Source organism: Bos indicus x Bos taurus, chromosome 5 (genome assembly GCF_003369695.1).
Source record: "Bos indicus x Bos taurus breed Angus x Brahman F1 hybrid chromosome 5, Bos_hybrid_MaternalHap_v2.0, whole genome shotgun sequence".
Classification (NCBI taxonomy): Eukaryota; Metazoa; Chordata; class Mammalia; order Artiodactyla; family Bovidae; genus Bos; species Bos indicus x Bos taurus.
In genome coordinates, this window is record NC_040080.1 from 90,179,887 (window position 1) to 90,250,436 (window position 70,550).

At 48.0% G+C, this 70,550-nt stretch overlaps 2 protein-coding genes across 7 annotated transcripts; both read right to left on the bottom strand.

The window, feature by feature from the left end:
* Positions 1–12,265: 12,265 nt before the first annotated feature.
* Positions 12,266–43,363, bottom strand: NCKAP5L (NCK associated protein 5 like). Of its 6 annotated transcripts, none has more exons than XM_027542800.1 (13): positions 43,255–43,363; positions 25,668–25,729; positions 24,211–24,339; positions 23,449–23,517; positions 23,301–23,339; positions 22,458–22,577; positions 19,537–19,650; positions 15,799–18,425; positions 14,697–14,856; positions 14,358–14,439; positions 13,736–14,044; positions 13,515–13,657; positions 12,266–13,205 (listed from the first exon to the last, which is right to left on the bottom strand). In XM_027542800.1, the coding sequence occupies exons 3-13, from the start codon at positions 24,331–24,333 to the stop codon at positions 12,993–12,995; spliced, it is 3,999 nt and encodes a 1,332-aa protein (XP_027398601.1). In that variant the 5' UTR covers positions 24,334–24,339; positions 25,668–25,729; positions 43,255–43,363; the 3' UTR covers positions 12,266–12,992. The 6 variants fall into 6 exon arrangements, with proteins under 6 accessions (XP_027398601.1, XP_027398599.1, XP_027398598.1 ...); XM_027542798.1 differs by having other exon boundaries at positions 24,211–24,369; XM_027542797.1 differs by lacking the exon at positions 43,255–43,363 and adding an exon at positions 28,244–28,417.
* A 12,698-nt stretch (positions 43,364–56,061) lies between these two features.
* BCDIN3D (BCDIN3 domain containing RNA methyltransferase) lies at positions 56,062–64,643 on the bottom strand. The gene is made up of 2 exons (XM_027542801.1): positions 63,691–64,643; positions 56,062–59,749 (listed from the first exon to the last, which is right to left on the bottom strand). The coding sequence occupies exons 1-2, from the start codon at positions 64,093–64,095 to the stop codon at positions 59,105–59,107; spliced, it is 1,050 nt and encodes a 349-aa protein (XP_027398602.1). The 5' UTR covers positions 64,096–64,643; the 3' UTR covers positions 56,062–59,104.
* Positions 64,644–70,550: the final 5,907 nt, after the last annotated feature.

Here is a 70,550-nt window from a genome sequence, read left to right on the forward strand (position 1 = left end):
ATATTCCTGTTCTCCGTACTTTTTGCAACTCATGTAGTAGGTGCGAGGAGATAGCAACCTAGGTTCCTTGCGTAAGGGTCATCGATGCTGAAGGGAGGCACCCTGCATCTCCTCTTCTCGCCACACGGTGGCCCTTCAGACCCGCAAACCTCTCAGATGGGCGCTGCCGCCTGGGCGCCACCTGGTGGCCATGTGTCTTCCAATTGTTGGATAGGAAAGGATTTTTTTGAAGTTGAAGAATCTCACACAGAACATATGTGGCAAACTTAAACATGAGGCTCTTAAAGAACTCCTTGGAGTGCTTCTGCCTTAGAAAATGCCCCCAGTGCTATCCTGTTAGCTTTCCCACGAGTCAATGACAGAAACCCGATTTCCTGGTGGCTTTTGCCCTCTTAGGCTCCAGCTGCTCTCGGTCCAGACTCTGCTCTGCAGGCTCACTCTCCTGCAGGAATCATCCACCGCACTTATTAGAGATCTGTCTTCAATTGTGCTCCTGTGGGTGGTCCACCCACTCCGTGGCTCGTGGATCTTCACCCCTCACAGGGCTTTCACCTCTGGCTCATAGCAGCCAGCCTCAGAGTACAAAAGTCCGTACAGAAATCTAGTCTTCCAGTCTCAGACCATCGCTCACATCATCCCAGCTCCTGCATGCTCTTTCCTCTGCGCTCTGGATGCGCTGAAACTCCAGTCCTGCCCCTTAACTCCTCTCTTAACTCTTATTCCACTTTCTCTGCTCTTTCAGCGCTTGCCTAGCATCAGCCTCTTTGCGTTTGTGTGGACTCTGGAGCTGGACTGCCTGGGTTTGAATCATAGGTCTTCCATAGACAAGCTTTGACTTTGGGCAACTCACTTAAGCTCTCTGAGCCTCACTCTCATTAAAATGGGGGAGGTGGTGAATACCTACCTTAAAAGGTTGCGGTGAAGATGTGTGACCACTTAGAACAGTGCCTGGCACACTGTAAATGCTGTAGAGGTGTTTGCTGCTATATGTTATTATTGCTCAAGCGGGAGCCTATGGCGGATGACCTTACCAGCCACCTCAACAAAGCCCATCCTTGCACTAAGCCCACAATCTTCCTTTTTCATCCTAGAACCAGGCGTCTGCACTCTGCTAAGAGAAGAAACAGAAAACACAAAAATCCCAATTTTGCCACTGGATATTTCTGATTCTCAGCCTCCACTGGGCTCCAGTCTCCTTTGAAAAATCCTTGACTTGTCTTTAGCCTCATTCCTCTCTTCTGTGTGCAGTGACCATTCCACATTGTCACCACTTTCTCCATTCACAGGATATGAAATTCAAAATATATAAAAGGTTACAGTGATAAAAGGGTCCCTCTGTGGTAATTTGATAAACAGAGCCACCGTATTCTATAGTCACTCCCCTTGACATGAGATGACCCTTTGGCTCTCACATTCTGATCCTCACATCCCCGCACATGCCCTGCTTTGTTCCTGTCTCCTGAAACCCTTCCACTGGATCCTCTTGAGCTCATGGCTCTTCATCAGCAAACTCCCTTGGACATAAGCTTTTCTTTTTTCTTTTTAAAATTTTGGCCACACCCTGAAGCATGTGGGATCTTAGTTTCCTGACCAGGGATAGAACCCACATCCCCTGCAGTAGAAAGGCAGAGTCATGACCACTGGACCACCAGGGATGTCCCTGGATCCAGACTCTTTAAACATTCCTGGAGCAGCAGTCCAAGGGCAGGTTGGAAAAGAATTTCCAGACACAGAGCACTTGAGAAGGGAGCGAGCATATAAACAGCAAGGAGCAGAGATAATGAAGGTGCTGCAAAAGCAGTGGGCCGGGGAAAGCCGATGGTTCTATTTGTGGGTTAGTAGCCAATTTGTAGACTCGAGACAAGGAAAATTCCTGCTGGAGGGTGGCATTAGGTGGTTGGTTAGGGCGCTATAGGGTGAGTAGCAGGGTGGGCGTTTTCACCTAGTTTGGGGACAGGAAGCTGGTCAGTAAGGATCAAGGGGCTTTTGGCTGGTTAGTAAAGGTCAAGGGTCTTTTGGCAAGGTTACAGTGGGGCACAGTCAGTTCTGGAGATGACCTTGGCTCTGGACTCCACTTCTCTGGCCTCAGTTCAAGGCCTCTCCTTGTGACCTAGGGATCAGTTCATTTCAGTTGCTTAGTCGTGTCCCACTCTTTGCGAACCCATGGACTGCAGCACACCAGCCTTCCCTGTCCATCACCAACTCCCGGAGCATAATCAAACTCGTGTCCATCATGTCGGTGATGCCATCCAACCATCTCATCCTCTGTCATCCCCTTCTCCTCCTGCCTTTAATCTTTCCCAGCATCAGGGTCTTTCCAGTGAGTCAGTTCTTTGCATCAGATTGCCAAAGTATTCGCGTTTCAGCTTCAGCATCAATCCTTCCAATGAATATTCAGGACTGATTTCCTTTAGGATTGACTGGTTGGATCTCCTTGCAGTCCAAGGGACTCTCAAGAGTCTTCTCCAACACCACAGTTCAAAAGCATCAATTCTTCAGAGAGATGTCCAACTCTCACATCCATCCATATATGACTACTGGAAAAACCATAGCCTTGATTAGATGGACCTTTGTTGGTAAAGTAATGTCTCTGCTTTTTAATATGCTGTCTAGGTTGATCATAGCTTTTCTTCCAAGGAGCAAGCATCTTTTAATTTCATGGCTGCAGTCACCATCTGCAGTGATTTTGGAGCCCCCCCAAAATAAAGTCTCTCACTGTTTCCATTGTTTCCCCATCTTTTTGCCATGAAGAGATGGGACCAGATGCCATGATCTTAGTTTTCTGAATATTGAGTTTTAAGCCAACATTTTCACTCTCCTCTTTCACTTTCATCAAGAGGCTCTTTAGTTCTTCACTTTCTGACTTAAGGGTGGTGTCATCTGCATATGTGAGGTTACTGATATTTCTCCCAGCAATCTTGATTTCAGCTCTTGCTTCATCCAGTCCAGCATTTCGCATGATGTACTCTGCATATAAGTTAAATAATCAGGGTGATAATATACAGCCTTGATATACTCCTTTCCCAATTTGGAACCAGTCTGTTGTTCCATGTCCAGTTCTAACTGTTGCTTTCTGACCTGCATGCAGATTTCTCAGGAGACAGGTCAAGTGGTCTGGTATTTCCATCTCTTGAAGAATTTTCCATGGTTTGCTGTGATCCACACTAGTCAAGGCTATGGTTTTTCCAGTGGTCATGTACGGATGTGAGAGTTTGACAGTGAAGAAAGCTGAGTGCCGAAGAATTGATGCTTTTGAACTGTGGTGTTGGAGAAGATTCTTGAGAATCCCTTGGATTGCAAGAGGATCCAACCAGTCCATCCTAAAGGAGATCAGTCCTGGGTGTTCATTGGAAGGACTGATATTGAAGCTGAAACTCCAATACTTTGGCCACTTCATGCGAAGAGTTGACTCATTGGAAAAGACCCTAATGGTGGGAAGGATTGGGGGCAGGAGGAGAAGGGGACGACAGAGGATGAGATGGCTGGATGGCATCACCGACTCGATGGACATGGGTTTGGGTAAACTCTGAGAGTTGGTGATGGACAGGGAGGCCTGGCGTGCTGCAATTCATGGGGTCGCAAGGAGTCGGACATGACTGAGTGACTGAACTGAACTGAACACAGTCAAAGGCTTTGGCATAGTCAGTAAATCAAAGATAGATGTTTTTCTGGAACTCTCTTGCTTTTTTGATGATCCAGTGGATGTTGGCGATTTGATCTCTGGTTCCTCTGCCTTTTCTAAATTCAGCTTGAACATCTGGAAGTTCACGGTTCACATACTGTTGAAGCCTGGCTTGGAGAATTTTGAGCATTACTTTACTAGCGTGTGAGATGAGTCAAGTGTGTGGTAGTTTGAGCATTCTTTGGCATTGCCTTTCTTTGGGATTGGCATGAAAACTGACCTTTTCCAGTCCTGTGGCCACTGCTGAGTTTTCCAAAGTTGCTGGCATATTGAGTGCAGCACTTTCACAGCATCATCTTTCAGGATTTGAAATAGCTCAACCGGAATTCCATCACTTTCACTACCTTTGTTCGTAGTGGTGCTTCCTGAGGCCCACTTGACCTCGAATTCCAGGATGTGTGGCTCTAGGTGAGTGATCACATCATTGTGGTTATCTAGGGATAGGGCTCCACAGTTCCCCTTTGACCTCTTGGCTCTCCCTGAGCACGCCTTCCCTGTGGGCCTCTCAAGGGGGCACTGTTCTCTCCCTCAGCCCTGTGCCTGGAGGCCAGAGGGTTTGTAGGTGCCCTCCTTATTCCTCAGGGTTGCTTTCAGATGGTTCTTCTTCCTGAAATTCCCTCAGCTTTGAATCTCATGCTGACGAACTATTCCACCTACCATGCCCCCCACTCTTATCTATCAATCTCTGGGTTACTTCCCCTTCTTTCCTGAGGTTTTGGCTCCTGCCTCACTGTCACCCCCTCTGATGCTTAGACCTCTCAATACACACAGAGATAATCGTCACAGTCCCTGGCCTCTGCATTTCATGACCTCTTCTCCAACGCCCTGGCCCTCTGAGCCCCTCACTCTCATGGTCATTCCCTGGTCCTTAACTTACCCATAACTGCAACCTTTCTGCTTTAGTGTGGGGCTGCCATCACACAGTGTCACAGACTGGGTGGCTCAAAGAACAGAATTTAGTGTTCCACAGTTTTGGAGGCTAGAAGTCTGAGATCAGGCTGTCAGGAGTGTTAGTTCCTTCTGAGGGCTGTTGAAGGAGAATCTGTTCCCCCAGACCTGTCCTCTAGCTTCTGGTAATATGCAGGCACACTTCAGCATTCCTTGGCTTGCAGAGGCATCACTCTGATCTCTGCCATCATCATGTTCCATGGCACTCTCCTTATGTCCAATTTTCCACTTTTTATAAGGACATCAATCATTTTGGATTAGGGTCCACCCAAATGACCCCATTTTAACTTGTAACCTCAGAAGTTACTGGGGTCTAGGACTTCAGCATTTTTTAAGGAAGGAAGGGACACAATTCAACCCATAAAGTTTCCTGTTCTCCCATAATCTCAATTTCATGCAACTCACCCTCTGACCATCACCTCTTTTCTTCTCAACATCTTTCCAGCTCATTCCCGCTAGAACTTTATCTCCAAAACTTATTTGATCCCACCAGGCCCTTCAGCCTACTGATTCTACCTCCCTTCATGCCTCTCTCCTTTATTGTACTCTCTTCCCTCTTTAACCAGTGCAAAGCCAACAGCCAGTTAATAGAACCACTTCCTTGTATATATATACCTTCAGTACTCTTGCCTCTCTCTCTTTGTTGCTTATTTGACAAATTGGCAGCTCTGGCTAATCCAACTTGCTGCCTATTCTGTACCTAATATGGCAGAAGAAAACCTCCAACACATTCACATTAATAAGACTTGTTTTTAATTCCTAATCACCTCAAGTGGACCCTTTATGCCTACTACATTTCTCTAACTTATTCACAAACTTTTGAAATCCTAGGGACTTTCCTGGTGGTTCAGTGGTTAAGACTCCACGCTCCCCATGCAGGGGGCCTGGGTTCAATTCTTGGTTAGGGAACCAGATCCTGCATGCCACAACTAAAGATCTTGCATGCTGCAACTAAGACCTGGTGCAGTCAAATAAAAAAACACATCTTTTTTTAAAATTAGTAAGTAAAAAAGTCCAAAACCCCTCAGATTAAAAAAAAAAACAAAAAACTTTTGAGCTCCTAAATGACTATTATATTATCTTCTCTCTTCTCAAACCTCCAACAACTTTCTCGCAGCCTTCCTCTTGGCTGATGATCTTGATTATTTGCTTGAGAAAACAGAAGCAATCAGGAGAGTTCTTCTCTAAGTTGACACCACCACATACGCTCACCTACCTGCCTGTGCTCCCTCCTCCTTCCTGTACCTGTAGATGATGCTTGAGGCTACCTGAGCACTGAATACCCAACCACTTCCTGGTTTCTCTCCTGCATCATCAAATGTTCTCTATCTGATCAGTCCCATAAGTACAGGAAAATGCTTTAACTTCTTCAGTCTCTAAGAAACCTCTCTTAGAACCTGGGGGAAGCAACTCCCCCATAACAATAAGCACACACAGCCCCCAGGTCTTGGTTTCTAGAGATGCCCTCACTCAAAGAAACCAGGGTTCATTGGAAAAATGGTTGATTTCAGAGCTGGGTTTGTGAAAATGAATCTTGAACATGTTATGCCAGAAAGTATGTACTCAAAAAGAATGATGGAGATTAGTAAAAAGCAAATCAAAAGCCAGTTTTAAGGGGGGTCCTACTGGCCAAATCATGGACAATTTGAGCACCAAAGTAGATAATGGTAATAATGGATTATAAACCATTAAACAGGAAACCATGAACCTATACTGATATAAATACACAAATGGAAAGTTTCCTAAAAGTGAAATATTTACACAGTTTCAAAGTAGCCCCCACTATGTTCTGTGCTGTTTTTCTTAATTTCCTCTGCCCTCTAAAGAGATGGAGTACCCCCAGGGCTTAGGACTCAGACCTTTCCTCTTACTCTCTTGGTGATTTCATCCAGTCCCTCTGCTTTAAATAGCATCCATATGCTGATGACTTGCCGATTTATATCCCCAACCCAGGCTTCTTTTCTGAATTCTAGACTTCTATAACTCACTGCTTACTCCACATTTTCCACTGGATGTTGTCCAACAGACATCTCAAATTTAACACGTCCAGTATTTAACTCCTGATCTTCCCTCCCTCAAGTCTGCTCCATCTACTGTCCTTTCCATATCAGTTAATAGCAAATTCTACCAGTTGTTCCAAAAAACTTGGAGTTATCCTTTTTTTTAATTTAAATATAGTTGATTTACAATGTTGTGTTAATTTCTACTGAACACCAAAATGATTCAGCTATACATACATTTACATTCTTTTCATATTCTCCTCCATTATGGTTAATCCCAGGACATTGAATGTAATTCTCTGTGCTATACAGGAGGACCTTGTTTCCTATCTATTCTATATGTAATAGTTTGCATCTACTAACCCCAGATTCCCAGTCCATCCCCTTTCTTTCCCCCTCCCCCTTGGAACCACAAGTCTATCTTCTATGTCTGTGAGTCTGTTTCTGCTTCGTAGTTAAGTCATTTGTGTCATATTTTAGATTTTTCATATAAGTGATATCATATGGTATTTATATTTCTCTTTTGACTCATTTCACTAAGTATAGTTCTCTCTAGTTCCATCTATGTTGCTGCAAATGGTATTATTTCGTTCTTTCTTATGGCTGAGAAGTATTCCGTTATATGTATATTCCACATCTTCTTTATGCGTTCATCTTTCGATGGACATTTAGATCATTGGCTATTGTGAATAGTGCTGCTATGAGCACAGGGGTGCATGTATCTAATCGAATTATAGTTTTGTCCAGATATATGTCCCAGACTGGGATTGCTGGATTGCATAGCAACTCTATTTTTAGCTTTCTGAGGAACCTCCATACTGTTCATAGTGGCTGCACCAACTTACATTCCCACCATCAGTGTAGGAGGTGATCTCTTTTCTCTACAGCCTCTCCAGTATTTGTTATTTATAGACTTTTTAATGATGGCCATTCTGACTGGTGTGAGGTGGTACCTCAATGTTTTGATTTGCATTTCCCTGATAATTAGTGATGTTGGGCATCTTTTCATGTGCCTATCTGCCATCTGTGTGTCGAAGCTGTCCTTGACTCTTCTCTTTCCCCCCATCGAAATTACATTAGCAAACCCTGTTGTTCATGGTGTCTCTGCCCTTGGCACAGGTTCCCATCTCTCACTGGAGTTACCCAAGAGGCTTCCTTACTGGTTCATTTCCATACTTGCCCTCTACAGTTTAATTGCTCTTCTAATTGCTCCTCATTTCATTCTGAGTAAAAGCCAAAGTCCCTACTTTGGGCTCCAAGACTACAAGACATGATCACTTACTCCTACCAAATTGGCTAAGAATAAAGTTTGATAATCGGAGAAGGCAATGGCACCACCCCACTCCAGTACTCTTGCCTGGAGGATCCCATGGACAGAGGAGCCTGGGAGGCTGCAGTCCATAGGGTCGCTGAGGGTTGGACACAACTGAGTGACTTCACTTTCACTTTTCACTTTCATGCATTGGAGAAGGAAATGGCAACCCACTCCAGTGTTCTTGCTTGGAGAATCCCAGGGACAGGAAAGCCTGGTGGGCTGCCATCTATGGGGTCACACAGAGTCGGACATGACTGAAGTGACTTAGCAATAGCAAAGTTTGATAATATGCAGTGTGGAAGATAGCCCACTTACACATGGTTGGTGAAGTGTGATTTGTTAATATCTATAAAAAGTTTTTCATTAAGCATATTTTATAATGCAGCAATTCCATTTATAGGAATTTATCTTACGGAAAAATGCAAGTGGCCAAGGACACATATACAATGTTCACTGCAGCATTGCTTGTCATGGCAAAACATGTAAATATCACACATCCATCCAATGGGAGAGCGTGTATAATAATGGAGAATCATGATCTTTGGAAAGATCTCTAAGATATAATAGTAAGTACTAAAAGAAGCAGATCAGCAATTATGGAATAATCTCATTGTCTAGTAAAAGGTCAACATAAATATATTGTCTCTGTGTAGTGTGCATTTAAAGAGTGATTTGAGGGAGCTGTCCCTTAGAGTGATCTGAGAGGCTGTGGTTGGCTTGAAGCCCTCAGAATGTCTACTGAAAGAGCACAATTAAAAAAAAAAAAAGTGATTTGAGAGGAATTCTAATCAACTTGGGTTATATCTGGGCAGTGAGACTGGAACTTGGAATATGAGATTATTCTTCTTCCTTACATGATATTCTATTCAATTTTGACTTTTTAAATTTATTTTTATTTTTTTGGCTGTACCCTATGGCATGCAGGATCTTAGTTCCCTGACCAGGGGTCGAACCCACACCCCCTGCAGTGGAAACACAGAGTCTTAACCACTGGACTGCCAGGGAAGTCCTTAATTATTTTTAAAAACCATGAACATGCACTTAAAAAAATATGTTATTAGGCTGTGGCGGATCTTAGTTGTGGCGTGCGGGATCTTGCGTTGAGGCACTGCAGGCTCGGTAGTTGAGATGCGTGGTCTTAGTTGCTCCGCAGCATGTGGGGTCCTAGTTCCTTGACCAGGGATCAAACCCATGTCCCCTGCATTGGAAGGTGGATTCTTAGCCACTGGACCTCCAGAGAAGTCCTGAACATGCACTTTTCTAATTTGTATGTCTTTAATGATTACAAAAAGGTTCTTAAAAAGGTTTCCCTTACCTCAAGATCATAGAAATACTCACCTATATTTAAATTCATGTCTTTAAAAAATACTTATATGCTTGAATTAACTCACTCAGGACTATAGAATGGGGTTACATACCTAGAATTTGTTGCAGAGAATGGTTGTTTCTTTTAAAAATTTTTTTGGGGGTAAGGAAAACAAAACATATTATTTGAGACTCAAATATGTCTAGAAAATCTAGACAAGGGTACAGAAGAAAATAAAACCAATCGGCAACTCACAGAAAATCTCAGTTAACATTTTGGGACACTTTTTACAAGAAGCAGGGTGCCCAGAAAGGTGGAATCTGGAGTCTTTTCATAGCTTTTTGTTGATGCCATTTATGGGGGACAAGAGGAGTTTGGTGGTTTGGGCTTCTTTTCTTTGGGAAATCCAGCAGAAAGGGTCATATACAATGGTAAGGCAAGTGTTTACCCATTGTTCGTGGAGAAAACAGTGAGGTCGCCTTAATCCTGCAAGCAGATGTTACAAACTCAGATATGAAGTATTCTGCCATGGTGAGGATCAAGTGGTCTTTTAGATAAATCTTTTCTTCAAGGGCAAAGAGAAACTGGTTACCTGGAAGGGTCTCGAACTCAACTGTGTGTCCCTTGCCACAGAATTACTTCAGATGGAATATTCTGTCTGTGTGGAGGGCATACACAGTCATGTGGGCCACAGATGGCTTGTCTGGGCCCAGCACCCCTTAGCAGCACACTGAGGGACTTAGGAATGAGGAGCTGCCTGGTAGGGAAGGGCTGGCTCCAGGTACTAGCTGTGGCTGATGCTGCTCTGTCCTGGCGAGACAGTGGGCTTTTTCTCAAGTGGCCCACAGTGTCCCCTGGCCCAAGAGGTCACCTAGCACGTGGAAACACTGCAGGACAGAGCCTGGAGGCGGAATGAGCAGAGTCTGGTGACAGAAACCTGCATGGACCCTTGATCTCGGCTTGTTGGAGGTAGAGTCCAGAATTAAACCCACCATGCCAAATTCCTTCTCAGAAAGGAAATAGGATAAATATCCTGTAGGTGAACAATTCTAACAAGGAAATGAGGTAATCCATCAGGTTCACACAGAGAAAAGGGCTTAAGAAACCAAGAAATAAAAAGTTAGAGAAGGATGTAGACTTCTCCAAGCCTGCCTGGCAAGAGGTAGAGATCAACAGCTTGGTAATAACATCCTTAAGCCCATAAAAGCAGAAGGGAGAGTGGGATGGATACCTGGAAGTAGGAGACAGAAATAAGAAAATGCGATCCTGACATTTGAAGAAAATAAAGACATCTGACTTGATGCTTCTCTAAGTCGTTTTAACCTCCTCAGCGATGACATCCACTAAGGGAAACAGGAGGCAGAACAGCCAGATTGGGAGATGGTGGGAAAAGCAGAAAGCTAAGGGGAAAGCTAGTCTGGACCAACTTCCCAATCTTCCATAGATAAGGAAAACCAAGGCCCGGAGACAAGATGTAACATTCCCCACAGACCCGGACTCAAGGGCTAAGACCCTTGACTCCCAGCTTAGTGCTCTCCAGCCCTGTCCATCAGGAGTGATCCAGGGCTAAAAATGGAGGAGGGGATTAGAGTCCTGACAGAAGAAAGCAAAGTTACACACCCAAAAGGGATCACTCCTGCCAAGACCCATCACTTCTCAGCTTTGGAAAACTACTGAATGGTCTGTTTTTGGACAGGCCATGTAGCATTCAGGGTTTTACTTCCCTGACCAAGGACTGAAACTGTGCCCCCGCAGGGTCTTAACCACTGGACCACCAGGGAATTCATCTACTCAAATATTTTTGAGCCTCAATAACTTTACCTGTGAAATGAATCAGGAGGCTGGCAATATGGTAGGTATTTAACAGGGAGTTCTTTCACTGCTCTCTGGACCATTTACAGCTGAAGAGACACTGCTGGGAGGAGTTAGTATAAAGAGGCAGGGACATCCTTCGTCCCTCCCAGCCTTCCTCGGGCTGGTCAGAGCGCATGGCAGCATCCAGTGGTATAACTGAGTTGTGAATTGGCCCAGCACTGCTCCCTGTTCAGGCACTCCTGACCTTGGCTTGGCAAGCCTGAAGTGCCAACACAGACCGTGTATTCACTGCACAGCCCCCTACCCCCGTGATGAACTGTCCAGAGTCCCAGCCACAAGGCCAGGGCTGTGGAGCATGCACAATGTCCAGGCGGCCTACAGATGGCATGGGGAGGCAGTGAGTGTTGACTATGGCAGGTGGGTGCTCTGAGCAAGTCAGCCCACACCTTGCAACCTGGGCTAGAAGAAGGCCTTCCTGAGGCCCAACTTGGCTGGTCAGTGTGAGATGGGCTGGGGCCACCTTCAGGTCCAACTCTATGCTCAATAGGAAATCCGAGGGCTGGAGGGCCACAACCACCCCCTGGCCTTCTCACATCCCATGGAGAGTCTGAAATAACTCCTAGAAGCCTAGACCCTTCCACACAGCCTCATTCCTGGCCTTCCCATCTTAAAGTAAGAATTTGAGAGCCAGGAGAACTTCTGGTTGAAATCTGAGGGCGAAATAGGGGCAAGAAGATGGGCAAGCCCAAAGGCTGAGGTGTGACTAGAAGGTGGCAAGTCAGAAACCCAGTCGTGCCTCCCTTTATGACAACAGGCAGCTGTGGACACTTAACTCTGTTTACCCCTGGACTCCTGAAGCTTACAGTTTATATACCCTCCCAACCTGGTATGTCCAGGGTTTGAGTGCATGTCCACAGCCACCATCTCCACCTCCCTTTCTGAGGGGCAGCACAGCCTTCCTCCTGACCAAGCCCTGGGCCAGGGGAATTTCCCCACTGCCAGGTACCATTCCAGGTCTAAACAGATCCCCCAGCCTTAGTTACATTCTAGGGTGACTCAAGTCAGCAGCCCTGGTAAACTGAACTGCCTCACAAGAGCTCCTGGAGCAGAGCCCTGGAGTCCTGCACTCTGGTGCCCACGAGGTCTCTACTGGCCTGTCCATCCCTGAGTCCTCCCATAGAACAAGCTGAGTCTGGGGCGGGAGTGGGGGGGGTCCTCCACGTTTTATTAGGGATAGGGCAGAAGCAGAGGCTGGAAGCAGAGCAACCGCGTTTTTAACAACAGATAAATTAACCGCAGTGTGGGAATGGGGGTGGGTGGGGGCTGGGTCAGACGCTTTCATATATATATATATATATATATATATATATATATATATATAAAAACAACCAACAAAAAAAGACAGACAAGTGGGCCCCAAAGATATGGGGCAGGAGAGGGCAGCACCATCCAGACAGCGGGGAGGACCAGGGCAGACAGAGAAGGCAACGTGACCCCTCGCCCCTAAACTCCACCAGCACGGGGCTGCTGAGGCAGGGGAGCCGCCAGGGTGGGCGGAGATGGCACGACCGGTGGGCAGGAAGCCCAGCACCACAAGATGGCTCAGCCTGAAGCGGGAGTGGGGGCCGGGACACAGCGGCCTTGAACCCCCCAGTCCCTCAGAGGAAGAGCCGTACTCTGGGTGAGAGAAAGGACCAAGGGTGGGGTCTCTCCCTGAGCTGAGAGTAGTCATCTCCTCCACAGCAGCGGCGGCGGCGGCGGGCAGTGGGCTGTGCCAGGAACCCCCTTCACCTTCTGGTTCATCTGCCTCCTTGGTCCCTTCAGGGCGGGGCCCCCGGGGGCGGGGCTTGAGGAGAGCAGTCCAATCCGAGGTCTCCGCCTCCAGCGCTGGGCGTAGCTGCCGCTGCCACTCAGCCTTGACTCCACTCAGCCCTGACTCCCGCAAGAGGACAGCGAGTCGTAGAGCGAGTCGCTGAGAGACTCAGAGGTCTCCAGCCCCGGGGGTCCCCCGCTGGCCACTCTCCCTTCCTCGCCCACGTCCGATGTGCTGGGGGTGCGGCTGCCCCCAAACGCCGGGCCCTGGGGCGCAGGGGCAGGGCGGGTGGGCTCCAGGCTCCGCTTTCCATCCACGGGGAGGGCCTGGGGAAGGAGGGCAGGCTCGGGAGCAGGTACCTCTCACTTCTCACCTCCTAAGAGGCTCTGCCCACCTGAGCCGGGCGCTGCAGAGGACGGAAACTGGAGGCGCGACTGAGCCAGTCCTACCAAGGTTCCAGAAGGGAGAGAAACCCTTTCCCCAAGACGGGTGTGAAAAGGCAGGGGTTGGGCTGTCCAGACGAGCATCCAAAGGGCTGACGGCTCAGTCCTCCTCCCGGACAGGGCGGTACCTCACCCCTCGTCATTCCCCGCTGCCCTCCAGTGCTGTTCCCTTTCCCCTTCCGCCATGCTCACCATGGGGGTCCTGGGCAGCCCCTCCAGTTGTCGGGGTGGGCATAAGAAAGGGTCAGAGGAACCGCCGGCTGCCCTGGCATTGGGGAAGGTCCAGTTCTTGGCCAGCTGGACTGGAGGGGGTGGGCCTGGGTCTTCGCAGGGATCTGTCCGGGGACAAGGGGAAGGTGGGTGGTGGGCGGAGCTCCCAGAAAGACCCACCCTACCCCTGCCCAGGCACTCACCGTCTGGACAGGTCTGATGGCCCCGGTGGCCTGGGGCAGCGGTGAGCAGGGCAGGGAAGGCCGGCATGCTGGGGTGCCTCCCGCTCACCAGCAGCTCCTCTATGCCAGGCACCTCACGCTCCAGTGTGTGGGCACGGCGGGGGACTTTGGTAAGGGGTGGGGGCCGAGCTGGGGGCACCCCTGGTGGGGGCTCCAGCCGTGGTGGCTTGGTCTTCGGAAGATTCTTGCTGGGGGTCCCACTGCTGCCATGGTCTGGGGGTGGGAAGGTCCCGATGCCACTGTCCAGGGTTCGAGTCAAAGAGCCACAGGCTGGGGAGGGGATGGGAGGTGATGTGAGGCTCAGGTGGCTCAGCCCCTCTGCCTTCTTCTGGCTTCCTGCCCCAGCCCAGGCTCCACCCTTGGACACCCTTCTAGCTCTACAGGCTCAGTTGTCCCTGCCTGCCCTGCCCCATCTCCCCTAGTCTTGGGGAAGAGGACAGGGCAGGTACCCTAAGTGACAGGGAGATATTCCTGTGTAGTCCCAGTGCCCTTTGGGGCTTGGCACCTGCTGTGGTGACAGGAAGGAATAAAGTGAGCAAGAGGTGAGGGGCAGGTCCCAGCCTTGGCCCTTGACCCTGCTGACCTGTGAAGTGTGAGGTGGTCACTGGCTCCGCCAGACTGTCCTCGGAGGGCATCTCTTCTCGCCTCCCTGGCTCGATGCTTGGCTGTATGGGGTACAGAAGACTTCAGAGCCCCTTCTTCCTCCATGCCAATGCCCTCCATCAGGACCCCTGGAGTATGGATCTAAGAGTCCTGGCAACCTGCTAGCCCTCAGAAAGCCCTCTCCCCTCCCCATTCTCCTTGGAAACCAGAAATACATCCAGCAGCCTTCTGGCCCCAGGGAAGGGTAGCCCTCCAGGTCAGAGACCTGGCAGGGCCACAAAGCCAGGGCCTCCACCCAGCCCCCACCCCAGGAACTTACCTTCCCAGGTTTTCCACAGCCCTGGAGAGGGCCCACCAGGCCATTTCGGGGCCCACAGGCGGGCCAGGGGTTCTTGGGGTCAGAGGACACTGGCTGGAAATCGCCATACTCAGGTTTGGGTTCCCGCCAGCTCTTGGGGGGCAGTTCCTTGCCATCCACCCTAGGGGCAGGCAGTGCACATGGAAGTGAGGGAGCCCCAGGCCCACCCACACATTCTGGCCTCACTTCCTCCAGTGGGGCTGGGTCTAGAGAGGTACCTACTGCCCCCTGCTCCTGGGGAAGAGGACATATGCCTGTTGGCTTTCTGCATCAACTCTCCTGACACCAGGAATAGGCCAAGACCCCAGGGGAGACCCCAGGGGAAACCCCAGAGGACCAGCAGGGGCAGGAGTGATGGGAGAACATTTCCATAGCTACCTAGGGTCAAGCCTACAGACCTTTCTGATAATGTCCCCCAGTAGGAACAAACATGGTCACACCCTGGTCCACATGTAACACACCCTGCCTACTCTAGCTGGCCCTGCGTGTACTTGCTGTCCAAAGCACACTCTGCTTGCAGCCAGATTCCTGCAGACATTCTGCCTTACCTGGCCCAGACAGAGCAACCCCCTCTCTAAACCACATCTCCCTTTGCTGAGTCTGTGGCAAGTGCCAAAAGGCAAAGGGATGGAGCCCTCCTTGTTCTACAGGATATAAAACCCTGGAGGGAGAAGACGTGCATTAGCCCATGGCTAGGTACTAGCAGTCTTAACTACCCTGGACCCCAGACAGGCTGCCTCACCTGACTCGAGGCGATTCAGGGAAATGTTGACTGGTAACTCTTCTCAAAGGAGAAACCGAGTCTCAGCAAGCCAAATGTCAGACAGCCAGGGAAGAAGGGAGCTGGGGCACAAATCCCTAGCTCCTTGTTTGAGGTCCTGACCCCTCCTCTGGGCAGGGCTATTAACCCCCAGAAGTTTTGGTGCCATGTCATCTGACCTCCTACACTCTTTGACCTCTGGGAAGCCTATTCCCAGGAAAGGCAGCCCCCAATCCCAGAGTGCCTGTGGAGAGCAAAGTGCCCCCAACTACTGAGCCTCTGCCAGCCAGTCCCAGCTCTCACCTGTTGAGAAGCTGCTGCATGAAGGTGTCTGCACCCTGGTACATGCCAACCAGCTGGCCCTGCCCCTGCCCCAGGCCTGCACTGGTCCCTGGTGCTGGGCCCCCGGGCCGAGGCCGGGCCCTGCTGCTCAGGTAGGCCTTTTCCTCCTCCAGGGCCCGGCGCAGGTCTTCCGCCTTAGCCATCAGCTTGGAGATGTTGAGACTCTCAGCCTCCAGCTTCCGGGCTTCCACCTTGACCTCCTTCCGGAGCGGGGAGCCCCCGGCCCCTTCCTTGCCCTTGGTGGTCTCTGTGCGGCGGTTTAACGCTGGCAACTTGCTCTTCTTAAGGCCAAACCAGCTGGCGATGCTGCTGGTGTTCCGATGCTTGGCCTCAGTGCCGGGGGCCCGCTCCTGGCCCTGGAGCCGCAGCATGTTCTCCTCGATGCCCTTCATCACCTTCTCCTCAATGGCCGAGTGTGGAGCCCGCCCCTCAGGGCCTGGGCCTGGGTCCGCAGGGCCAGGTGCTGGGGACATGGGCTGGGCCACGGTGCCACCACAGTCTGCCCAGGGTGGGCCCTTCCCCTTGTCAGGTTTGGGGGGCTCCTTGGTGGCTGGTGGGACCACTGGTCGGGGCACCACCTTGGTGGGTGACTTTGAAGGCAGCTTGGTTGGGCTGCTGTGGGGGCTCTTATTGGGTTTGCCAAGGCTGGGGGCTGAGGTTGGCACTTTGGCAGGGGTGCGGGGTACCTGGGGGCACAGGGCCCCTGCCAGCCGGCTCTTGGCCAGCTCCACTTTGGTGAGGCAGCTCCTTGGTGAGACAGGCTCCAGGTCCACCCGGGCCCCCATGGAGTGGGAAGAGTAGACTCGGGCCCCGGGGTCCCCCAGGAGCCCAGATTCCTGTTGCTTCAGGCTGCTTGTGCCTAAGGCCACTGCCCCTCGCAGGGCCCCCTTGGCTTCTGGCTGCTCAGGGGGCCTGGAAGCAGGGGGTGCTGTGTCTCCAGTGCTCTCCCCTGACTTCCCTGCTCCCCGGGCCTTCTCAGTGCCAGGTTTGACAGGCACCCCATTCTTTTCTGGGCCCTGAGGCCCCTCAGGGCCAGTCTTCAGTTTTCCCAGGGCTGCCAGTCTGTCCCGCAGAGGCGTGTAGCCAGGATCCCCAGGTCGCCGTCCTGCCCCCTGGCTGGGCTTCTTGGACGAGCTGCCTGGGCCCCTGCGGCCAGGATGGGGAGACTCGGAGCCTGCCTTGTCCGAACTCTTCTCCTGGGTGCCCTCATAGGGGCAGGATTCTGGGTGGCAAGGGCTGGAGGGGATGCCAGGGCTTCTGAGGACCTCAGGGACCCGTGGCACCTCCAGAGTTAGTTGTGGGTAGGTGGGCACCTGCAGAGGAGATGGAGGTGGCTCTGGGGAAGGCCCTCTAAAGGTGTTCCGGGAAAGGTCCAGAATGTTCTCGTAGCAAGGAGACACTGTGGGTCCTGGGGAAAGTGTAGCGGACAAGGCTGGCTGGGGAGGTCTGAGCTGTGCAGAGTCAGGGGTCATGGAGCAGGGTGAAGGGCTGGTGGGCAGGCCCTGTGCCCCCTCTGGGGACAGCTCTCCTCCGCCCAGACCCCTGCGGGCCAGCAGTGGGGAGGGGCTACCGTCTGAGCCACTGTTCCGACAGGGTATTCGGGAATTCCGGGGGAGCTGGGGGCTAAGCTGGGGACCTCCTGGGCTGGGGACCTTCTCTGAGGCTGGAGGCAGCTTTAGAAATTTGAGACCTCTGGCTGGAGAGGGCAGAAGGGGTCCTTGGGCTTCCCCAGGAGAAGGGGGGCCAATTTGGAGCTTGCTTTTCACCTGAGATGAAGAGTGGGGGTGGCCAGGCCGTGAGCCCAGGGGGGTGTCCCCTGCACCCATGAACATGCTGAGGAAGGGGAGGGACCCCTGGCCCTCTGAGGTAGCACCAAAGCCTGGCCTGTTGGCCTCTGGGGTACCCCCAACCCAAGCTGACTTGGGGAGGCCTTTGGACTTGGACAGTTGTGGGGGCCCCTGGTCTGGGGAGGATGGCTGCCTGGGACCCGGGTGGTCCCCGCTGAGTGGGCAAGCAGCCCCGGCCAAAAAGGCCTGTAGGTAAGACTCTGTGTCTTCAAGGAGCTGGCCCAGGTTCAACTGCTTGCGGGCCAGGGCCCCTAGCAGGGGGTCCGGGCTGGGGGCCTCATTGGGGTCACCGGCCTCATCAGAAGAGGAGGAGGAGCTACTGCCTGGTGCACAGGGCGGCCCAGAACCAGTGCCCTGGGCCTGTGGGGAGCCCCTGCCAGGGCCCCAGGGCCGCCCAGCACCCTCCTCCTCCCCTGGACCCCCTAAGAAGCGCTCCCAGTGCAGCAGGCCTCCCAGGCTGCCAGGACCTAGTAGTAGGTAGGGGGCCCAGGGAGAGGGTTCAGGCTGAGGCGGGCCACACAGCTCGCCATTGATGGGCTCCGGGGAGCCAGGACCCTCGCCTGGAGGCTGCCAGGGGGTAGCAGGTGAGCACAGAAGCAAGGGGTCCGTCTCTTCCAGGGCTCTCAGCACCTCCAGGATCTGCGCTTTCTTTTGAAGGAATGGGGAGAGGGCATCCAGCGCTGGGGGTGGGGTGGCTGGGGGTCCTGGGCCTCCTGACCGCAGCTGCTGCTCCCAACACACCTTGGGGGAGAAATGGCATGAGGAGGAAACCATGAGCAGGCCTGGGACCCGAGCTGGCATAACTGAGCATGTCAGCTGGCGTAACTGAGCTGGCATAACCTGAGCTGGCCGGGTTTGTCTGTGTCCCCAAAAGGAACTGATGGCTTCTGGAATGTGCTGGAAAGTTTCCTCAAGAGTTTGAGTTCTGGTTACCCCAGCTGTCCTTCCCGGCACACTTAGGGGGCACCTACCTTCCTTCCTGGTTATCCCAGCACTACTTCCTACAACTATGAGTCAGGAAGGCTGACCATCTATACCCCTGATATCTCTATTTGCCCCAGGGGAGGGAGACCCATCCATTTTTTCAGGTTTTGGAAAGAACACAGACTCAAGAAGGGGATATGATGTGGCCAAGTCCTCAGTCAGTCGCTACAGGCAAGCCCAGGCCTTCTCAGGTCAGACAGCTGTCCTACTGAGCTGATCCCCGTGGAGAAGCAGATGCAATGACTCCCCTGTGAGCCTTTTCCTGCTTCTCCCTGGCCCCTTCTCAGGCCTGGTCCAGTCTGGTACAGTGGTTAACTACCTGGGCTCCTGGGCCAGACTGTGCGGGTTCAAGACCCAGGTCTATTGCTTTACTAGTTATAAGACTTTTAGCAAGTCATTTAATCTCTAAGCTTCACTGTATCATCTGTAAAATAAGATGGTGATTGTGTTTAAATCTCATAAAATAAGATAAATGGAACCAGATCAACAAAAGAATGAATGAATTGGACTTGGATAAATAAATACGTGTAGGATTATAAATGTATGCCAAAAATTACCAAAAAAGAAAAAGATAAATGAGATCCAGGTGTCCGGCACAGTGCCTGGCTCAGAGGAAGAGCTCAGAAGTGTAAACTGTTGAGTCTGACTGCAGTATTAACATGTTTACTCACAAGGCCAGCGGTTAGGGGCAGGGATCTGTTTTTCTTGGTACGAGGCTGACAGCTGAGGGCTCACACCCAGCCTGGATGAGAATCTGTGTGCCCGGAAGCAGTCCTTCCCCTGAGACTTGTTAGGGAACAGTCGTGGAGCACCAGCTGACGAGCCCAGTGCCAGCGGAGCCACAGACCACGAAGCCCAGCCCTCCTACCTCTCTCTGCCCAGCACAGCGCCCCAGAGGCAGCGGGGTGGCCGGTCCCTCGGCGGAGCTCAGGGAGGGCGAGGCCGGTGGCTCTGAAGGTGGCTGGAGTGGGGCAAGTGGGATCTACAGGGGAGAGGCGAGGTTAGCACAGGTGCTGTCAGCCCAGGGCCCTGTGCCCTCAGGGAGCTACGGCTTCCCATCCAGGGGCAGCGGAACATCCTTCCCTGCTCCTTCAGTGACGTCTCCTGGCCCAAGGTAAGGCTTTCACCACTTGGTCAGAGGTACCTTGGGAGACCCCAGCACAGGTAGCCTGAAGAAATGCAAGCTCAGGTGGCGGGGGGGGGAGGTGGGACTGGGCAGGGGCCTCTGGAGAAAGGAGAGTGCCCGGGGGCCACAGGGCAGTGGCAGGCCTAGCCTGGCTGTCCGCCGAGCCTCCAAGATCCTCTGCTTTTCTGTGGAGCCTCCTCCCTGAGTACAGAGAAGGTGAGCCTCAGGGCCCATTTCTTTTCTGACCACCTGTGGCCCAGCCTCCACAGGAATGGCTCAGACTAACGGAAGCGGCGTTGTTTACTGGGTCCTGGAATAGAGATGGTGGCAGTTACTACTTCCATCTCCCCTGAATGGCCTCTGCTCGGAGGATTACCAAAGTTGGATTTAATCACAGATCACTTGTCTCTTGGGCACCTTGATGAGACACAAGTCAGCTTCAACTCTCCCCTGTCTCTTGCACTCCACAGCTGGTAAGTCCTGTCTTTGTGGTATCTCTGCCTCCCCTCCGGCCGAGCCATCTGCAGCGGCTCCTTTGGCACACCATCCTCACATCTCTGGCCTGAAAGCTGCTCAGCATTTCAGTCTCGCTCACCTGACCGCGTGGCTTTCCAGTCTTTTTTGTCTAAAGCATCTCTGTGCTCACAGCTTCCTCTGCCAGCCTCCACTGACATGTCTGAACTCTTCGGTCGGCATTATAGCCAGATCTACCGGTTCTTCCCTGACACCATCCCCAGCTTTGTCTCACTTGCTCTGTATACAACCTTTGCTCAAGTCCGGCTGAACAGCTCTCTGCTCCCTAGGATCCCCCGCTCTGTTCCTCCCACAGGGCACCCCTTCTCCCAGACCCCTTCTGTACTCTTTAAAATCTCCTGTCCATCAGGAATTCCCTGGTGGTCCATGGTTAGGACTCTGCTTTCACTGCTGAGGGTGTGGGTTCAACCCCTGGTCAGGGAACTAAAATCCCTGTGCAGTCAAAAAATAAAAATAAGAATAAAACAAAACTAGAATAAAAAAGTAAACATCTCCCATCATCAGGGTGCAGTCACCTCCTCAGGGCACTCTCTTTAGCCCATCTCTGATGGCCTCTCCCCCTCCCTGGGCTTTTGGTCAGCACTGTCACCCTCTGCAGCCCTGCCTTAGTGTCCAAAAGCCCCAGCTCCCTCAAATTCCATGTGTGTTGGCAAAGGCACTGCTTACAGTAAGAGCTTAATTAACATTCGTTCAATGGAGCTTCCATCCTAGCAAAGCACAACTTGGAAATAACATTAATAATGATAACTAGCTGCTAATCATTGACTACTACAGGTCAAGCACTAGATATTATCTCATTTCATCCTCATGACAGCCTGCAATATAGGTATTTTTATCCCCATTTATAAAGGAAAAAAACCTACGATTTGTATGGTTAAATAATCTACCCAAGGTCACACAGCTAAGAATTAGCTAAGTTAGGGACCCAACCCAAGTTTATCTGAGGCCAAGGTTCGTGCTCTTTCCATTATGTCATGTTACTTCTGGGGAAGATAAATCTATGGTCCCAAACCCCAAAATTCATTAAAAAATCTCCAACTCGAATCCCAGAATTCATTTACTAAAAAACAAACGATTTCAGGATGATCTACGCCTGTTATCATCAGTCACTGAGAAGAGTGTGGACAGGGCGAGCTTGGCTGGTGTGATCTGGCCTCCAGGTCAGCCCATGGCAGGGCCAGGACAGGACAAAGGAAGCTGCAGAGTCACTGCAGCTCAGTCACCCGTGTCTGCACCGGCCTGGGGAGACACAGGCTTCATCTGCCAGGGGTCAGGCTTCCCAGGGAGCTGAGGGCATCCTGCTCAGGGTTTGGGGGGGGGCAATGGCCACCTGGTTTGTATCCCAGACATATAAATTTAGACACAAACACATATAAGGTGTTTCTCTTCCTGGCAAGTCAGGGTGGGTTGGGGGTGTGCTGGCTGACCTCAGAACCCACCATGAACCTTGGGTACATGGAGCTGCTCCTGATTCCCCACAGGCACACCACATCCTTGGGGCTTCCAAACAGAGTGGACCCCATGTTACATGTTAACTGAGCCCAGGGTTCACTACCACTAGCCTCTTGCTTCTCCTGGGATAAGGCAGGTGTCAGGGCTGGAAGCAGGGATGAGTGTCTGTGGCCAAGACTGGGTTAGCGGGTGGGCAGATGCAGCAGGCGTGCGCAGAGTCACCCGGGTGAAGGGCCTTCCCTAACCTCTCCATGACACCAAGCACTGGGTGCCTTACACCCGGCCCCACCCCTGCCCCTGGCCAAGAAGAGGAAAGGCAGTGGCCAAAGGGGCCTCGTGGGAGCTAGCTTGAAATGACTGCATTTTCAGCATCCACCCATCTCTCTACTCAGGGCGAAGGAAGCAAGGACTTTCTCTGTCAACAAAAAGGGACACCAACTGGCTGGGTGGGCAGCACTGGGGAGGTAGGGGACAGCCAAGTGTAAGGGGTCTTAGGAAGCTTCCCTTCACCTAAGGCTCAGATCTATCAGGCGAGGTGGGCCTGCCCTGGAAGGCCACAGTGCCCAGAATGGAGGCCAGTGGCTGACAACCTGCTTCTGAGGTGATGACGACGACAGGGCTGGTTGGGAGGTCTGAGGCTGAGAGGTGAGGAAGGAGGGGGAATCACGTGTGCCCACCTGAGGGAGGGAGCCCGCTGTCAGCTGGAGCTTCTGCTGAAACAGGGCGCTCAGCATCTGGTTCTGCCTTTCCAGGTCAAACACCCTCTTCTTCAGCTTGATGCACTCCTCTCGCAGGTCCTGCCACCCCCAGGAGGCGGAAGAAGGGCAAGGTGGTGGGGAGAGGGAGAGTGGCATGAGCACAGTCGCTTCATCAGAGCAGTGGGCACTCCTGCTGGGCATGCGCTTCTCTTGCAACCTCCTATGAAGGAGCTGAGCCTGCCTATATTTATGGCTCTCGCATCTTCTGGGGATGGTAAATTTTCTAAAGTTTACCACTCCTGGTCGGAAGTAATTTCATTCCCTTTGGCAGCTTTCTCATCTCTGGAGCCAATCCTCTGCCTCTTAGAAACCACACATCAAAGAAGGGCTCAGGTAAGGCAGGGGAAGACTTAGGGGTCAGAGTAGCCCACATGTCAAGAAATTACCCCCAGTACTTGAGTCAATATTTAGATGTCACTTTATGGTCACAACATCAACATTGCTATCAGGGCTATAATGATCTGGAGAAACTAGCTGGGGCCTGGATAATGGAAGGATTCGAGCCCAAATCAAAGTTACTATCGCTTGGAGACCCGGCCTTACCTAGCGTGGCCCCGGCTCCAGGTCAAAGAGTATGGATTGTCCAAGATAGAGAAAGGGGACTCTGCTGGAGAGCCAAGAGGCCATTTCCACCTTCCTCGATCCCGTAGCTGAGCAGGCTCAGGGGTCCCCAGGAAGGACCTCCCCTGCTGTGCCCAGGGCCTCCTCCCAGGGCATCTGGGCTCAGGTCAGGGGGTATGAATGTCTCCTGTGGCCTTTTACCTTTTGGTTCAGCAGTGCCTGCACCACGTGGTTGGCAACCTGGGGAGAGAAAGGCAGAGCTGAGGAAAAGCTGTCAGATGACTGAGTCTCTGCCTGGAGCCTGGAGCCGACAAGCTATGCTTCCCACAGGCGGTATCAGTCCACCCACCTCGTCCAGACAGCGCTCGTAGGTCTCCCGCTGATTTTCGTTGGCTTGGGCGAGTGCTGAGTTCTCTGCCTGCAGGGAGGAGGAGGAAGGTAAATGGGAGGCTAAGCAATCATTCTTCCCAGGGCAGGTTCCTCTTGGAAAGGAGAGGCAAGGAGTCCAGTAGCTCTCTCCCTGCCCCAGCTCTTGGCTCCGGGGTGCTTCTGTCAGGGGCGAGCACATAGAGACCCAGGGCATCCAGAAGGCAGAGCTGAGATGCCTGGTCCTTTGTTACCCTGACTTCAGTCCATGAGGCTGGAGGGGCTGGGGAGATACAGTGGCCAGGAGGACCAAGGTGGGAGGTGCTAAACGTTACCCTTATTTCCCTGGGGAGAAGGCAGAGGAGGCTGGAGGGAGGAGGGCAGGGTCTAGGAACGTGGTAAGTAGCCTAGTTCATGGATCCGTGCCCTGGTCCCTCAATGCCTGAGACTTTTCCTTCTGTGGCCTCTGTGGCCACCCCTTTCCTACAGCCAGGGCACAAAAGTCAGGTAAAGAAGGGAGATATCTGGGGGTTAGTACAGCCCCAGCCTTGTGCACGCCTCTTGTCCTGAGCTGGCATGAAGGCTGGAGAGCTAAGAGTAAGGAAAGGGCGTCTCAGAGCGGCTCTGCTAAAGAAACGTTTCAGCTCTGCTTCAGCCTGGAAAAGCAGGCTGAGAGGAAGGTTGCCCTGCACCTCCAAAACCACCCAAGCTCGCAGGGCTCTGGCCAGCCTGCCCCGTGCCCCACCTCCAGCTCCCGCAGCCGGTGCAGGAGTTCCTGGCAGGTACCCGGCTCCGTGCTGCCATCACCACCTTCTCCTGGGTTCAGGTTTCCAGGGCTCCCGGCCGACTGGTCCATGGCCTCTGACATCAGGCCCTGGGGATAAGTGAGAGAAGCCCCAGCAGGCTACTCCAGGGCACAGGGAGGTGAGTGGAGGAGGAGGAGGACAGAGACAGAACTTGTCAGTATTCCCGGAGTTGGCATCCGTGTGACCCCTGTGCCTTGGACACTGTAACAACTCGGGGTGAGGCTCAGATTCCTGCTCATGGGACAGACACATAGACATGCCCTTCCATCTCAAGAACAGAGACCATTGTTTTTATAAACCCTTATGACTGCCCTTGCCCTCTTACAGATTACACAGACACTGGCCAGGAGCCAAGAAACCTGAATTCTCTGCTGAGGTTGGTCTCAAACTGACACTCTGTATCTTCCTGGCAGAGCGGGAGGTGGCCTGCAAGCCTCCAAGCCCCCGTGCTCTGGGCAAGGCCCCAGCAGACCAGCCTCTGTGAGCGCTGGGCCCTCTGCAGGGGTCTCTTGATACCCATCCCCCTTCCACTTTCCCAGCTCCTTCCTGGTGGCTTCCCTGGTAGTTCAGATGGTAAAGCGTCTGTCTGCCTGCAATACGGGGTTCGATCCCTGGGTTGGGAAGATCCCCTGGAGAAGGAAATGGCAATCCACTCTAGTATTCTTGCCTGGAAAATCCCATAGATGGAGGAGCCTGGTAGGCTACAGTCCATGTGGTTGCAAAGAGTCGGACACAACTGAGCGATTTCACTTTCACTTTCACTCATTTTCCAGGGCCCCCACTCCAAGGCTGAGTCAGGTACTCCTCCAGCTCGGCTCTGTAAGTGTCCCCCCAGACTGTCAACTCTGTGAGGGCAGGGACACTGTCTTCATTTCATTGACTAGATACCCTATGTGATACCTGGTGTGGAAGAGACCAACTGATGGCTGAACAGACTAGTCTGTTCATTGCCTGAACACAACAGAGCCAGGTTTCTGACCTGTATCACATTACGTGATCCCTGCTCCCACCCTACTCCAAACTGTTGCCATAGTGACTGGCTTTCCTCAACTAGTCTTCATCTTCCATTTGAGTTTTAATTTTTCAGGTAGAGCAAAGTACTCCTTTCCTTCCTCTGAACAAATACTGTTGAAATTTCCAGTAGATGGGAAACCCATCCTAATGCAAAAGGGTAGGGGTCCCCAGTCTACACCAACTACTTGCCTCCCTGACCCTCTGAAGCTCCCACAAAAGGGGCTTAGGTCTTTTGGACCAAGGAAGAGGAGCCCTCAGCAGCTCACCTACCAGGCATCTGAATGCTTTTTCCTCCCTCCCCTGTGGGGCAGAGGCTGCCTTGCCCAACCCAGCCCTCCTCCAGTCCCCACCACAAGCACACCCAAGTTCCAAAGCCCCTCACCTGTCTCTGCCTCCTCACCCAGGCTGGCACACTCACGCACGCAGCCAGAATGGTCACCTTGCCTGTGGAGACAGAGGGAGACAAGGTCAGCCGTGCATTTATTGGCTTCCTACTGCCTGGCATCCTGGACAAGAGGGATAAACAAGCCAGAGAAAATCCTGCCCGTATGAAGCTTCCATTCTACTGGAACCAGCAGGTAATACCAGAGATAAACCAATGAACCAACATCAGGTCCTGAGAAGGCGCTGAAGGTGACAGCGAGGCAGAGACCTACCTGCGTGAATGGGCAGATGAAATCCCGGAATGGGAAAAGCTTTCCAGGCAGAGGAAAGAGCCAGTGCAAATGGCCCCAGCTCTCAGCCAGAGGGGAACGAACAGCAACCCAGCATACGCCGTCTTCTTTCATTCTCACGACCACAGAGGGGGTCAAGTGCTATTATCGACACGTATTTGAGATGAGGAAACCGAGGCAAAGGAAGCTACACCTGCATCCTCGGAGTGTATCCTGCGCGCTGGCATGTTCCCGTGTCGCAGATCACATCTGATTCTCCTTTCGACCTCGTAAGGAGGGTGACGGGGGGAGGTGCCAGCCTGCTCTGAAGCAGGCTCCAGAGACAAAGGATGCTGCCCACACCATATGGCTGGTTCACAGAGCACAGTGGGCAGGCCTGGGCCCCCTTCCTGTGCAGCCTCTTTGTACATCCTTGTCCTCTGTGCTCCGTGCACTTAGTCTCAGCGTTCCCGGAGCTTTGCAGTCAGACAGACCTGGGTTAGAAGCTGACTCAGCAAAAGCAGTTTCCTCACCCCTAACATGGGGTAAGAATACCTAGTCCACAGGGCTGTTGGAGCAGGAAGTGAGATAATGTATGTAGAGAGTCTTGCACGGACTCTGATAAATGAAGGCTTTTCACTCTAGCACTTCACCTGTAAGCAGACCCTAAGTCCCAGGTCCCTCTCCCTGGGGGTCTTTAAAGGAGGAGCTCCTGAAGATCTGAAGTGTTGCCCCTCTGCCCTGCCCATAGGGGCTTCCTCCTCTCCGACCCCTTCCCTGGCAGCCCTCCAGCCCTCACTCTCTTCCACCTGATACTCTAGAAAGAAAGGGAGAGAAGAGGAAAAGGCTTCTTTCTGGGTGGGGGTGGAGTGGGGAGGGAGGAAAAACAAGCATGTGCACAACAATGGGAAGGGGGCTTCTGAAAGCTAGAGAAAAAGGAAAAACTGTGCAATGCTTATTTTTGACACTCCACCACAATCTAAAGTCCTTTGTTATTTTAACATCATAAAAATGTATTGAGTTATAACTTTTTTTGCTCATAACATTATCACACTTGCTATATTTAGAAATGGACAGACCTCAAAAGAAAAGAAAAAAATTCAGGAAAAAGCCTCCTTCCCACATACACAAACAGGGGTTAAAACCAAAACAGGCCTCGGAGGACCAGTTCCAGCCCACCCCGCGTCACTTATCCCCAGGCCACCATCCTCTTGCCAGGTGGGGGCTCCCCTTGCTCTAGGAGAGGCCTGTCCCCACAGGTCACCAGCGTCCCCCTGACCTCCTCATCACTTACATTCCCAGTGGACACCTCTAGAAATAGAGGGGCATGGGCAGGGAAGGGAGTGCTTGGGAGGGTGAGAAAAAAACAGAAGGATGAAGGAGGGGAGTGGGATGAACAGGGCTGTGTCCGGAGGCCACAAAAGGGAAAGATAAAGTGGTAGAAACCTCCAGTCTTTGTTTTCTTCACACAACCACAGAAACCAAACTAAGGGTGAAGGTGGTTTAGGAGGGTATCTTTTGCTAAAATAAATAAGCGAATGAATGAAAAGGCATCCAGGTCAGGCATGAGGCCTGTGTATGTGTTGAGGAGGGTGGGGACCCAACACACCAACCAAGCCAACCACTACCACCCTTGGATCTGAGCCCCCGGGAATCCCAAGGCAGGGCGGCCTGAGTCCCACTGTAACCTGGGGAGACCCTCCAAGGGACAAGCCACCGGAGTGCAACAGCTCGTCAAGGGCGTCAGCGTCCGGGTCCGAGCAGGGCCTGGGAGAGGCTCCAGACACGTCGGCTGAAGGCGGGCTGTGACTCAGCCCCACTTTGGGGAGAAGTTCTCTGCCCTCAGCCCAAGTGGTCTGGCCAGCTCCGGACGCTGGGCTTTCTGTGTGTCTGCATGGCCACAAGATGAAGGCAGGAAGCTGTCAGCCCAGATTGTTGAGTCACTCGGAAGAGGCCTGCATTTAAACTTGGCGCTGGGGAGGTGCATGCTGTAAGTCTGGGCTCAAGATCTCTAGACTGAAAACTTCTTGCATCTTTAGCCTCCTCTGGGGAAAATTACGATCCAGAGCGATAATACCACCTCTAGCTCCCAAACTGAGCCCAATTAGGAATTTGGCCCTTCAGAGTCTAAGGTTTTGACCCAAATCTCTTGAGGAAAAAAACAAAACCAAAAAGCAATCAATCCAGGTCGGTTCCCCAGTGGCTGTCCCTGCAGGGTCAAGGGGGTCCCCTCCCCAGGGCCAAGTACCCTCGTCCACCCTCAGGCCCCACAACTGCTACTCACAGCTTCTGTGCTCAGCCCCACCTGGAGCCCAGGAAAACCCCTGGCCTGGGTTTTTCGGGATGGCCCTGCTTTCAAGCATTCCTCTGGGGGGTCCCACAACATATCCCGGGTGTCCGATGTGGGTCTGGAACACAGGACACTGGCCCAGCTGGGTAGAGATGGAGCTGCAGTGGGTGGGAACTTGAACTTGAATGGGGAGGCTCTCCCGCCAGAACTGCCAACGGGCAACCCCGCCCTCCACAAAGGCCTGATTCAGAGGGAGGTGACCTCAGTGCTGAGGGGAGGGAGGGAGAGGAAGAGGAGGGCCTCTCTGGCCCTCCTTCAGAGGAGACAGCGAAGGGGGATCAGCTGCTTAGGGGTTTCTCTGGGTAACCTAGGGAAGGGGCAGGTGCAGCCCAATGACTGAGTGAACCTGGGTGGTCGCTCATCTCTTCAGCCTGGTCAGGCATGTTGGGCAATCCCGCAAAAAAGACTGTCCTGACCTTTCAGGCAGCCAGATCAAGGAGGGGGAGCCCGCAGCTCCCAACCCCTCTCCAGCCAGAGCACAGGCAAGAAGACCCCTCTGTAATATCAGAGTCCAGGCTTGGGAGGAAGGGGCCAGAGAGATGGCAGTGAGCCGGTCCTCTAGACTCCCTCACCCTGGCCCTTAGCCAAGGCCTCTGGGCCCTGATGAGCCCCTCAATGACCAGCTGTTTCCCCCTAGAGTCCTCTAGGGAAAAAGAGCCAGGGGCCGGGGCTGGGGGAGGGGTGGGCAGCTGTGGGAAGGCAGAGATGGAGTTGGCTTTACTAACAGAATTGTCCGTGTAATCCAAGCGTTTCCCTCTCTGTTCCCCCCCCATCCCCCAGCTGCTTTCTGGAATCCCCGTCACACCCAGGAGTCTACTTGTAAACAGCAACTTCTTCACCCACAGCAACACTCCTTTCCAGACAAGATCTGCCCTGGGCTGAGGGTAGGGGAAAAAAAAACAAAACGAGGACTGAGGCCCCGGGCATTCCTGGTCTGAGAGTGGCTCCTTTGGCCTAAAGCATCTCTCAGCCCCAAGTATTCCCACTGGTCTCCCCCACCCCCTCACTCAGGGCCAGAGGCAGACAAGAATTTCCTTCCCTCCTCCTGACAACTGGCCCCAGGAGGGGGCAGTTGACAACAATAGCCCTTCTGAGGGGCAAGTGTCCATGGGGAAGGGGCCCACTGCACCCCTCCTCCAACTTCCTCCTCACAGGCACTCCAAGAACCTCCAGACCATGGTGGAGGTTCTTTCAAACCGACTGTAGGTCAGTCAGGGCAGGAGGAAGGGTAGCGGTGTTGTGAGCCCAAAAGGCTTATAGATGTTGATACCCTTTGTCTCTCCTCCCCAGATCCTTTCTGTTCCCCGTTCACTGCATCACCCAACAATAAAAGCAGCCGCTGGGGGTAGGGAGAGAAGGGGCTCTGACAGACTCAATGGGTTTATTTATAGGGCCACACGCCAGGGGCTCTGCAGCCAAGACGCCTAGCCCCACTCCCAAAAGTCCAGCAGGCCCATCCTGGCCAGGCCAAGGGAACTGGAAAAAGCCTCAGGCCAGATGGTTTGGCTTATAGTTCCAACAGTGCAATGTATTTGCTGTGTGACTTTAGGCAGATCGCTCCATTTCTCAAGGATTAGTTCTTTCATGCCAAGTGGAGGTTCTTCTAGAGCAGCGGTTCTCAAAGTGAGGTCCAGGGATCCTGAGGCCCTTTCAAGGAATCCACCGGGTCAAAACTATTTTCACAATATCACTAAGACATGATTTGTCTTTTTAACTCTCTTTGTCTCATGAGCAGGCAGTGACATTTTCCAGAGACTACAGGATAAGTGGTAGCATGACAGACTGAATTCAGAAGCAGATATGAGAATCCAGCTGCCTCTGATTAAGTCAGACACGACAGATTTACAGAAATGAAGAACAATGTCATTCTTTTCACTATTTTTTGTTTTGGAAAATAGATAATTGTTTTTCATAAAATGTTAACATGGGTTATTGTTACCTTAAAATGAATTAAATATTCAAAACTCTCAGTTCTAATTTATACGACAGTGAATGTCAGTAGGTATAATCCATGTGAACCAAAGCTCTTTGGGGGGGGTCTTCAATTTTTAAGACTGTAGAGGGGTCCTTAGACTCAATAGTTTGAAAAGAATCACTTTTCTTAGAACAATGTTATCCAGAAGAACTTTAGTGATGATGAAAATGTTAATTCTGTGCTGTTTAATAAACATGGTAGCCACCAGCCACATATGGCTACTGAACATTTGAAATGTGGCTAGTCCAGTGGAGGAGCTGAATTTTAAATTTAAAAAGCCATATGCAGCTGGTGGCGACTATACTGGACAGCGAAGTTAGATCCCTGGGCCTCTTGACTTTAGCATTCAAGGTCAAAGCCTCTTTCCAGTCCAGAGGCTACCAGGAAGGAAACACAGGCCTGGATACTCTGTCCCCAGGCTTTGTCTCACATTATTTCTCACTGTCTCTTCACTAAAGGAAGGCCATCTAAGCCAGATGGGCAGTCCTGCTGGCCCTCTTACTGAGGCTTAGAGTTGCTCTCTCATTCTTGGCAACAACTATGTCACACCTTTGCCAATCACCTCATACTTCTGGTCTACCATCTTCCCTTGTTTCCGCAGAGGACTGGCCATCAGAGGGAAAACCCCTCAAACCTCCTGCCACCACCCTCCCCTCCTCTGTCCCTCCTCTCCTCCTGTTACAGCAGAGGGGCTGCTCTTTCCCCCAGCAAGGCCAGGACTTCCTGTCCCAGACCCTCCCCAACTTCAGGGTCTACTTCCAGAACGGATTTTTCTCATCTACCTTTACAACTTCTCAGGTACTTTCATCTTAAAAGTGATTTCCCCTTGACATTTCTCCAGACACTGTCCTCTTTTGCCTTTCACAGCCAAACTTCTTTAAAAAAAAAAAAAAAAAAAGCCATCCTTCCTTCTCATTCTTTCCTCAACCTGGTCCAACTTCAGTAACTGCCACAAGGCTAAATCCTACAGTACTTTTCAGTCCCCACTGCTTTCTCAGGTGCCTCTGGTGGTTACTTCCTGCTGGACTTTTTTTTTAAAGCTTAGAGACATAGTTCAACTCACACACAACTCACTCATTTAAAGCGTACAATTCAGGGGTTTGTAGCATATTCACAGATATATATATATATAGATCATGACCATAGTCAATTTGAGAACATTTTCATCACCCCTTAGTTACCATCCCCTCATGCCCAAACCTAGGAAACCACTCATCTATTTTCTGTCTCTATAGCTTCCCCATTCTGGACATTTCGTATGAAGGGAATCATATAACAGGTGGACTTCTGTGACTGGCTTCTTGCACTCTGCATGTTTTCAAGGTTCATCCCTGTTGAAGCATGTATCAGTACTACATTCCTCTTCATGGCCAAATAATATTCCATGGTATGACTACGCCACAATTTATCTATTCAGCCACTAATGGACATTTGAGCTATTTCCACTGTTTGGCTATTATGCACAAAGCTGCTCTAAGCACTGCTGTTAGTTTCACATGGATGAAAGCTTTAATGGGTATACACCTAGGAGTGGGACCGCTGGGTCATATGGTGACTTTAAGTTTAAATTTTTGAAGAATTGCCAGCCTGTTTCCCAAAGTAGATGCATCATTTCAGAGTCCCATCAACAGTGTGATGGGATGTGCAATTTTTCCATGTCCTCACCACTCGTTATTGTCTGATTTCCTAATTCTAAGTCACCTTAGTAAATGTGAAGTGATACCTCATTATGGTTTTGATTTCTGTTTCTTTGACTGATGATGTTGAGCATCTTTTCAAGGGCTTATTGGCCATTTGCATGTCTTCCATGGAGACAAGCCTATTCAGACCCTTTGCCTATTGTTTAATTGCAGTATGTGTCTTTTTTGCCATCGAGTTGTCAGAATTCTTTATATATTCTGAACACAGGCCCCTTATCAGATATATGATTTGCAAATATTTTCTCCTATTCTGTGGTTGTCTTTTCACTGCCTTGATGGTAACCACTTCCTCCTGGACAACTGTTCCCTCGTCTACCACATTTCTCTCTTTGCAGCCATCTTCCACCTCTTCTGTTATTTATTTGTGAGAATATGTTGTGTATACTTTGTTAACATTTTCCTGATGGCTGAGAGGTAAAGAATCTGCCTGCCAATGCAGGAGATGTGGGTTTGATCCCTGGGTCAGGAAGATCCCCTGGAAGAGGGAATGGCAACCCACTCTAGTCCTCTTGCCTGGAAAATCCCATGGACAGAGGAGTCTGGCAGGCTACAGTCCATGGGGTCACAAAGAGTCAGACACAACTTGATGACTGAGCACATGTGTGCACTTTAAAAAAAAGGAATGGGGGTTCCCCTGGTAGCTCAGTGGTAAGGAAGCTCTCTGCCAATGCAGAGGACACAGGTTCGATCCTAGGTCTGGGAAGGTCCCACATGCCTCAGAGGAACTAAGTCTGTGCACCACAACTACTGAGCTGGTGCTTTAGAGCCTGTGAAACACAACTACTGAAGACACGAGCCCTAGAACCTGTGCTTTGCAACAAGAGAAGCCACTGCAGTGAGAAGCCTGAGCCAGCAACGAAGAACAGACCTGCTCGCGGCAACTAGAGAAAACCAGAGTGAAGCAAGGAAGACCCACCATAGCCAAAAACGAATGTGTGTGCTAAGTCTCTTCAGTTGTGTCAGGCTCTTTGTGACCTTATAGACTGTAGCCCACCAGGCTCCTCAGTCCACAGGGACTCTCCAGGCAAGAAACTAGAGTGGGTTGCCATGCCCTCCTCCAAAGGATCTTCTTGACCCAGGGATTGAACTCTAGTCTCTTATGCCTCCTACACTGGCAGGCAGATTATTTACCATTAGCATCACCTAGGAAGCCCTAAAGAAATAAATAAGACTTAAAAACAAAACAAAACAGACTTTATTTGGATCTTATGAGTTTTTCCACTGATGTCTTTTCCACTGGTATTCTATCCCAAGACGCAATATAGGATCCCATGTTGTGGTTAATTACCATGATTCCTTAGTCTCCTATGATAGAAGACAGTTCCTCAGTCTTTGTCTTTTATTACCTTGACACTTCAGAAGGAAACTGTATTTTGGAAAATATTCCTTAATATGAGTTGGTTTCATGTTTTCTTCAATGAGATTGGGGTTATGGATTCTAGGAAAGAATATTACAGAGGTGATGTGCCCTTTTCAGCACATGCTATCGTGGGGTATGTATACATGACGCTGAGAGGTCTTATTACTAATGATGTTAAACTTTGATCACTTGGTTAGGTGGCGTCTATCAGTGGGCTTTGCATCATAACAAGACTATTTTTCTTTTGTAGTTAATAAACATTTAGGGGGGACAACCCTTTGTGACCATGCAAAATCCTATTTCTGCTTAAACTTTCACCCACTGATTTTAGGATTCATCAGTGGAACTCGCCTGCAGCAATTACTATTGTGCTCTAAAGATAACTTTTGATTTTTCTCATTCCTTGTAATTTATTAATTAGAAGTTTTCTGTAAGGAAAAGCTGTCTCTTCACTCCCATTTATTTACTTAATTACATATTTGTATCAGTATGGACTCACAGTATGCAATATTTTATTCTTTGGATTATAATCTTAATATTATCATCACCAGTTACTTTTACTGCTTAAATGTCAGCTTTGGCCATTCTTTCAGGTTGGTTCCTGTGTCCTTTCAATATGCTTTCATTAAAAAAAAAAAACAAAACTGGGCTGTTCCTGGAGGTCCACTGGTTAAGAATCCGCCTTCCAACGCACGGAATGCAGGTTTGATCCCTGGTCAGGGAACTAAGATGCTACAGGGAGCTAAGCCTGTGCACCATAACTACTGAGCCCATGCGCCACAGCTAGAGAAGCTTGCAGTCCACAACAAAGAGCCCTCGTAGCCCCCAAAGACATTATTTTTAACATTTGCTTACTTTCTGGTACAGAAGATGTCCCAGGCTTATCTTGCATTTTCCCTGCCACAATCTTTTTCTAGCAGAGCAATCTTCTTTCTAAAACTGTAAATCTGATTGTGTCCCTTTCACGTCAAATCTTCCCATGACCTCCTAGCTCTGGGGACAGATGAAAGCACTCAACGCGGCCCTGGGAGCCCTGACCTGGGCTGGCCCCAGAGCAACATTCTTCTGAAAAGCTGTCCTGGACTGACGAGGCCCCCACTGATCTCTCATCTTCAAGTGCGTCCTGCATTTCAAACAGCAATGCATCCTATTCTCCAGCACTCCTCTGAGAAGGGGTAACTTCCATGCTGTTAGAAGGGGAGCTCCTTGAGGAGGGACCCTGCTTATACTGATACTTCTGTTCTCCCCAATTCCTGCCGCCGAGGCCCTAAATTTGGTGATCTCCTTTCAAGACCAGAAAGAAGGGACAGGTGAGGATTCATCATGTTTCCTTAAAGATCTCCAGTGACCCTGCCCCCCGCCAAGTGCTTCTGAAAGGCCCATATGACAAAACACACGCAAAGTGAGAGAGGGCATTTTCAGATTTGCCCTGAACACTGATATGACCAAGCTCTCAACCTTTGCCCAGGTCTCAGCTATGCCCTCTGAAAAAGGGATTCATCTACTCATTCTGCAGATTAGGAGGTACAATGCTGGGTACTGGGGGGCAATTTAGAGATGGGTCCCCTCTTCTCAGACTTCCTGGAGCTTTCAGACTAGTAGGGGATGTAAGCCATGCAGGTAGATAGCTGTACTATGAAGGAGGTTCCACAAGAAAAGTCTTTGTAGAACTTTAAAAAAAATCAGGAGAGAAATATTAGGTTGGAGCTGGAACGGTTTTTCAGAATTGGAGGCATCTAGTGAACTTAGCCTTTATAGACAGACACGGTTTGGGTACAAGAAAAAGGGAAGGGGGTCATTCCAGGCAGCAGGAGGCAGAAATCTCTGGGTGTGCATGGAAACAGTGACTCAGTGCAGCTGGACTGAAGGGCGTTTGAAGGTGAGTGCTTCCTGCTCCCCTGGTCCATGCTAGTTACTAACTCCTCTCCTATTCCCAGACCGAATACGATAGTCAGCATCTTTTCAACAACCTGGATGTAACCAGAGGCATATGCTGGGTCCCCCAGGAGGAACCAAGGCAGAGAGGTTCCTGGAGATGACAGAAGAGCTGACAACTGGAACTTCGGTGATCTGCTCTCAGATCCGAGAAAAAGGGGCCTGGAAGGTCACACAGCCTGTTGGTGCTCAGGCTGCACTGCAGGCCCTGAAGAGGTAGGCATACACTCTGCTAGCCCCCATGCCCGGCCCCTAGTGCTCACACCCCCAAGCCCCATATCCTAGCTTCTTTCTTCAAAGGGAACAGCCTCTGGCCAATCAAGTGCCTTCCACAGCCAGGCAGCTTTAGTGTTGACTCAGTGGGTGCCATCTGGCCAGGGCCCATGGGTGACCGCCTAAGGTGCCAGCTCAGCTCAGGGAGACGCAGCTCTGTTCACCCACAGGCCCTGCTCATCCATGCCCATAAATACAAGCTAGGCTTCCTGGATTCTGATCCGGCTCAGGCATACTGCCTGCCCCTAGGTGAAGCCTGGAACAACCCCTACTCTTATCTGTAAAATGGGGTGAGCTCTCTCTGACTCCTCTCTTCCCATAGGGCATAGAAGAGAAGGATGAGGTCACGCCTGGGAATGGACTGCAGCTGAGAGGTCCCCTTGTGTGGGGTAGGGATATGTGTGGGTGAGGAGCTCGGCAGGACCGTTAGGGAGAAACCCTTGGCTTTAATGCTGCCCTCCTCCTATGGGCCCCGTGGGCTTCCCAGGAAAGCAAGGCGGGTAGAGAGGAAGGGACAGCAAAGCCAAGAACTTGAGCTTCCTTCTAGCCCCAGGGACAGGAAGTGAGGTGCCGTCTACAGAGGAAGTGAGAGGCAAACACCCCCCAACTTCCCCTCAGCCTGAAGTGGAAAGGAAGGCTCTAGCTTCAGGAGCTCATAGCCCCAGAGCTGGGGAAGGTGAAGGTGGAGGGGGCAGGGAGGAGGCATTTTTGGCACCATCTGCCAAGAAAAGATGGCCTCTTGTCTGAGACACAGTAAAACTTAAGGGGTCCCGGACAGTCCACAGATTGGGGTAGTGGGAAGAGGAGCACAACCGAAGTCAAATTGAAAAACCCAGCTTTCCAGGTCACACGGGACCATTTCTGCAGCGTTGGTCCTAGACCCCTGCCCCAGCTCTGTGCTATGCCACGTGCCTGCCCCCAGTATACACACATCCCACCCGCACACCAAGGTGGATAGGGCCTCTGACTATCTGGTCTGACAACACTTGTCCTTTCTTTGCAGCCTCCATCACAGCTTTAATTCTATAACTGCTTAATTTTTGATTGACATGGACTTCTGGGATCCCCACTGTACCCCCAGAGTCTGGCATCACACTGAACACTTAGTAAGAGCTGGCTGGAGGTTTAGCATCCCTGAGAGGCTGGTTTTGGCATCTGAATGAAGTCTGGTATACAAAAGTAAATGAACCCTGCTCCTGGCCTGGGGTTGACTGGGGGACCCTGAGGTGGGTGCTAAAGGACAGAAATCAGAGACCCAACATGGTGGCAGAAGAAAACACTCTACACACAAATATTGCCAACAGGTAACAGATGAAAATAGTACATGCCACATGCTATCTTTGGGTAAAGGGGGATAAAAGGATGTTCGTATTTGGTTTTGTATTAAAAGATGGGGGATATGTAAGAAATTAATGGGACTTCCCTGGCGGTCCAGTGGTTAAGAATCTGCCTGCCAAGGCAGGGGACACAGGTTCGATTTCTGGCCCAGGAAACTAATATCCCACATGCTGTGGGGCAACGAAGCCGTGCGCCACAACTACTGGATCCACGTGCTCCAACTACTGACGCCGGCACGCTCCAGGGCCTACCAGCCGCAAGTGAAACCACTGCAATGAGCCCATGCGCTGCAACTAGAGAAAAGCCCTCGCAGCAGCAAAAGCCCCAACCAACCAAAAAGAAAAGAGAGAAATTAAGAAGTGATCATCTATGGGGGGAGATGGCACAGTGGTAAAGAATCTGCCTGCCAATGCAGAGACTCAAGAGACCCAGGTTTGACCCCTGGGTCAGGAAGATCTCCTAGAGAAGGAAATGGCAACCCACTCCAGTATTCTTGCCTGGAGAATTACAAGGATAGAGCAGCCTGGTGAGCTACAGTCCACGGGGTTACAAGGAGTTGGACGCGACTGAGCACACATACCACCACATGGAGGAAGAAGAGGGTGGACGTCAGAGTGAGATTTCTCAATATATGCCTTTTTGTATCATTTTGATTTTTGGACTTTGTAAAAAAAAAAAAAAAATCTAGTGAAAAAAAGAATATAAACTTAAAAAAAAACTGTTAGAAGGAATAAACACTTGACCATGTGACTTGTAAGGACCAGGCCCCAGGGATGAGGGAGGGTGAAGAGGTCTCCACAGGGGAGTGTGGGGTCTGGCCAAAGCACACCAGTTTCTTCTCTCCCCTTTCTTCCCAGTAGTGTCTCCCCAAGTTTGGGGAGAGGCCCTCCCAGCCGTCGGCTGTGGTGTGCTTTGGTATCAACAAACTATTCAGAAGTTAAATTAGGGCCACTTCTTCCTAGCTAAGAGCTGGGTTCATTCTCACTCCTGGGAAAGGGGTAAGGTTGGCCAAGGGCAGAGGTAGGAGCTTGGGCAAGGGGAATGTTTGGGGCAGGTGGAGGTAAAGTGGGGTAAAGGGCTCCTGAAAGTGCCTAGGGCTTCCAAGAGCAAGTTCTGGGGGTGTCTCAACAGATCCTCACACAAAAGGGCCAATTACAGCCCCCACATCAAGCCAGCTGGGGATGAAATGAATCAGCCCCTGGGAACTTCGGCTGCCGAGGACTCCAGCGCCACACCCCAGGAGTTACAGGGCCCCTCACATTCCCCTCTAGGAAAGACCTCACCACTCTCTTACCCAGAGGGTCTACAGGGAGAGACGACTTCATGCCCTGCATTAAAGTGAGAACTGCAGACCAACACCCCAAGCGGTACTCAGCGTTTCAGGCAACAGCATGAGCAGCAGAATGGGGTGGTTCTCCTTTCAAAATACCTATACTTAAAAAAAAAAAAGCTTAGTGAGTCTTGGAGAACTCCCAGAGCTTATTGACCAGCATAAGGTTCAGGGAGCTGTGCTTACTGGGCTCTTCCCAGCAGCTGCTGGATTTTTAGAAATCAGGACTAACAGCAATGATAATTCACCTTAATAACAAGCTGGCCTCCCTGGGCCTCTTTCATCTGTGTAACTCCCAGAGAAGCGAAGATGCTAATTATCAAGCAGGTGCCACACCCCAAAGATGATGTCTTATTAATCCATCAGCAACAGACTGGGAAACTGAGGCCCAGGGAGAAAGATTTCTCTCACAGGGAGCTAAGGATATAGGATGCCGAGGGCCACTGCGCAGTGAAGAATCAGAGGTGCCCGCCCTGTACCTGCTGGGTTTGGGACGGTGCTGAAGACAAGGGTGCTTCTTTCAGAGGCGGCCAGACTTGAGTTTGGGGTGAAGGTGAGGAAGACCCCAAATATGTCCCAAGCCCCTTCCCCAGACTACAGCAGAGCCTGGTGGTAGCCTCGGCCAGGAGTCTGGGGTTTTGATCTTGAGTCAGAACACACTACTCTCCAAAGCGTCATCTCTGCAACGTACACAGCCACTGTGGGGTAAGTGAGGGCTCAGAGCTCCAAACAGCACCACACCACAGCCCCAGTCCATGAAGTGGGAGCAGGGGGCACCTGGCAGCCGACTGGCTAGATCAGATCAAAATCATCTCAAGTGTGGAGACTGCTTCTTTGGGATCCAAGCCCATCTCTGTAGCCCCCACACACTTTTGGCACTGATTTTTAAAATGAGATCTTTCCTACAGCAAAGCCTGCTTAGTTGGCCACTGCTTCAGAAATCCACAAGGAGGCTCAGCTGGTCTGTACTTCCAGGACAGTGGGCAGAGAACCATAGAAGACCAAAGGTCTTTTCCCACTGTACCCATGGAGGGAAGCAGCAGCCACTGGAATGTGCATGGAAATGGAAAGGGGAGGCTCTGAGGACTTCCCTGGGGGTCCAGTAGTTGAGACTTCGCCTTCCAGTGTAGAGGGGTGTGGGTTTGATCCCTGGTCAGGGAGTTAGGATTCCACATGGGCCAAAAAACCAGAACATAAATAGGAAAAGCAATGTCACAACAAATTCAATAAAGACTTTAAAACTGGTCCATATAAAAAAAAATCTTAACAACAACAACAAAAAGATGGAGGCACTGCAGCTTACTACATGTGCTTGGTACCGTGAGAGATGCTGGGAACAGACACAATCTCAGCTCTGGGGAACCATAAGTGTCAAACCAGGTAGCAACCAATGAAGGACCTTGTCTTCCAACCCTCCAGGGCAGAGCCTGGGGAAAAATATTAAGGGTGCTACTCTAAACAATTTGACGTTGTTTTTCTTCAGCATGTTAACAGAGCTGACCAGAGCCCATGGGGGACCCTGAGACAAAACTCTGACCCACTAAGGGCTTAGGTCTCCACAATCTCAGGTTCAAGAACTGCCCTCTCTGCTTTAAATCTGGCCCAGCCCCCTCATGCACAAGAAATTTAAGGCAAATGGTACAATGTAAAACAACAGACCAGAGTCAGGAGCCCTGCTTCTGACACTCGCCACTGTATGAATCACTTCCTCTCTAGATTTCACCGCACCTCCCTCTTTTTTTTTCAGTTTCCCCATTTTTAACACGAGGGCGTTGGACTAGACTGTCTCTAGGATTCCTTCCAGCCTGTGACTCTATGTTGTTTTGATGCTGTGGCAGATCCCAGATTGATTTACATAAATTTGCATGTTCAATCAGAAATCCTAAACTCCCAAGTATAGAAAATCCAATCAGTCCATTAGTGCAGCCAGACTGAGGGCTGAAGGAGCCTGCCAGGTTTGGGAGGGGACTGTCAAAGCAGACAGTGGTAGTAGTGGTGAATCAGGGGAGGAGCCGGGGAAGCAGGAGCAGGAGCAGCATTTGTCCTGAGAGATGTGCTTCTGATGACCCAAGGCTGAGGGGGCCAGGGACCCCTCTTTGGCTGCAAGGCAAGAGTACTTTCTCCTCCTGCTTCTAACGGGGCCTCTGGCTGGCCAGCCTCAGAGCCACACCCCAAGAGGAAACAGCAGCCTCTGCCTAGCAACAGCCGCATCCTTCACTCTGACAGGGACTCCACCATTAGCTACTTTCTGGGAAACTGACCTTCCTGGGAGCTTCCATTCTGCATCCCAGGGGCTCCTAGCAGTGAGGAAGGCTTCCTTCGGGGTCTAACCTCAATACCCTCTGCTGTAGCTTCACTCCCGTGGGCAGCAAGGCCCAGGGGAAGAGGGCTCCTGGGGAACAAGCAGAGGGAAAAGCAGTGCAAGAGAATGTGCTCCATGGGCAACTGGTCCCACAGCCTCTCTGCCCACCACACCTCCTTTGATATCCCCCTCAGCACCCGGAGACCAAAGGGTGAAAACAAACAAGGAGAATGTGAAGGCCTTTGGCTCTTGAGCTAGAGAGCAAGTCCCAACCTGGAGAGCCTGACTCCTGAGCAAGCTCTATCCCCAGGAGGGAAGGAGTCCAGGCAAGGTGGGGTTGGGGCAGCCTCTCTCTGCTGCTGCTGGGCTGGTGTGGCAGGGTCTGGGAGGGTGGCTGGGAGCTGGGGGTGGTGAGTACAGAGGTGAGCTGAGTGGGGCCAGGCTGGGCAACAGCGGTGGGGCTCTCCTTGCCCTCTTCCCATAAGAGAGTGGAAGAGTGTGCCGTAGTCCCTGGCCCAGATCCTAAAACAAGTCCCAACAGCTGAGATGCAAACTGTCTCCTGGGAATCTGCTTACCCTGCTGGCCCTTGGCTGCCTTCTCCTTTCTCAACCCCTCCCCAAAGGCCCAGCTCAAAGACTGGCCTGCCAGGGTGTCTCACCAGAGGCCTTGATGGGTGGGCCAAATCCTAGCCAGCAGTTCATACTCCAAGGCACCAGGGGTGAGCAGGGCAGTGGTTATTCTTAGGCAGGATAAGGGAGTCTGCACCCCTCCAACTCTAGGTTCTAATCCTAAGCAATTAACCTCTCCAAACTTAGCTACCCTGCTGGAGGACCTTTCTCCCCTCCAATTTCACTCATCAGTGAAACCACACAATGTCAAAACGTGGAAAGGAATGGTAGAGCTTTCTAGTCCAACTGCTGGATTTTACATATGGGAAAGGAACACCAGAGAGGCAAACTACTTTGGTTAAGGTCACACAGCAACCTACGAAGGGCAGGGACCAGAGCTTCTGACTCCCAGTTCACAGTGATAGCAGTTTGATCCTCACACACTTTGGTTTCCATTTGCCTGTTGTAGAAGGGCCTTCTTCCCTGCAGCCCAGGCCATCTCCCTCTTCAGGTTCTCACCATCCTCCAAAGGCCTGACCTGGAGAGCTAATACCACCTCATGCACAGACCACAGACTGAAAACAAAGTTGAACTACATGGGAATATCTCCCCAAACAGGGATGCAAGTGTTTCTCTGAGGTAAGAAACCCACTAACCCCAGGTTGTTCTCAGAAGGACAGGGACCCAATATGAGAAGTGAACTGTGTTATCTCCTTTCTTGAAAGACAAGGAGTCTCCCAGTCAGCTGGCATGTCTTGCAAGAGAGAGTCTGCAACAGGGCAACTGGGTTAGGTTCATTTTCCCCAAAGTACCGTCCATCGCGTGCAATCGGGGAGACCTGGGTTTGATCCCTGGGTTGGGAAGATCCCCTGGAGAAGAGCATGGCAACCCACTCCAGCATTCTTGCCTGGGGAGTCCCTAAGGACAGAGGAGCCTGGCGGACTGCAGTCCATGGGGTCGCAAAGAGTCGGACATCACTGACCAACGAAGCACACACACTGTCCACTGAACCGTCAGACTCTGACCCTTCGCTACCCCTCCTCCAGGACCACACGTGTTCCAGGCATCTGTTTCCACCGTTATCCCTGGCGGACAATTGTGCTTAAGCAGGAGGACCCGTGGGGGGTAGGGAGAGCAGTGGTAAGAAGGGAATAGAAGCTCTGCCTTTACAGCCAGGCAACGCGGCAGCCTAAGACCCCTGGCTTCTCAGGAAGGCCGGCGTTTAAGAAGTAGCAGCTGGACAGGCTAGTGGATAGCGCTGAGACACCTGGAAAACGAGGCCTGTGGGAGATAAGGGTCCTCCGTGCCCTTGGGGCGGCGCCAGGGCCGGAGAGACCGCGGGGCCTTGGGCCCAGGATCAGGAGACCGGGGCTGGGGTTCAGACAGTCGGTCTTCTAGTCGGTCTAGGCCAGGGGAGTGTCGGGCACAGATAAATTCTCTGCATTCTTCTGGCACCGCAGCCAGGACCCAGAGAGCCTTTCCTGCAGGCGCTGCCCTGGCTCCACTCCCTGCCCAGCCCTTCTCCCTTCCTCAGCCTCTTTAGTGTTCAGCCTGCCCAGCTCCCTTTCTCCTTTCCGCAGCCCCTCAAAGCCACCAAAGGGTCGTTCCGGGAGACCCCGAGCTCTCCGCCTCTCCCCACCTCCCCTACGCCCCACCGCCCCAGGCCACCGGGACTGCAAGGAGTGAGAAGAGGAGCCCGAGGCTCCTCTCCGCGCCTGCGCTTTGGGGAGAGTCTCCCCCCAGCAACAACCTGGCACCGCTAACGGCACCCGGGCGGTGGGATGCGGGTGGGGTGGGGTGCGCAGCTGGGGCAAGGTCAGAGCTTTTAAAGGGGGAGGGAGACCGGCCCCCCGGAACATCCCCCTCTCTGGAAAGTTTCCCTTCCGGGGCCACGGAGTGTGCGCGAGGATGGCGCGGGGGGCGGGAGGGTGTGGGGTGGGGGTGGACAGAGTCGCGGCTGGTCCCCCCGGGGTGAGGGCGGCGAGCTCTAGGGGACGGCAGCGAGGTCCGGCAGGAAGCTGCGCCGCCCTCTCCGGCCCAAGGCTGCCACGAGAGTCTTACCCTCCATACCTCCCACCCTCGGCCCGGGGCTTATAGACCCTTCACTCGCCGCCCTTTAAATTGCAAGTGGGCCCAGAACTCACCAAAATCAGGTGCTGAGCTGGGCCAGGGCAGGCCGGATCCGCCGGGTCCATGGCCGCGGCTCTGGGGCGGGGGGCAGAGAAAAGGGGGGGTGCTGGGGCCGCCTCTTGATGTCAAGGCTTTAAAGGGGCCAATGAACCCCGCCCCTCGCTCAGACCCCGCCTCCCCCTCCCGCGTAGCCAATCCACGTTCACTCTGGATGCGCGCCCCTCCCAGCCCCCTCCCAGCCCCCTCCAGATGTTCCCAGGACAAGAGCTAAGTCCGCCCGGCTGGAGCGCGCTGCTTCCGCCCTGGAGGAAAGGGCCTCCCCTACAAGCCATTCCCGCCCCCACCCCATCACCCCCCGGATAGAGACACAGTCTTCTCAGACCTGGCAGGGTCGGGGCTGGTAAACCTCCCCAGTGCCGGGATAGGAGAAGCCAGGCTGGGCCGAGCGGTGGTGGCATGGGAGGCATCTATAGCAGAGAAAACTAAGTAGGTGCACGCGGGTTAGTGGGCATGCGCGTCTGCTTCTGTAGGGCTGGGCGTGCACGTGTATATGTGGTTGTGAGCGTCGGTGTTTGTAACTCGCTTTCCTGCATACGTGTTGGGTGTAAATCTAAGGGAAGAGGTTTGAGTGCCTGCTTGGCCTTAAATGCTCCCGCCACCCTTTTCTTCCTTCTGGATCGGGTCCTTTTAGCACTATGGAAATCTGAGCCCTGGAAACTGGCTCTGCCCCGCTCAGAGCAGTGCTGGTCTTTTCCTCACTAGTTAAAGAAGAGGGAAGGGTGAGCAGAAAAAGAATACAACCTTGTTCTCAGCCACTTGCTGTTTCAGTGGGGACCAGATCCTTCCTTGTTGAACTGTTTGCTTGAAAGAGGAAAAGCCAACAGCCCACTTAGGTCCCTGAATGGCCTCAGAGCTCCCTTCTATATGATTCTCTTTGGTCCTTGGTTAAACAGCTATTTGCCCTTGTCTGGATACCATATAAGCTGGCCCGTTGATGCTGGTTCTGAAATGGGTTCTGCAGAGAAATACAAAGGGATCCCTAGCCACAGTCTCTGTGCATTTTATTAAAATTGGGGTATACACCATATTATCCAATAAATGAACATAAGAGCTGAGGGAATATAGCGTGCTCAAATTGACTAGAATTAACCAAGAATTCCACTCTGAAGGAGGCTCCTTAATTTAAAATGGAATTTGAAGGGCAGAGAGCACTTGAGTAGGATCTAGGCCAGGTAAGGACCCAAGGAGATTCAGGTAGGAAAAAGCAAATTATCTGCATGGGACAGTGAGCAGATACCAGTGGTAGGGTGGGAAGTGGGAGAAGTTAATGGAGGAAGTTTTGTATGGAGGAGATAATAAAGATATGGATTTGAAAGGACAAGTAATAAGTCATTTTGGATTCTTGAGTGTAGAGGTAGCTTGATGAAAAGAGTGCCTGAGGATAGTGATTATTGGAGCCTAGAAGATAAGATGGTGGTTACTCCCATCAGATCTCACCTTTGCTTTAAAACAATTAAAAAAATAGATTTATCCTTCAGTTCAGTTGCTCAGTCATGTCCAACTCTTTGCGACCCCATGAATCGCAGCACACCAGGCCTCCCTGTCCATCACCAGCTCCCGGAGTTCACCCAAACTCATGTGCATCAAGTTGGTGATGCCATCCAACCATCTCATCCTCTGTCATCCCCTTCTCCTCCTGCCCCCAATCCCTCCCAGCATCAGAGTCTTTTCCAATGAGTCAACTCTTCACATGAGGTGGCCAAAGTATTGGAGTTTCAGCCTCAACATCAGTTCTTCCAGTGAACACCCAGGACTGATCTCCTTCACAATGGACTGGTTGGATCTCCTTGCAGTCCAAGGGACTCTCAAGAGCCTTCTCCAACACCACACTTCAAAAGCATCAATTCTTCGGTGCTCAGCTTCCTTCACAGTCCAACTCTCACATCCATACATGACCATCAGAAAAACCATAGCCTTGACTAGACGGACCTTTGTTGACAAAGTAATGTCTCTGCTTTTTAATATGCTATCTAGGTTGGTCATAACTTTCCTTCCAAGGAGTAAGCGTCTTTTAATTTCATGGCTGCCATCACCAACTGCAGTGATTTTGGAGCCCCCAAAAATAAAGTCTGACACTGTTTCCACTGTTTCCCCATCTATTTCCCATGAAGTGATGGGACCAGATGCCATGATCTTTCTTAGTTTTCTGAATGTTGAGCTTTAAGCCAACTTTTTTACTCTCCTCTTTCACTTTCATCCTTAACATACAATAAAATTCATAGATCTCAGGTGTTTTGTTTGGTGAATTTCAACAATAATATATTCACCTATGTAACCCACCTGAACCGTCACCCACAAAGAATTTGTTCATCCCCCTGCACAGTCAATTACCCTTTACCTACCAACACCCACCCTTGCAACTTCCTGAATTTTATCACCATCGTTGTCTGTTCTTGAATATCACATAAGTGGAATCATATAGTATGTACTCTTTTTTGTCTGTGTTCTTTAGCTTAATTATGTTTTTGCCATTCAGCCATGTGTAATCTATTCTTTTATATTGCTGAGTAATAGTCCATTGCATGACTGTATCATAATTTGTTTATCCATTCTCCAGTTGATGGATATTTGAGTGTTTCCATTTTGGGGCTATTGTGAATAAAGGTGCTCTAAATATTCTTGAACACATCTTTTTGTCAATGTATTTTCATTTTGAGAGAACGCACCTTATTTCTTATGATAGATAGTGGCATCTTTAGAATCCTTAAGCATTCTTATTCATTCAGTCATTTAACATTTATTGAATAGGAATAATAATAATAATGTTCTAGTCTTGGGTTTTCAACAAATATGAGACATGATGGTTTCCTGAAAAGGTTTAAAAGTCCAGTAAAAGTCCACAAATCTGTTGCATTCCAAAGTCACGTGAAAAAACCTTGAGTCTGCCAGGCATTTCTAACTATTTTTGGATGTTTCCAAATAGCTAAATTTTGGAAGCAAACAAGCCATCTAGATGATTTTTTTTCTTTACATTCAGATGTTTACCCTTGTTTAATAAACACAGCCAGAACATCTGCACTTGTCAGAACAAGTACCTATTCTCCTTAACTTAAAGGCTTTTGCACACTTTAGACATACAGATTTTGGCAGATTCTCTATGGTTCACAGACCTTTATCTTCACTGACAGGAGGTGAAAGAAGTATAGCTACAGTTGCTCCATGCTTTCTGTCTTTGATGAGGCTTAATACACATTAATTTCTTAATGGTATTATTCACTTATTAAAAATTATACTGAAGTCCCAACATCAGTTTTCTGATCATAAATTGTTCTTTCTTTGTTTTTTTTCCGGCTGCAATGGGTCTTTGTTCCTGTGCATGGGCTGTCTCTAGTTATGGCGAATGCGGGCTACTCTTCCTTCTGACGTGCGGGCTTCTCACTGAGTTGGCTCCTCTTGTTGTGGAGCACAGGCTCCCAAGTGTAGGGGCTTCAGTACTTGGAGCTCACAGGTTCTAGAGTGCAGGCTCCGTAGTTGTGGCACATGAGCTCAGCTGCTCCAAAGCATGTGGAATCTTTACAGACCAGGGATCAAACCTGAGTTCCCTGCATTGGCAGGTGGATTCTTATCCACTGTACTGCCAGGGAAGTCCCATTAGTTGTTCTTTACTTGAGTTATCCATGTTACAAAACAAGCTAGGCCTCTTAGGTTTCTGGTTGCTGCAAGCTGTTGGTACTACACGAGTTTGTGGCATGGTCTAACTGTGCATATAGTGCTGATGAATGACTGGTAGGTGGCATCTCAGAGAACCATGCCCTCACTGCTCACATCAGTACATTGAATAGGGTTCTCTACTTCAATACCATGTGGTCATTCATTTGGTGTTACGGCATCTTCATTCTTCAGTTTGGCATTGTAGCCATTTGGCTACTGTGTTATTAGGTTGATGGAAAAGTAATTTGCTGTTTTGGACCATGAATTTTAAACCATTATAACTTGGCTGAAACACATCTTTATTAATCAAAATAGAAACCATTACAATCAACACATTTTTACCAGTGAGAAATACGTTTGTTTATTCCTATAGCATAAAAATCCATGTTTTGGGTTAGATGAACTCTTGAAAAGCATTTTCTGCCTCCTGCTGGTTATGGAAGCATTTTCCCAGCAAGAAGTTGTCAAGATGCTTGAAGAAGTGGTAGTCGGTTGTTGAGAGGTCAGGTGAATATGGTGGATGAGGCAAAACTTTGTAGCCCAATTCATTCAACTTTTGAAGTGAATGTTAATTGTGCAACGTGCAGTTGAGTGTTATTGGGAGAAGAATCGGGCCCCTTCTGTCAACCAATGCCGGCTGCAGGCGTTGCAGCTTTTTGAGCATTTCATCGATTTGCTGAGCATACTTCTCAGATATAATGGTTTCGCTGGAATTCAGAAAGTTGTAGTGGATTAGATCAGCAGCAGACCACCAGAAAATAACCAAGACCTTTTTTTGGTGCAAGTTTTGCTTTGGGAAGTGCCTTGAAGCTTCTCGGTCCAGCCACTGAGCTGGTTGTTGCCAGCTGTCATATAAAATCCAATTTCATCTCACATCATAATCTGATGGAGAAATGGTTCATTGTCATTGCATAGAATAAGAGAAGACGACACTTCAGAATGATGATTTTTTTTTTATCTGTGGTCAGCTCATGAGGTACCCACTTATCGAGATTTTTCACCTTTCCAATTTGCTTCAAATGCTGAATGACCATAGAACAGTCTACCTTGAGTTCTTAGGCAACTTCTTGTGTAGTTGTAAGAGGATCAGCTTTGATGATCCTCTCAATTGGTCACTGTCAACTTCCAATGGCTGGCCACTGCGATCTTCATCTTCAAGGCTCTCGTCTCCTTTGCAAAACTTCTTGAACCTCCACTGCACTGTACATTTGTTAGCAGTTCCTGGGCCAAATGTGTTGTTGATGTTGTGAGTTGTCTCCATTACTTTATGACCCATTTTGAATTTGAATAAGAAGATCACCCCAATTTGCTTTTTGTCTAACATCATTTCCCTAGTCTGAAATAAATATAAAATACACAGCAAGTAATAAGTCATTAGCAAAAAAACATAAAGCAAGAAATGTGCATTAAAATGATGCACATTTATTTAAGAATGTATTCCAATATCAAACAGCTAAGTTCAACAATGCAAAATACACTTGTTGGTGAACTGACCCCAGTTTAGAATTCCTGACATAAGGAGACAGTTGGGTTGGTAACCTGACTCTGATTTTTTTATGTCTTTCCTGCTCACTAGGAGGAAGAAAGGAGCTGGGAAAAGGCTATTATTTGGTTCATTTGCTGAATAGGAATAGATCTGCGCTAATGCCGCTTAATTCTACATAGGACAACATGTTCTTTGGGTTTTGACAACATTGCCAGTATGTGATTTGAAAGTGTCTACTTGGCACAGATATGATGGATCTGCTCAGGTCCTTGAACCTCATTTTCATCATTCAAAAATTCATATTGAATCTTTACTGTATCACAGGCACTGTGCATGTAGTATTAGCTACCTAATAAGGAATTCACATGAGATATGATAAGTGATGAGACTGAAAAGGTAATTAATTAGTGGGGACAATCATGCTTTATCCTAAAAACAATGCAGAACCTTTGAAAGGTATTAAGCAGGATGGGAGGAGGGTCATAATTAAAATCGTATTTTAAAAAGATCACTGTGGTGGCAGTGTGGAGAACAGATTAGAAAGAGCAAGACTGAAGTAAGGGAGATCAGATAGAAAGTTTTTGTAGTATTTGGGAACAATTAGAAACTATGGATTCGGGACTAGGAAAATGATAGGGGTGATGGAGAGATGACTTAAAGAAATAAATAGTATTGAAGTCAGCAGATCTTAGGATTGGAAGAGGAGGGAAGCAGAGCGCTAAGCCAAGACCGCTGGACCACTCACTGAAACATCAAAAACACCTGAAGAAGAGCAGATTTGGGAGAGGATATGTCACTTCCAAACATGTTCACATTGAAATGCCTGGGAGATGTCCAAGTGGAAATGTCTAGCCAAGAGGTCAGACATTGTGCCTACCATTGTGCCTCAGGAAAAGGTTCCCAGTGTGCTGCATGTTGATCTTCTCAACTCTCAAAGCAGCACAAGCTCCCTTCAACAGAGCACAGTCTCGGTAAGGTGGACTGCCACAAAAACACCATCATTTTCTGCGTGTGCCATGATGTAGGAAACGCTGGGAAGTACTGATGCATGGTGATGTTAAATACTTCTGAAGCTCAGGAGAGATGTCTGGACTACAGATAAGACATGGTGAGTCATCAGAACATAGGTAATAACTAAAGCCATAGAGTGGAGGAGATCATGCAAAGAAAGACAGGAAACTGGGACAGAATCATTAGGAAGAGTAGAGAGGGGTCTGCAGAAACGGAGGAAGACAGCTGGCTAAGTGCTGTCACCAGAGCCCAAGAGGTTTCCAAAAAAATGACTAAATAGTCCCTGATATTGATGTCAGGCCGGATCAGGATTTAGACATACCCACTGACTTTAGCCACATGTGGTTGGTGACTTGGACAGAATAAAATTTTGAAGGGTTGAGAAAGATGTACGAAGTAAGGGATGGAGAAAAGAGGTATTTAAAACTCTCTCAAGAATTTTGGCTATGTTGTGAGGGAAAAGTTAGATAGATAGATGGGCGGGACAATGGGGGATGAGAGAGAATTATTTTTAGAAAGACACTGCTTCTTAATTTTCAGAAATATTTAAAATTAATTATTTTTAAAAAGCACTAAATACAGTTTAAAAAATCAAACAACACAGAAGCAATTATTTGCTGCATTCCCTACCTCCCAAAATGAGCCATTTGAACTTTTTGGTTGATTCTTTAATATGATTAAATATGCTTATACTTATAAAAATGAATTCTTTTATTTTTCACTTTTAAATATTGTATTACCTTCTGTGTGTATATTCTTTTTAAAAGGTAAAAAAATGGGATCTTACCATTCAAATTGTTCTGTACCTTTCTTCTTATACTTAAAATATCTTGGAGACCTTTCAATATTAGCATATGTGGATCTACCTTCTTCTTTTTAAAAAATATTTATCTGGCTGCACCAGGGTTTAATTGCAGCACGTGGGATCGGTTTCAGTTGTGAACTTTTAGTTGTGGCATGTGGGATCTAGTTCTCTGACCAGGGACTACATCTGGCCTGCCTGCATTGGGAGCACCGAGTCTTACCCACTGGACCACCAGGGGAGTCCCTACCTTGTTCTTTAAACAAGTGCATAGTAATCCATTTATGGCTGGGCCATACCGTTTCCTGCTGATGGACATTTATGTTGTTTCCAGCTTTTCACTTTTATCAACCGACTGTAATGGATGATATTGTATACAAATCCTGACATACTTTCGTGAGTATATTCACAGGATAAATTCCTAGCAGTGGAATTTCTAGGTATGTTCAGTAAACATTTTGGATAAATACTGACAAATTGCCTTTCAGATTGGTTATGCTAATTTATATTCCCACTAATAAGGTATGAAAATACTTACTTTTCCAAATCCTCACCATCACTGTTTAAAAATTTTGTGAATATTGCTCCAAGTGATGAAAATATTCTTTCATTGTTTTTATTTGCATGTAATTAATAAGGAGTGAGATTTAACAAATTTTTGGGTGTTTATCTGCTGTTATCATCTTCTGTGCATGTCTTTTTCTAATAGATGTATAAGAGTTGGTTGTATTATAATGAAATTTGCCCTTTGTCACATGTATTGCAAAGTTTTCCTAGTTGGGAGTTTGTCTTGTGACTTTATTAGATTTTTTTTCCCCCTTTGCCTTAGGTAGTCAAATTTATCGATCTTTTTCTCTATGGCTTTTGGAGTCTTGTGTTTAGAAAGTACTCCAATTTTTTAAAATTACCTTTTTTCTCTAGTATGCTTATGGTTTTCTTTTTAAATATGTCATCCAGAATCTACTTAAATGGCAAAAAGCATTGTTATTTCTCACTACTGCTCAGAATGACATCTCCCTTCCAGACCAACCAGTCTGTTCTCAGTGAATAAAACATCCATTTCTGTGTACCCTTTCAGAGAGATTCATTTACTTGGCTTATAGGGCATGCTCCTTGTCCTCTTGTTACCATTGAAAAAGCTATATAGTTCTGTCCCTTAGTAGCCCTGGGGAATTGGTTCCAAGACTCCAACTGATAGCAAAATCCATGGATGCTCAAGTCCCTCATGTAAAATGTTGTAGTGTTTGCATGTAACCTATGTATATCCTCCATTATACTTTAAATCATCCCTAGATTACATGTCATACCTAATACAGTATAAATGCTAAAACAGTTATAAATACAATGTAAATTCAAGTTTTGCTTTTTGGAACTTTCTGTAATTTTTTCCCCCAGATACATTTGATCCATGTTTGGTTAACTCTGTGGATGCAAAACCTACTGTTATGATGATTTTTCCTTTTCTGAAGCTCACCTGATCACATGCTACTATCTATGAGCCTCTCTTTTATCCCCCTCAACTTTAACATAGTTGCTAAAAGAAATCTAATCTTTAGGAGCCTGGGTTTGTTTAACTCAGGAGTCTACAACCCCTGGGCCACAGATGAGGTACCTGTCAGAGGTCTGTTAGGAACTGGGCTGCAGAGCAGGAAGTGAGCAGCAGGTGAGCAAGTGAAGCTTTATCTGTATTTACAGCCGCTCCCCATCACTCACATTACGGCCTGAGCGCCACCTCCTGTCAGATCGGTGGCAATATTAGATTCTCATAGGAGCCCGAACCCTAAGCCTAAAGTCAAGGTGGAATATCTTGAGGTTGCCACAAAATAGAAATAAAATGTACAATAAACGTAATGCACTCGAATCATCCTGAAGCCATCACCCCACCCCCACCCTTGTCCATGGAAAAATTATCTTCCACAAAATTAATCCCTGGTGCCAAAAAAGTTGGGGACTGCTGGTTTAACTGATTCCCACCCCCCTGTCCACCCTGCCATAGCAGCTAAAAGCATGCTGGGTATATGGAAGGAACTTGATAAATTACTTTTTGATTTGTCATAAATGTGTAGTGTTAGCCACATGTGGCTAACAAGCATCTGAAATGTGGCTAGTCCAGACTGAGATGAGCTATAAGTATAAAATACACACTAGAGTTTGAGAAGGCAATGGCATCCCACTCCAGTACTCTTGCCTGGAAAATCCCATGGACGGAGGAGCCTGGTAGGCTGCAGTCCATGGGGTTGCTGAGAGTCGGACACGACTGAGCGACTTCACTTTCACTTTTCACTGTCATGCATTGGAGAAGGAAATGGCAACCCACTCCAGTGTTCTTGCCTGGAGAATCCCAGGGACGGGGGAGCCTGGTGGGCTGCTGTCTATGGGGTCACACAGAGTCAGACACGACTGAAGTGACTTAGCAGCAGAGTTTGAAGGCAGTATTAGAAAATAACATATCTCATTAATAATTTTTATGTTGACTGCATGTTGAAATGCTAATTTTTGAATATACTGGATTACAGACATATATTTTTAAAGTCTGTCCAAGACCATTCTTCATTCTTATTCCTCAATAAGTCTCTTGTCATGTTTGGTGTTGGTTCCTAAATTAGGCTATTTTGAGGATAAATAAAGATGATCTTTTCTTGAAGCCAAAGATATTCTTACCATCTCCAAAGGCTCTCCTAGGCCATTACACAATCATTACCCTCTTGGTACTGGGACCTCATCATTATGAGCACTATTTACACATCTCGTTTGAAACTAACTGCTACAGATTTCAAATACAACAGTTCCTCCCCAGAGGTCAGGTAACTGCTGACCTATAGCCTATAGAAATGTTGGGAGGTCATGTTCAGATGCTGAAGCATCTCCCGAAGCTTTCAATGACTGAAGATTCCTCAGTTACCCATGTTGATGGAGCCCCAGCCTACTCCTTTGGTCACCGGGCCATTTCCTGCCATCAGGAGTTATTTGGGACAGGTGCCACTTGGCTTGTAGCCTAGTCTCACTGTAGTCAGAATCCCTGTATTAGTTTCCTATTCCTGCTGTAACAAATCATTGCAAACTCAGTGGTTTAAAACAACACAATTTATTCTCTTACAGTTCTGGAGATCAGAAGTCTAAAATCAAGGTATTGGCAGGGCAACATTCCTTCTGGAGGCTTCTGGGGGGAGTCCACTTCCTTTCCTTTTCTAACTTCATTTCTTGGCTCCCAGCCCTTCCTTATATCACTCGGGCTTCTTGCTTCTGTCATTCCACCTACTGTGGTCAAATCTCCCTTTGCCTCCCTCTTATAAGGACACTTGTGATTACATTTAGGGCCAACTCTGATAATCAGGATTAATCTCTTGATCTCAAAATCTTTAATCAAGATTCTTACTCGGCACATCTGTACACATCTACAAAGTCCCTTTTGCTATGGAAGGTAGCATCCGCAGGTCCCAGGGATTAGGATGTGGACATTTCAGAGGGACCAACATGCAGCCTGCCACAGCCCCATATATATTTCTTCACCTTGCCTTGGTGAAGGGAGAGAGCATCAGCAGGGTCACAAGGTTGCAAAGTGTTCTTAAATTAAGATCGGCAGAGAAGTAGGTAAACTCACATCTGTAATCACTGCTATCATTGTTCGACCATCATAACAATCACTCCCTCCCAGCATTGCTTCCTATAAAATGTTCTGTAAGCTGAAGCTACATTCCTATTACTTCCTCACCTTAAAAAAAAATTATTTGAAATAGTAAGATGCATGTTTTCTAGAGACGAGATGTTTTTCTCATAAGCCTTTGATCTAACAGGCATGGTTGTGATCCATAGCATGTTTAAAAGATAACAGCACTTTGGTTTAACCATAACCATATTTTGCCAATTACTTTCATATCGTTTAGCTCATCTGGGCATAGGAAAAAGGTCTTGGTATTTCAGTTGTACAGATGAGTAAACTGAGGCTCAGAGAGGTTAAATGAATTGAATAGGGTGGTCATACAATGAGTTACTGGCAGAGCCTCATTCCAAACCTGATATTCTTTCCACTGCACTATTCCTAGGCCACACTCAATGCCAGATTGCTGAGAAGGACCTTACCTTTGGATTTTAATACATCCTGGAGTAGGCCTTGGAATCCCTACTTCCTGAGCATGAAATCCACTTTTTGGAGGTCCTATCCAGAAGTCAAAGCTAGAGGGAAGATTGGGAGTTTCAGAAATTCAGGGAAAAGTTATGGATGCTGGCAAGTCAAGAGTACAGTGAGGGTAGTTAGCACTTACGGAGACCTATCAGGGTGTCTATGTTTGCGAAATGCACTTATTTAACTGGAAGGCGGCAGCAGCAGGGTACTGAGTATTAAACCTAGAATTAGGCCTGATTTCTGTGAGGGAAATTCCAAGAACATCAGGCATAGCTAAGAGTGGCCTGGCTGGGTCTCTTATTCCCAGGTCTGAACACATAATTTGAAGCAGCATAGTAACTCCAAAGCATATGCTCTTTTACACTGTTTTTTGGAAATCTCTTCTCAGTCTTGATTTCTGTGACATTTCAAGGCATAGTAGCCAAGGCCCAGTCTCCACAACTACACTGCTGCTGCTAAGTCGCTTCAGTCGTGTCCGACTCTGTGTGACCCCATAGACGGCAGCCCACCAGGCTCCCCCGTCCCTGGGATTCTCCAGGCAAGCACACTGGAGTGGGTTGCCATTGTCTTCTCCACCGCAACTACACTGCCTAGGTTCAAAGCCCAGCTCTGCCGCTTACAAGGTGTGTGACCTTGGGAGTCACCTGTGTGACTTCAGTCAACCTGTGTGTGCTTCAGTTCTCACATCTGCAAAATGAGGATAATAACAGTATCTATCCCATAGCGTTCAGGATTTAAAAAACTATGTTGTCTGGCATATGGTGCTTATTATCTTTTTCTGTTTTCTTTTTTTCCTGTTTCTAACCAGACCTCTTTTGGTTGTTCCTTGTTTTCCTCACTCAAAAACTATTAGCAGCCCTCAAACCTATTACATCCACCTATTTTTGGAATTTACTACTCATTAAATCTCAATCATTCTATGTGAATGACTTCCAAATTTTTGTATCTAGTCTTTATTTGCTCCTCTCTTCCAAACTATCAATAAAGGCCTTGGAATGAACATCTTATTTCAAATATATATTTGGGAAACATTACTCAAAAATCCATGCCAAAGGCTAAGCATATTTTCCTCTCAACTTTCTAGTTTCCCCATTTTTAGTATCCTGGATAGTCTTTTGCTCATTCATAAGTCTCCGTTTTCTTCTCAGTACTTGAATTTTGGTGTATTTCTCTTTTGTCCACTCATATCTTCATTCAACAAGTAATTCCTGGCTGCCTGCCATGTGTCAGACATTGAGTTAGGCCTAGATATACAAAAATAAGTTGAGCTTGAGGAGCTCAGTCTCCTGGTGGTGAGGAAGAGGCATCAAAACAATTATAGTATGATGAGGTAAACACTGGAATAGAGGCTTCCATGCAAAGTCCTCACTAGAATATAGTAACAAGTTTAAGTACTATAGTAGTTGGGGAAGATTTGAGAAAATGTAACATCTAAGCCATCTTTTAGGACAAACAGTTGAACCACACTGCAAAGTGGAAGAGGGGGGAGAGCAAAGGCAAGCAGGAGTTTGTGCTATGAAGTTCAGTTCAGCACAGCTGATGCATGGAGGAAAGGCATGAAGACTAGCACTGTCCTATACAACTTTCTGCAACAGTGGGAATATTCTCTTTCTGTGCTGTCCAATAATCTAGTCACTAGTCCATATGGCCACTGAACACCTGAAATGTGGCTAGCAGAACTGAGGAGCTGAATTTTAAATTTTATTTATTTAATTTAAATAGCAAGCAGCTACCTTACTGAACAGTAGTCGTTAGGTGCTGGATAATGGACAAGACTCTAAGCACCTGGAAACCACTGAAGATGTACCTGGAACCTTTGGTAGGCACCAGCCACATGGATGGAGTAAGTGGAACTTATACATTATTGGTAGAATTTACTGGGCTGTATTTCAATGTGGGAAGTATAAATGAGGAGAATTAACTGAAATTTGTAGCTTGAACAATGAGTGGCTGCCAACAATTGAGAGGATTAGGTTTGGAATAAGGGTAGTGAGTTTGCTTTGGGGATATGTTGGATTTGAGGTGCCAGATAACTGTCTAGGGAAAAGTGTTAGTTACTCAGTCATGTCTGACTCTCTGTTACCCCATGAGCCCACCAGGCTCCTCTGTGGAATTCTCCAGACAAGAATACTGGAGTGGGTTGCCATTCCCTTCTCCAGGGGATCTTCCTGACCCAGAGACTGAACCCAGGTCTCCTGCATTGCAGGCGGATTCTTTACTGTCTGATCTATCAGGGGAATGTGACTACAAAACAGGGAAATATTAATCTGCAACTGTGGAGGTGGGGCTTATAACTATTGGGGGTTGTCAGCGTAAAGGTATTGGAACAGAGGAAATCACCCCAGGAAAAATGTGTAGAAGAGGACTGGATGGACACTAAGGAACCCCAAGCGTCACAGTATGGTCTGTATCAACTTGCGTCAGAATCATATGGGGTACTTGTCAAAAAGATTCCTCATTGTAGATGTATCTAATGCCACAGAATGTATAGTTAAAACTACATTTTATGTTACATTTATTTTACCACGGTAAAAAAATGCAAAAAAAAAAAAAAAAGTGCCCAAACCCCAAATCAAACCAAAATCTTAAGCCCCATTTCTGACCTGAATCACTGTTTCTGGAGATGAATCCAGGACTTCCAGGGTAATTCTTATACAAATTAAAATGTGAACCAATTGCTTAAGGGACAGAGAGAAACTAAGAGACTGGAAGAGAATAAACGGGGAGAGGTACGACAGAAACCAGGGTGAGTGGTTCAATAAGGAAGGAGGCAATAGTGTTGAACGATTCCATGGCTCAGGAGGAAGACTGAAAAAAGGCCTCAGAATACGGTGTTCAGGTGGCCACTGATGAATGGGAGGAGAGGGAGCAGAGGCTGTGGCATCCGTTCTTTCAAGGGCTTTGCGTATGTTTGGTGGTGAGGAGATGGAGGGAAAGACTGCATAAGGTTGAGAGGGAGACAGGACAAAGGAAAAGTTGGTGGTTTTGAAGATGAGAGAGAACTGAACATGTTGGTAAGTGGACAGGAAGGAGTCAATGAGGCCAAAGGACACCAAGAGGATCCTTAATAAAATACAATTTGGGAGGGGTAGTATAGGTTGGGATCAGGAACTTAGGCAGAGGTTATTTGGGTAAAAGATTACTGGGTAAGTTAGAAGTGAAAACAAGGGAAGAAGAAGGGTTCAAGACTGAGGGCAAGAAAAGACTTCCTGACACCGCAAACAAGAATGGCACTCGGTGGTGGTTAGGGCACCTGCGTAGATTAATGGAGCAGGAAGAGCCAAGAGCCTGCAGAGGGGAAAAGTCTGCAAGAGTCACGAGGGTAAAAGTGATCAGAAGCAGCAATATAAAAAGACCGAGAAGTAGTATTGGAGTCTAATTGAGATTGGAAATGGCACCAACCATACAATTATCCTGCACAAAATAGAAAAATTGGTTTTCCTAAATGAAGGTTTTGGTTCCATCCTCCTATTATTTAGGGATTGCTCTGGCTTCTGCTCCCTCATGCATAAAGTTCAAATTCCTTAGTAGGAACTTTTCCTAACTTCTTCAAGAGGTCCAACCTCTAATTGGTGGTTCAGACTCTCGTTCCCTTTTCCTCCCTCTTATAACATCAACTCTGAAAACAGGATCTTAGGGATTTTTAAACTCATCAAACCAGTTTCCCTTCTTAGCTAGGTGTTTTGTTTTTCTATCTTCTCTCCACCAAATCTGTTTCTACCTTCCACTTTCCCTTGGAATAGACTCATGGATGTTTTAAAAATTGACACCTGTCAGATATCAGTGACACCTGTTTCATAGCACAGATGCTACAGCCAGCCAACTCCAGGCTGCATTTAGTATACGCTTCCCTGCGAATATTCCCATCCCCATAGTGGTATGTACCTCCATGCTGGTGTGCTTTGGCAGAGGTCCCTGACAAAGAAGTCCAAAATTTACTTACTCACTGGCATGTTTTCTGCTTTGAGCTTGGGTGAGGTTCTTTTTCTTGAGCTGAAACCTCCAGGGGAAGAGTGGTTAAAGGCATAAGTTTCTTTTCTACTCCAGATTCACAGGGTATTCTCAATCATACTCAAGTCACTTTTATTATATATAATTGTATATACTGTATACAATCCCACTTCATTCATTTCATTTGTACCAGTTGAATTTTGAGTTCATGATTTAAATCTTTTAAACACTTTGTAAATGCTAGTCAATGTATCTTGGCTAATACTGTATCTGTGACTGCCATGCTCAGCCTGGGCGTGCTGGAAACTTGACCTGCTCTGGAAAGATATTTTTCCTACCAAAGCTCTCCTTTAGACAGGCCAGTGACTTTTCTTTCCAGACTGTATTGTGAGGTTTTGCCTCATAGACAGGATAAGTCTAGAAGAAAGCCTGAAGAAGGCAGATCAGATTCAAGTAGCCCAGGGAACAGACACATTCTAAGGCTAACCTTGTCTAAGTTTTCCTAAATAATCACCAAAAGCAGCCCCTTCCATATCCCAGAAGCACTTTCTCTAGGTTACCTCCTGCCAGACAGCCCAGGTCATTGCCCCTCAGACAGTCTCCTCAGGGATCATCCCCCAAAATGGGGAACAGATAATAATTTGTTTAGTTCCATGTCCCAGAAACAAAACTTCTGCCAGGTTTGGAGGCTGCCTAACTACCAGGAGTTAAGGAGAATGAACTTAATTTTTATATAAAACTCTTTCAATATCTCTATCCTGGTCTTACCGCCCTCCCATCTCACTCTCTCCAGAATCTTATTCTGTTCCTTTCTTTTCCTTCTTCTATCAGCGACTCAGGGATCGGATGAGTCTCTGTGGCTTGTTTTGTCCTGAAGAGCAGAAGGCTTCGGTCCCATTTGGTGTTGCCAAAGCAGCATACTAATTCCATGCCATGGTCCTGGGTCAAGATCTGCACAATCTGGCTGGCCATATCACCTCGGATGGCCAGGGAGCGGAAGTGGTCAAAATCATGGAGGCCCAGCTTCCGGAGACGCCTTGCAGCTGCCCGGTAACACTTCCAGGGCTGTGGCTCCACGAGGAGGTAGCGGCATAGGGAAGAAAGGTGGGCCAGGAACTCCCACAGGCCTTGGTCCCCATGGTTCAGGTGAATCCACATGGTTACTGACATGCAGAAGCCAATATCAAAAACTGAGCGTCCAAATTGGCTCAAAAAAGAGCTCAGGAGAACTTTCCGGGTCCTTTGATTCATGAAGTCCAGGGTAATAAAAGTCAAACCATCAGGAAAAGGGCATTCTTTTTCAGCTCGTTCCACCAGGACTGGATCTATGTCACAGCAGAGGAGATGGAGTTCTCTTGAGGCATCTAAGCAGGTCTCCCCATCATGTAGGGAAAGGAAATGTTTGTATAGAGCCACACTCAGATCCTAGAGGAATCCAAAAGAGCTTTGTCATTGCGGCTCTCAACCAGTGAATGGAAGAGAAACCTGTATCTCTTAGACTCTCACTGAATCACCTACTCCTAGCTTTATGGGATGTAAGGTTCTTAAACTATAGCCTAAGGAGGTTGCCCCCCAAAGTTTTCCACAGAGCCCTCCAGGGGTCTCAGGCTGTAATGCATCATCTCTATACCTTCCTGATACTGATGGGTTGCATGGTTGAAAGTTATAGCCCAATGGATGCAGCAAAGGAGTCCAGAGCTGTATTTTCCAGCTTAAGTAACATGCTTTTTTTTTTTTTTTTTTGAGTATCTCATACCCCAGGGAGGAGCAAATATTTAGGAGGCATAATAACCATGCTCCCTGCCAGGAAGGTGAGGAAGAGAGCAAGCACCATCTCATAAAAATCTACTTCTCAGACTTGTGGTTGGGAAAGTCTGGATTGCAAAAAGTCCTCATTCAGCCTTCACTCTGCATCTTCAGTTTTACTACATGTCTTACACTTCACCACCCCCTTTTGAGACTTACTCTGCTTTTGTATCCATTATCCCCAAAAGTCACTGCAGACCTCCTTCTAGCTAAATCCAATTATTTGTGATTTTCATCACCTTAGCACCTTTTTGACTCTTAAGTCACTATCTCCTTTCTCTAACTTTGACTTCTATAACCATTATAACTAACTCAAATTTGTGTTCTAATCTGTTTTTTCCAAGGCATTTTTCTATTCACTACCTCATTTGCTCTGTGCAACAATCCTATGAGGATAATATATAAGGCCTTCGTGCAGGTGAAGAAAGTGTATCTGGAAACAACCCAGATGTCCAATAATAGTAGCAGGGATTAAGATGGTATACCAGATAGCAATTAAAAAGGAAGGAATTCAGTTTAGTGCAGCAACATGGATGACTCACGCAAACACATAATGCCGAATAAAAAAGCAGGACACAAAAAGAAAATATATGGCAAGCTTCCATTTATATGAAGTTTGAAAATGTATAAAATTAAACTACATTGTTTAGGGATACAAAAATAGTAAGCTATAAAAAAAGCAAGGAAACAATAATAATAAAAGTTGAGCTCTCTGGGTAGAGAGGGGGGTTTATGAGCAGGGAAAGGCATATGGGAGACTTCTTGGGTGGCTGACATTTTATTCTTGATACAGACACTAGTCATCAAAGTTTCTGCTTTATAATAATTCATAAAGTGTGAATTTGTTTTGTGCACTGTTCTCTATGTGTGGCGTAGTTCACACACACACAAAAAAGACCCCTGTATTTTAAAAATTATGGTTCACAGGGCAGTCCAATGTCAGATGGTTATTACATGGCAAGATTTAGGCAACATTAAGGTCTTTATTCCATAACAGGCATCTCATACTTTAGTAGGCATTCACATCACCTAGGGATCTTACTAAAATAAAAATGTTAAATTAGTAGATCTGGGTTGGGAACTGAGATTCTGTATTTCTGATAAGCTTCCAAGTCATGCTGATGCTATAGTTCAAGGACCACATTTTAAGTAGGAAGATTCTATAGTATTCTGCTTAAAAATTTCTTCCTCTCTCTGTATTTATTTGTTTCCCTCCTCCTAGCTGATCTTGGGTGTATCAGATTTAAAAAAAATCTTTTGACCATGCATGCATGGCATGTCAGACCTTAGTTCCTTGACCAAGGATCAAACCCGTGCCCCCTGCACTGGTAGACTCTTAAACCACTGGACCACCAGGGAAGTCCTGGGTGTATCCCATGTTTGATCAGTCATTTTCATCACATCAGTCCCTCCTCTAAGACATCTCTTAATACTCTCCATCCTTATTTCTTGAATCTTAGAGTCCCCAGGAAGCTTAAAAAAAAAATACAGACTCAAGGTCTCAATCCCCAAGTGTCTGATTCAGTAGGTCTAGAGTAAGGCCTAGTTATTAAGATTTAAACAAAGTAGCCCCCAAATTATGGCATATCTATACAAAAAAATATTATGAAGCTACTAAAAAAGAATGTAGTGACATGAGTGATCTCCAAATTACTAAATGAAGACCAAGATGCAAAACAGTGTGCTATTATTTGTAAAACTAGAAGAGGTGAGATATTTATACATACACAGATGTCTGTGTACACATAGGCCACATACTCAAGAAACTATAAATAGCAGTTGCCCTTGTGTACAGGAAGAGGCTTTCCTGTTGCTCAGACATAAAGAATCTGCCTGCAGTGCAGGAGACCTAAGTTCAATCCCTGGGTCGGGAAGATCCCCTGCAGAAGGAAATGGCCACCCACTCCAGTAGTCCTGCCTGGAGAATTCCATGGACAGGCTTAGGAGCCTGGCAGGCTACAGTCCACCGTCACTCAGACACGACTGAGTGACTATCATCATAGGAAGAGGAGGATGTAGGGTCAGGAGTAGAGACTTGCCATGTATCCCTTTGTATTTTGAATTGGGGGGGGGTCTTGCTGCTGCTACTGCTGCTAAGTTGCTTCAGTCGTGTCCGACTCTGTGCGACCCCATAGACAGCAGCCCATCAGGCTCTGCCGTCCCTGGGATTCTCCAGGCGAGAACACTGGAGTGGGTTGCCATTGCCTTCTCCACTGCGTGAAAGTGAAAAGTGAAAGTGAAGTCACTCAGTTGCGGCCGACTGGTAGCGACCCCGTGGGCTGCAGCCTACCAGGCTCCTCCATCCATGGGATTTTCTAGGCAAGAGTACTGGAGTGGGGTGCTATTGCCTTCTCCGGGGGGGGGGGTCTTATCAAGTATTAATACAAGAATCTTTTCTTAAGTGCAAAATAATAAACTCCCTAAATATATAGCCAAGTTTAGGAACCACTGCCCTAGTTAACTGCAACCATGTCTTGGCTCCTAAGGTGCACATATAGCACTTTCAACTTTAAAATCTATTGTGGTTTCCTAATGCCTTTCCTGAAACCTCAAATCTTATATCCAGTTTCTCTTTTCCACTGCTTTCCCCCTCTGATTTCATATATCATCACAGAAGAGAAATGTCTGCAAAGGATAGTCAGACACCCATCTCTACTCATTCCAGCCTTTAGCCTGTGTCCAAATGTAAGCCCCCCCCCCCCCCCCCCCGCCCCGCTCCTATTTACCAGCTGTGTCCCTACAGCCCTCAACCTTCTACTAAAGTCTCTTCTGCCTAAGGCCAGAAACAGGGTAAAATTTTCCTTACCCCTTCCCCTCCTGGTCTGGAAAGGAGTGACGGTACTAACTTTGTGAAGCATCTGTAATCATAGGGTCAGAATGCCTGCTCCTCTAGGATATCCTAGTTACTACAAATAGGTGTTAGAGAGACGCTCCGCTGTTTTGCTTGTGGTCTGACTATAATCATTCTTATGCCTAAGAATACTTTGTGGTAAGAAAATGTGGCAAAGCCTTCCTCTAACAGGATGCTTTATTTTCTTTCTCGATCTTCTCCACTGTCCTCAGCCAATTGATTGCTTTTAAAATATCCACTTGGCTCTGCACTGTTTCACACTTTTCTTAATTTCACGCATGATTCTGTCACCCCCAGCTCATCTCATCCAGTAAACCAATCCCAACTCCACGCTTCAAACGTGAGTCTCAGGCAGCCCCCCTCTCTTCGAGCAAGTCGCCAGCCACGCTGGACAGGAGGCAACAGCCGGAAGCCCAGACACTTTGGCCCTGCCCACCCGGGGTTCGGTCGAGACGCTGCAAGTGCGGAGGCGGGGCGCAGGAATTCCGAACGTACTTGAAAATGATTCCTCCCCCAGATTCCTAAGAGAGATGGTGTTAGGACCCCGAGGGTCCTGTAGCAGCAGTGAGGGGTCGAACGCTAAACCTTTAAACTCATTTTGGGAACGCTGTGAGGGGTGTAATACCACGCCCAGGCCGAAAGTCCAGAGGACTTGAAAGCTGCCAACCTCTCGGCTCAACCGACGTCCGATCCCTCCCCCGGCACTCACCCCGGAGTTACACCCCACGTCGAGCCCCAGGATCGGCCTTGTCTCGGGACTCTGAGGGAAGAGCCGGCGAAGCAGCTCCGGGGGTAGGAGGCGGAGCCGTTGCTCTGGAGGGTGGAAGCGGGAATAATGAGGGAAATTTCCGAACGGGGCTGCCCCGGGTTCCAGAACGCGCGGTTTCTCTTCCGCCGCGGTCTTCTCAACGCCCCCCGTGGCCTGCTCCGTGGACGCCGCCATTAGTCTCAGTCTGGCCTCTGAGTCCCCTCGGAACCGGAAATCTTGAACCTTCAGGCCGCCCGGGCTCCAGCGCGCTTGCGCTGAACGGCAAAGGGACTGAGTATAAAGGCGGCCTCCCATGGGTGAGAGCGGGAATAGGGGGTTTGCGTTGCCTCGTGGCATCATCGCCATAACCTAGGAGGTGGTTAGTAATATTATTCTGTTTTTTGTGTGTGAGAAACAAGCGCAGAGAGATTGAATGACTTGCTGAAGCCAACGGTCTACCCAGAACAAGGCATTTATTGGGATTTGGAAATCTGTTTTGGTCTAACTTCCTTCCTTTACAAATGCATAAAGTGAGACCCAGAGATTAGAAATTACTTGCTTAAGGTTGCACGGGAATATATGACCCAAGAACTTGCACCCGTTCATCCTGTGATTCCAGGAAAGGGTAGCTAGAAACTGTTGGTCACTTGAGGTGCCAGAAGACCCAGATAGCCCAGCCTGCCACGTGGGTCAGGTGGACAGGGGCAACTGGAGACTGTGAGCTCTTGAGAGGTAAGGACTGTGCCTTAAGAGCCAGTACATAAGAGGGCTTAACAAACGCCAGACATTTTTCTAAACTTTTTACAGGTAATTTGTTTAATCCTCACACCAACCCTGTGAAAAAAGAACCATAACTAATATCCTTTTTATATAGGTGAGAACATTGAGGGACCACAAAGTTAGTAATTTGTCCAAAATGAAACAGAAATGATAGCACCAGGATTTGAACCCAGGTACTTTGGTTCTGGAGGTTGTATTTGCAACCATTATGTTGTTCTCAACCTGAATCCCCTTTTTGTTCAGTTGCTCACTCATGTTGGACTCTTTGCAACCCCATGGACTGCAACATGCCAGGCTTCCCTGTCCTTCACTGTCTCCCCGAGTTTGCTCAAACTCATGTCCATTGAGTGGATGATGCCATCCAACCATCTCATTCTCTGTTGCCTTCACCTCCTGCCCTCAATCTTCTCCAGCATCAGTCTTTTCCAATGAGTTGGCTCTTTGCATCAGGTGGCCAAAATATTGGGGCTTCAGCTTCAGCATCAGTCCTTCCAATGAATATTCAGGACTGATTTCCTTTAGGATTGACTGGTTTGATCTTGCTGTCCAAGGGACTTTCAAGAGTCTTCCCCAACGCCACAGTTCAAAAGCATGAATTCTTCAGTGCTCAGCCTTCTTTATGGTCCAACTCTCACATCTGTGCATGACTACTGGAAAAACCATAGTTTTGAGTATATGGACCTTCATCAGCCAAGTGATGTCTCTGCTTTTTAATGTATTGTCTATGTTTGTCATAGCTTTTTTTCAAGGAGCAAGTGTCTTTTAATTTCATAGCTGCAGTCACCATCTGCAGTGATTTTGGAGCCCAAGAAAATAGTCTGTCACTGTTTCCATTGTTTCCCTCTATTTGCTATGAAGTGATGGGACTGGATCCATGATCTTAGTTTTTTATATGTTGAGTTTTAAGCCAGATTTTTCACCTTTCATCAAAAGGCTCTTTAGTTCCTCTTTGTTTTCTGCCATTCAGGTGGTGTCATCTGCATATCTGAGGTTATTTTTATTTCTCCCAGCAATCTTGATTCCAGCTTGTGATTCATCTAGCCTGGCATTTCATATGATGTACTCTCACTGCAGATAGTAATTGCAGCCGTGAAATTAAAAGATGCTTAGTCCTTGGAAGGAAAGTTATGACCAACCTCGATAGCATATTCAAAAGCAGAGACATTACTTTGCCAACAAAGGTCCGTCTAGTCAAGGCTATGGTTTTTCCAGTGGTCATGTATGAATGTGAGAGTTGGACTGTGAAGAGAGCTGAGCGCTGAAGAATTGATGCTTTTGAACTGTGGTGTTGGAGAAGATTCTTGAGAGTCCCTTGGACTGCAAGGAGATCCAACCAGTCCGTTCTAAAGGAGATCGGTCCTAGGTGTTCTTTGGAAGGAATGATGCTAAAGCTGAAACTCCAGTACTTTGGCCACCTCATGTGAAGAGTTGACTCATTGGAAAAGACTCTGATGCTGGGAGGGATTGGGGGCAGGAGGAGAAGGGGACGACAGAGGATGAGATGGCTGGATGGCATCACCAACTCGATGGACGTGAGTCTGAGTGAACTCCAGGCGTTGGTGATGGACAGGGAGGCCTGGTGTGCTGCAGTTCATGGGGTCGCAAAGAGTCAGACATGACTGAGCAACTGAACTGAACTGAACTCTGCATATAAGTTAAATAATCAGGGTGGCAATATACAGCCTTGATGTACTCCTTTCCCAGTTTTGAAACAGTCTGTTTTTCCATGTCTGGTTCTAACTGTTGCTTCTTGACCTGCATACAGGTTTCTCAGGAGGCAGGTAAGGTGGTCTGGTATTCCCAACTCTTAAAGAATTTTTCACAGTTTGTTGTGATCCACACAGTCAAAGGCTTTAGTGTAGTCAATGAAGCAGAAGTAGATGTTTTTCTGGAATTCTCTTGCTTTTTCTGTGATCCATTGGATGTTGGCAATTTGATCTCTGGTTCTTCTGCCTTTTCTAAATCCAGCTGTGTATCTGTAAGTTCTTGGTTCATGTATTGCTGAATCCTAGCTTGGAGGATTTTGAGCATAATCTTGCTAGCAGGTGAAATGAGTGCAACTGTATGATACTTTGAACATTCTTTGGCATTACCCTTCTTTGAGATTGGAATAAAAACTGACCTTTTCCAGTCCTGTGACCACTGCTTAGTTTTCCAAGTTTGCTGGCATACTGAGTGCAGCACTTTAACACGATTAAATCTTTTAGGATTTGAAATAGCTCAGCTGGGATTCCATCACTTCCACTAGCTTTGTTTGTAGTAATGCTTCTTAAGGCCCACTTGACTTCACTTCAGGATGACTGGCTCTAGGTAAGTGACTGCATGATTGTGGTTATCCAGGTCATTAAGACCTTTTTTTGGTACAGTTCTTCTGTGTATTCTTGCCACCACTTCTTAATCTCTTCTGCTTCTGTTAGGTCCTTACCATTTCTGTCCTTTATTGTGCCCATATTTGCATGAAATGTTCCCTTGTTATCTCTAATTTTCTTGAAGAGATCTCTAGTCTTTCCCATTCTGTTGTTTTCCTCTATTTCTTTGCACTGCTTACTTAAGAAGGCTTTATTATCTCTCCTTGCTGTTCTTTAGAACGCTGCATTCAGGTGGGTATATCTTTCCCTTTCTCCTATGCCTACCATAATGCCTGGCCCAAGATGCTTAATAAGTGTTGAATGAAAACTCAGTATCAACAAATGATATTGGGAAGACTGGATATTCATATGCAAAAAGATGAAAGTGGATCCTTATACAAAAATCAACTCAAAATGGGTTAAGGACTTAAATGTAAGACCTGAAACTACAACAGCAAGGAAAAAAATCACAGGGGAAAGACTTCAAGACTGATTTTGGTAATGATTTCATAGATATGATGTCAAGAGCACAGACAACAAAAGCAAAAATAGACAATTGGAGCTATATCAAATTAAAAACTTCTATACAGCAACAGAAACCATTAACAGTGAAAAGGTAACCTATGGAGTGGAGGAAAATATTTCCCAAGCTACTTATCTGATAAGGGATTAATTTCTAAAATATATAAGGAACTCCTACAAATCAAACAAAGCTAGTGGAGGTGATGGAATTCCAGTTGACCTATTTCAAATCCTGAAAGATGATGCTGTGAAAGTGCTACACTCAGTATGCCAACAAATTTGGAAAATGCAGCAGTGGCCACAGGACTGGAAAAGGTCAGTTTTCATTCCAGTCCCTAAAAAGGCAATGCCAAAGAATACTCAAACTACCGCACAATTGCCCTCATCTCACATGCTAGTAAAGTAATGCTCAAAATTCTCCAAGCCAGGCTTCAACAGTACGTGAACCAAGAACTTCCAGATGTTCAAGCTGGTATTGGAAAAGACAGAGGAACCAGAGACCAAATTGCCAACATCCGCTGGATCATGGAAAAAGCAAGAGAGTTCCAGAAAAACATCTATTTCTGCTTTATTGACTATGCCAAAGCCTTTGACTGTGTGGATCACCACAAACTGTGGAAAATTCCTAAAGAGATGGGAATACCAGTCCACCTGACCTGCCTCTTGAGAAATCTGTGTGCAGGTCAGGAAGCAACAGTTAGAACTGGACAAGGAACAACAGACTGGTTCCAAATCAGGAAAGGCGTACGTCAAGGCTGTATATTTTCATGCTGCTTATTTAACTGATATGCAGGTACATCATGAGAAACACTGGACTGGATGAAACACAAGCTGGAATCAAGATTTCCGGGAGAAATATCAATAACCTCAGATATGCAGATGACGTCACCCTTATGGCAGAACGCGAAGAAGAACTAAAGAGCCTCTTGATGAAAGTGAAAGAGGAGAGTGAAAATGTTGGCTTAAAACTCAACATTCAGAAAAATAAGATTATGGCATCTGGTCCCATCACTCCATGGCAAATAGATGGAGAACAAATAGATGTTTCTAGTGAAAACATTTTTATTTTTGGGGGCTCCAAAATCATTGCACATGGTGACTGCAGCCATGAAATTAAAAGATACTTGCTCCTTGGAAGAAAAGCTATGACCAACCTAGAGAATATATTAAAAAGCAGAGACATCTCTTTATCAACAAAGGTCCATCTAGTCAAGGCTATGGTTTTTCCAGTGGTCATGTATGGATGTGAGAGTTGGACTATAAAGAAAGCTGAGCGCCAAAGAATTGATGCTTTTGAATTGTGGTGTTGGAGAAGACTCTTGAGAGTCCCTTGGACTGCAAGGAGATCCAACCAGTTCATCCTAAAGGAAATCAGTCCTGAATGTTCATTGGAAGGACTGATGATGAAGCTGAAACTCCAATACTTTAGCCACCTGATGTGAAGAACCGACTCATTGGAAAAGACCCTGATGCTGGGAAAGATTGAAGGCAGGAGAAGGGGACAACAGGGGATGAGATGGTTGGATGGCATCACCAACTCAATGAACATGAGTTTGAATAAACTTCGGGAGTTGGTGATGGACAGGGAGGCCTGGCATGCTACAGTCCATGGGGTTTCAAAGAGTCGGACACGACTGAGCAACTGAACTGAACTGAAGTGAATAAATCAAAACCAAAAAAAAAAAAAAGACTTAGTAACTTGATTTTTTAAATGGGCAAAGGACTTGAACAGACATTTTTTCCAAAGGAGGACATACAAATGGCCAACAGGTATATGAAAAGATGCTCAACTAGTCATTGGAGACATGCATATCAAAATCACAATGAGATATCACCTCACGACTATTTAGGATGGCTATTATGAAAACAAAAACAAAAGACAGGAGCTATTGGCAAAGATGTGGACAAAGTGGAATGCTTGTGCATTATTGGTGGAAATGTAAAATGGTGCAGCCTCCATGACAAACAGTATGGATGTTCCTTGAAGAATTAAAAATAAAACTACCACATGATGCCCACAATCCCATTTCTGGGTATTTATCCAAAAGAATTGAAATTAGGATCTTGGAGAGAGATTAGTGCTCACATTCTCATTGTGACACTATTCACAATAGCCAAGATGTGGACATGACTTAAATGTCCATCTACAGATTAATAGATAAAAGAAATGTTAATATACATACAATAGAATATTATTGATCTTAAAAAAGAAGGAGGCTCTACCATATGCGACAAAAGGGATGAACCTTGAGGACATTCTGTTGTTGAGTCGCTAAGTCGTGTCCGACTCTTTGAGACCCCCATGAACTGCAGCACACTGAGCTCCTCTGTCCTTCACCATCTCCCAGAGTTTGCTCAAATCATGTTCGTTGAGTCAGTAATGCTATATAACCATCTCATCCTTTGCTTTCCCTCTTCTTCTTTTGCCTTCAATCTTTCCCAGCATCAGGGTCTTTTCTAATGAGTCAGTTCTTCACATCAGGTGGCCAAATGATTGGCACTTCAGCTTCAGTCCTTCAAATGAATATTCAGGGTTGACTGCCTGTAGGATTGACTGGTTTGATCTCCTTGCAGTTCAAGGGACTCTCAAGAGGACATTATGCTAAGTGAAATAAGCCAGTCATAGAAGGACAGTTACTGCATGATTCCACTTACATAAGGTATCCAAAATCAAACCCATAGAAAGAGAGAATAGTATGGTAGTTGCCAAGGGCTGGGGTGAGGGAAAGCAGGAGTGGCTAGTCACTGGTATAAAGTTTGAGGTATGCAAAATGAATAAGTTCTAGAGATCTGTTGTACAACATTGTGTCTATAGATAGCAATATTGTACTGTACACTTAAAAACTGGTTTCAGGGACCTCCCTGGTGGGTCCAGTGGTTAAGGCTCCATGCTTCCAGTGCAGGGCGTGAGGTTTCAATCCCTGGTCAGAGAACTAAGATCCTACATGCCACATGGTGTGGCCAAAAAATTAAAATAAAATTGAGTCTTAAAACCAAAAATGAAATAAAATATTTTAAAAACCCTGATCTAATGGGGTGTGATGTGGGTTAGTCTCTCAGTTGTATTCCACTCTTTGCGACCTCATGGACTATAGTCTGCTAGGTTCTGCTTATGTTAAGTATTCTTTCTGCAATGAAATAAAATAAACCCAAACCCCATAGAGGATGCAA

Excerpts from the sequence above, each read along its gene's own strand:
- BCDIN3D (XM_027542801.1), bottom strand. The coding sequence starts at position 64,095 with ATGGCGATGATGCCACGAGGCAACGCAAACCCCCTATTCCCGCTCTCA. Across the intron at positions 59,750-63,690 it reads ACGTGGGGTGTAACTCCGGG|GATCTGAGTGTGGCTCTATA; the intron begins GTGAGTGCCGGG and ends GGATTCCTCTAG.
- NCKAP5L (XM_027542794.1), bottom strand. The coding sequence starts at position 28,301 with ATGCTTGAAAGCAGGGCCATCCCGAAAAACCCAGGCCAGGGGTTTTCC. Across the intron at positions 18,426-19,536 it reads GCTGTGCTGGGCAGAGAGAG|GTGTGTTGGGAGCAGCAGCT; the intron begins GTAGGAGGGCTG and ends TTCTCCCCCAAG. Across the intron at positions 14,440-14,696 it reads GCTGTGGAAAACCTGGGAAG|CCAAGCATCGAGCCAGGGAG; the intron begins GTAAGTTCCTGG and ends TACCCCATACAG.